The following is a 72089-nucleotide window of genomic DNA, read 5'->3' as shown; positions in this document are numbered from 1 at the left end:
ACATCAGATACTCACTTTTTAGATTAACTCATAAGGAAGGAAATGATAATTACTGACCATCTAATATATAGCAGGTACTATCTCTTGCTGCCTCATGTGATCTTCACAGTAAGCCTGTGAGGTTATCATTACTGTCTACAGGTGTGGAAATGGCATGTTAAAGAAGTGAAGTAATTTGGCTAAGGACATACAGAGAGAGCCAAGATGCAAATTTATATCTGCTTCATTGTCTCTTTCCAATATTCAATGCTGGTACTTGAGCACCTAAGGATGCCATTCATATAGTTCAAGACAGAATTAAATAATTAGGAAATGTATGCTACAAATAAAGCGCCAAGGGAAAAGTGCAGGATCAGTCAAGGGGTGGGTGAATTCTATCCTTCTCCCACCCGAGCTCTGAGCTCTGTGGCCAGGGTTTCATCAGCTTGTCCTTTATAGATCCAAGCTTCTTTAGATAGCAAAGTGGAAGACTTTGGAATTGCTTTTGCTTAAATTATGTGCTCTTTTGTAGCTTGAAGGAGACTGATGGAGACTAAAAGCCATCTTTACTCCCAATCACCCCGGAGTACTGCCATTGGTGAAAGGGGCCCTTCTCACCAGAGTTCTGTCTTTGAAGTTTTTACTTTGCTTTGATACCACTGAATATGATGAGTGTGCTCCATGACACATAATTTCATAATCTCAAAGCTTTCAAAATACACTCATTTTCAGGCCTTGCCTCCTGAAGAATTCTGAGGTCATAGTTCTAGGGAGGAGCCCTGGAATCTGCATCTGTAGCAAGCAAGTCAAGAGACTCGATATTATTTAATTAATGTTCAGTACTCTTCTAAATTCTGTAAATAAATGACTTAGGCTGTGTTCTTAAAAGAATTTCCTAGCAAATATTTTTATTCTTTTAAACAGTCATGTTCAAAAAGGAAATATTAAGGCACTCAGTGGAAATGAACCGAGTATTCTTATAATGATGTATCAAAATTCAGTTGGTGTTTGTATGGCATTTCACTGGCATTTGGTAGCTTGTAACAGCCCCAATAGAGATGTAAGCTCCATAAATCCAGTAAATCCACTTGATATTAGATTATGAAAAAGTTGTGTGGGTTAAGAACCTGAAGACCTTCCAGGGAACAGTTAATCTGGTGACTTTGGAACCAAAAATGTAATAATGGTTGTTTATGCTAGATTTCCCTTTGATCATTCAAATCCTTCATTCATTCTTTGAGCAAGCATTTTTAAATGCTTCAGACCATACCTGTAGCTTTGAATAAGAAGTTCTTGGCTTTGTTCACTTCAGTGTGTATCACACTGCCTCAAATCTTGTGGAAAAAAGAGACCTGAGAAAGCTAAAACCAGTGAGCAAAAATGTTTAAAAATTACATTAGTTACCACTATGAAAAGAATCACTATACACACGTTTGAGTCCTGTGGGTTATGAGAAGTCCAAAACACTTCTAGGGCTGTGTTCCCACCCTCAAGTTGAAGTCATATTCCAACCTCATCTTGTTGAATCAACTATTCACCTGATTAGTTGATTAATTAATTAATTAGTTAATTAATGTTCAGTACTCTTTTCTAAATTCTGTAAACAAATGGCTTAGGCTATGTCCTTAAAAGAATTTCCTAGCAAATATTTTTATTATTTTAAACAATCATGTTAGAAAAGGAAAAATTAAGGCACTCAGTGGATGAACTGAGTATTCTTATAATGATTTACCAAAATTTGGTTGGTGTTTCCTATGGCATTTCAGGTAAACAGGATTAATATCAGGACCAAAAAGGGACAAAGACCAAGGATTCTCAGGCCACCCACTTTTCTCTCTCCTTGGCTATTTACACCAACCATTCTTCTAGATAATTACTATTTCTTTCTTTAGGCACACCCACAGACATATATTTCATTTTCTTTATCTTATCTCAATGTAAGAAACTCATCTAAATGCACTTCCCTTTGAAGATAGAACACAACATTCATAATTCGTCTCTCTTATAATTGAACAATTACCTAAAAGATGATTTTACATGTTCTTTTTTATTTCTTTCCTTATAAATTCTCTTTCTACATTGCTGACATGTCACCTGCTGAAGTATCTAAGGTTAAATCTTTACTGGTTGGGCAGGTGAGAAGTTGATATATGACTAACAGGCAATTCTCCTTTAGGAAACCTAGAATTGTGTAAGGATAGCTGATTCATACTGCTGCAACTGAAATATGTAATAACAGAGCAACAACAAAGGGCGAAGATGATGACAGCCCAGCACAGTGACTGGTTCTCTAGCTCCATGGCTGATGGAGAAATTACGACCCTGGTAAAACAAGGTGCTCCCAAAATCATTCCAGTCATTCCAAGGAGTGATGTGATTTTTCTTTACAGGCCCACAGCAAAGACACTATGTTGTTTAATTAATGCCTTTCTTCAAAGTGAGCTCCATTGTTTCCATACTTATAAGGCCTTACAGGGTCATACATGTAAATTTCTGTTCAACATAGAATTTTGAAGCACCACCTACATGCCAAGAGCCGGGAATTCTCATCAGCTTGTCCTTGATAGACCCAAGCTTCTTTAGATAGCAAAGGAGAAGACCGTGACTCCATAATCTGGGAATTGTGGAATCCCAGTTGGGATGTCAGCCATAAAACTCCAACGTGGAGTTGAGTTTTACACTTAACAATATTAACTATTATTGCCAATTTCTGTTCAGACTTTAAATGCATTTTGTAATGAATCTTCTCTTTATGGCTGGGAATACAGCTGGGAGCTGGGAATACAGCTATAAAAATCATCAGCTGATACAGATATGACCCTCTTCTGGTTTATTCTTCTGTTCATTTAATCAAATTCACCTGTTTTAAAACATTTTGAGAATGAGTCAAAAAATAAGAGTTTGAGGCTAAAAGCATGGGTTCTGTCATACAAACTTGGGTATGAGCCTCAGTCTTGTTGTAGTTCCCTGTGTAGCCAGGAACTTGCAGATACCATGGAGCCTTTTCCCACTTATAAAATAGAGGTTACATTAGTACCTCCTCCCCAGGATAATTGTGAGGATTAAATGAGGTAATAACTTCTTGCTGCAGTGGCTTGAATTTATCAAGTGCTAAAAAAATGAGATCTCTTATTAGTTAATAATATTATTTTTCCCAGGCGTGTATATACAGATTTGACGTGCCAGAAGGTGAAGGCTCTCCTTGAGCCATCAACTGGGTTAAGCTTAAGAAAAGCTTTGACAAGAGTTGAAATGATTTGTGACTCAATTCATACCATGCCTGGTGTTAAGTAGTCAACCAGGGAATGTCAAAGGTAAGATTTTCCTGACAAATGGAATGAAGAAATTAAGAACTATTTCAGGGACCCAAAATTTCTTTTCTTTTGAATGGGATTATCTTAGAGAAAACAAGTCCTGAGAGAGGCTATGAAATAATGGTCTCTGGCTAAATACCATTGAAAAGAGCTATGTAATATATTTATATATTTTTATATAGGATCACAGTGTGCATTAGGTAAAAGACTAGTGAATACAAAAGAGATGGAATCAGTTTTAACTTTCTATTATTTCCCAAATTGATTTCTATGTTAAAAATATTTTAATAACATCAATTAGTATCTCCAGGAACACTCTTTGCCAGATTCTGCTAAAAGAAACTAAGAAGAACTTGCTTCACAATTGCAAAGTAGTAAAAGCATCCAAACTTGGGAACCAGGCACATTTTTTTCTGACCGCTGATCCTAACCAGTAGTATGAATTGGGGAAGTCACCTGATTTCAGCATGTATAAATATATGATAATATGCTCTCCATATATAGCCATAAAGAGAAGATTCATTACAAAATGCATTTAAAGTCAGAACAGAAATTGACAATAATAATTAATATTGTTACAGTGTAAATTCTAACTTGTACCAGAGTAAAGTCAAGGATACAGTTCTTCTGAGTAAAGCCTTTTGATATTGGATGTCTGGGAAGAGGTTGGGTGTGTTCAAGATAAAGCTATTGATTAAAGTGTAAAGTATGTGCAGGAAGGAGCAGGAATCAAGACAGGGAAGATGAAGAAATGAAGGAGGATAATCCCATGTGTGGGGCTGAGGCTACCAATAGAAATAATGAGGAAAATATGGGTAGGAGTGGCTGAGGAGTGAAACTAGACTCTTTTTTTGATGTGCTGGTTTGAACAAATAACCAACCATCTGGTTGGCAACCTCATCTATCTAGAGCTTAGGAAACAGACTAGAGCTTGAGAAATTAAATGAGGAAATGTTAGCACTTTATTGTGAAATTTTTTTAGAAAAGGGCCATGACAGATTCAACTGTATATCTTCTGTGTTCAGCCTTGTGTCTGGTGCATAGAAGGAATTTCAAAAATGTTGGAAAAATAAATAAATAAATGAGTAAACTACAAATAGTCCCATTTAAAGTATATTTCAAGTCATGTAGTCAGTTCAGGATAAAATACCAACTGAATGAAGGAAATGACAGTTGAAACCATAGAACTGGGAGGATCCACCGTTAAAGATGTGTGGAGAAAAAGAAGACAACCAAAGACAAAACAGAGAGCTAGCTACCACTTATTTGGCGGCTGGCAGAAACTAGAGAAAACAGGGAGTCCAAGATACTGAAGGAAAAAAATGAATGTTTTCCAACATGACAGGAAAGAAAGGAGAAAGTGAATAATAAATGTTATTAGATTCTGGGAGGTCCAGAGAGGTGTGACTTGTCTTCCATAAGTATCACTTCTTTTGGCCATGCTTTGGGAAGAGCAGCATGACCGTGGTCCAAAGAGGCCTGATGTCTGGGGTGTGGGTAACGCAGGCTGAGTGGAACGAAGGTCTTCCTAACACACATACATGTTTAGAACTTGACCTTAGAATAAGCTCAATAAGAGGAGGAAAATGGAGACCAGTTTTGTTGTTGTTGTTATTGTTCTTAACATAGGCTGGTTCTTTTTAAACTTTTAATTATAAAAAAAAAAATTAACATAGGCAAAGGTCAAGAGCAGAGGAAGTATGGAGACGTGTTCAGACCCTGATAAATTTCTCTAAAGAAGAAATGTCAATGGCTGACAAAGATATGAAGAAGAAAACAAACAAACAAACAAGCAAACAAACTCAGCATCCATATCACAGTGAGATTCCGTCCTAACTCAGTTAGAATGGTTATTATAAAAAAGAAAAGATAACAAGTGCTGGTGAGGATGTGGAGGAAAGGGACATTTACATACTGTTGGTGGCCTCACATTCATTCTGGAGAACAGTTGGAACTCCTTATAAAACTTGTAAAATATTTGTAAAACTTACAAATATGTTTTATCTGTACTAGGTTACATGTTCTGTCTCTTTCCACTCTGACCTGTATTCAGACTACTTTTCTTGAAGACTAGTGATGCAGAAGTTGACATCATTTGGAGAATCTGGCTAAAGAGAAGTTGGGTTACAGTGTGGTCATTGCCAGCCCTGTTTAGCAGGAATGCCTCTTCCAGAAATGCTATACTGCCGCTGGGGTTCTCTGCTATCATGACTGATGCTGTAGAGCAGAAGGTTATATCCAGCTTTGAAATATTTCTTACAGTGCCTGGCACCAAATACATGTGATACCAGTGATAGAGAAATTTTAAGCTAAGGATTTGATTCTCATTAACTACAAGTTAAAATTAAAGTTTACTTCTATTAAGAATATGCTGGAGGCTGGGGGTGTGGCTCAGTGGTAGAGCGATTGCCTTGCTTGTGTGAGGCACTGGGTTCGATCCTCAGCACCACGTTTATTGCGTCCATCTACAACTAAAAAAATAATATGCTGGTGAAGAGGGAACACCATATATTATTTTCTTTTTTGATGGAATTCATGATATAAATTTAACAGGATTCTTGTGATTTTAAGGCCTAATCATACAGTGAGTATGGCTGTGTATGGAGTTGCATGTAGTATACATCCCAACTGTCAGTAATAAAAAGCAAATCTGAATCAACAATGTTAGAGAAAAGACTGAATTATCCTTATAATGCAGATGACACAGGACTATAGAGGCATAAAGAGCTAACTCAATTTCCCTATTGTGAAAACACAAAGTGTATCAGATTTAAATGATTGAGACTCCAGAATATTCCACTTACACCATTTCAAGAGTTTAAAGATAGGCAATGAATAAAACAGAAATTCATGGTAGTGGGCTTCTTCCTACCATGAACAGATGAATACAACAAAGTGTTTTTTATAAATAAATGCTTTTGACACATGTGCTTATGACAATAATTTTACATATTTCTAGAATACCCTGTGGTTATCTGATACATGCATACAATGTGCCATGATCAAATCTTGGTAATTAGCATACCTGTTTCCTTAAACATTATCATTACTTTGTCATGTAAAACTGCCAACTCTTTTATTCTATTTCTTTATAAAGTGTATAATAAATAATCATGGACTATAGTCACTCAACTGTGTTATAGAATGATAGAACTTACCCCTCTTAGGTAACTGTATTTTGTTCCCATTATTCAACCTCCTTTTATCCTACTTCACGCTTACCCTTTCTAACTTCTAGTGATCATTATTCTACTCTCTACCTCTATGCAGTCAACTTTTTTAGTTTCTACATATAAGTGAAAACATGGAGTATTTGTCTTTCTATGCTTAGTTTATTTCATTTAACATAAGGTCCCCCAGTTCTATTGCTGTTATTGCCAGTGGCAGGATTTCCTTCCTTTTATGGCCAGGTAGTATTCCATTGGGTATATACACCAGATTTTCTTTTCTTTTTTTTTTTTTAGAGGGGGGCGGTATTTGTTCTTTTTAGTTATACATGATATTAGAATGTATTTTCACATATCATTCATACATATATTTTTGTGGTTGTACATGATGTGGAGTTACACTAGTTGTGTATTCATATATGAACATAGGAAATTTATGTTACTGTCTTTTCTATTCTCATTCTCCCTCCCTTCCAACCGTTCCCCACCTGTCCAATCCAGTGAACCTCACCCCCCACCCAGCCACCCCTGCCTATTGAGAGTCAGCATCCACTTATCATAGAGAACATTTGGCCTTTGTTTGGGGGGGATAGGCTTATTTCACTCAGCATAATAGCCTCCAGTTCCATCGATTTACTGGCAAATGCCACAATTTCATTCTTCTTTATGGCTGAGTAATATTACAAATTGTTTATATGAACCACATTTTCTTTATCCATTCATTATTTAAAAGGCACCTAGGTTGGTTCCATAGCTTAGCTACTGTGAATTGAGCTGCTCTAAATATTGATGTCTCCTCCTCAGTATTTTATGCTGACTTTCAGTCTTTTGGGTAGATACCGAGAAGTATGATAATTGGGTCAAATGGTGGTTCCATTCCAAGTTTTCTGAGAAATCTCCATACTGCTTTCCTGAGTGGCTGCACCAATTTGCAATCCCACCAAAAAATGTATGAGTGTACCTTTTCCCCCACATCCTCACCAACATTTATTGTTATTTGTATTCTTGATAATTGTTACTCTGACTGGAGTAAGATGAAATCTCAGCGTAGTTTTAATTTGCATTTCTCTAATTTTAGTTTGATACCATCCCATTTATTGATTCTTGATTTTACTTCTTGTGCTTTAGGAGTCTTGTTGAGAAGCACCTAAGCAATTCACCCTGAGAAGCCTGGCCAATTGAGGCCCAAGGAAACAGCCAAGTGGCCCCACTTACCCTCTTAGAACCCCAGGAAACAGATGGGTGGCCATGCCTACCCACTCTTAGCCCAGAAAAGCAACTTCTCAGGGTAGGCTGCCCTCTTGAGAGCCTATAAAAGCGTTATACAGCCTGAAGACACTGAGAGGTACCCTTCCTAGGTCCACCAGTATGGCCTGGCCCCCACGCAGCTCTCAGACGGCACCCTGGCTCCATTATCAAACACACTACACTGACCCTACCAGAATGGTCCTATTTCTGCAGAGCCCTTGCAAACCAATGGATGACCTCTTTATTTATTTATTTATTTATTTTTTGGTACCAGGGATTGAACCCAGAAGCACTTAACCACTGAGCCACATCCCCAACCCTTTTTAAAATTTTATTTAGAGGCAGAGTCTCACTGAGTTGCTTAGGGCCTCACTAAGTTGATGAGGCTGGCTTTAACTCACAATCCTCCTACCTCAGCCTTCTGAGCCACTGGGCTTCTTTCCTCTTTTGATTCGCATCCTCAGTAGCAATTCTGCACTCCCCAGTAGATACCTGATCCTCTAAATCATGTCTGGATCTTTCTAGAAATCTTGAGAGATAATCATGGAATGATGACAAGGGAAATGATATCAGAGAAATGGCCAAATCTCTGTCAACTACATTAAAATCCTCAGGTCACAAGGGTAACTCTAACAACTATCACTGAAAGTGTAGCTTGCTGACTAGCAGCACTAACCACCACCAGGAAACTTGTCAAAAATGCAAATTTATAGGCTCCACCCAGTCTTTCTGACTCAGAATTTCTGAGGGTGGGGCCCATCATCTGTGTTTAATGTTCTCTCTAGGTGATTCTCATACATGCTAAAGTTTGAGAGCCATTCTCTAATCTGTTTCCCCTTTGCAATCAGCTTTCATGATACCTTAGCAGTTTTGCTTTGCATTAACTGGGCTAATGGTCTCTTTAGATAAGCTGTAGGAATGGGGAGTTTGGAAGTTACGAAACCAGGCACAGGGAATGGGAAAGGTAGAAGTCAGAAAAGAAGGATGAAGTTTACACAAGTGTGATTCCACAGTCCTTCTGTGGGATAACATTTCATATTTTCTGCCTCATATGGAGTGAGGAGCTAAGCAAGTCTTTTAAACAAAATTTAAATCTAGCATTGGACTGGGAAATCAAGCAAAGGACAGAATCCCAGGTGATTATCTTTGTTTGGTCTAGTCTCCCAGCTCTTTTTCTACTCTGGCACCCAAAGATTACTACCACCAACAACACTCTATAAGTTATGGCTTACATATTCATTCCACAGAGCTACAGTTTTCTTGCTTTAGATTCCTAACCCTGAGTAAGAGAGAAGTCGTCCATTACACTGGGTATCCTTTATCTGTGTTCTGTAGAGCGCTATGGCAACTGCATAAACCTATGTTCTCAGAAATTATGCATAGTCATCTCTCAGTATCCATGAAGGATTAGTTCCAGGATGCCTTGTGGATTCCAGAATTTGTGTATGCTCAAGTTCTTTGCACAAAATTGCAATAGTTCTTGCATGTAATCTATACACATCCTCCTATATACTTAAAATAACTAATATAATGCAAATACTATGTAAATAGTTGTTATACTGTATCATCTAGGAAATAATGACAAGGAAAATAGTCTGCATAAAGTCAGTACAGATGAAATCCACCCCCGCCCCCCCACAAATTAAGGCATTTCAGATCTGTAGTTTGTTGACTCCGCAGATGCAGAACACGCAGCATGGAGGGCTGATTGTACTACTGAAATTTCTCTGTGTGTCTGCCATATCACTGCCTAGTAAAATTCCCATATTATGATGCACAGATCTCTCTCTCTCTCTCTTTTTTTTAATCTTGGAGAGACTATGAGTCATTCAGCACAGATAGCATAGGTTTCCACACTTCCTTTCAAATGGGTTATGCCCATCCTTTCATGAATGAAGACAAGTGGCTACTAATCTGTGACACGATTCAAGTAGGATTCCTGATGTTTCTTTGAGGAGGAAACACACTTTAGGAAATTTGGCAGTGTGGAGGTGCTATAATAATTTTGCTGGAGGCTTCACATCAAGTTACTAGAATTTCATTCGCTTTTTGGGTAGAGTCCAACAGAAACAAGCTAAGAACTTTTATGCCAACCAGAAAACACTGTGATTTCAGCAATGTTATAAACACTTCCAAGGAAGGATGAGATTTTAGGGTTGACCTGGAGAAGATATACAAAACTGTGTTCCCTTAAAAATCATTGCTCATGGCTTAGTGTGGTGGTGCACGCCTGTAATCCCAGTGGCTCGGGGAGGTTAGGCAGGAAGATAGCGAGTTCAAAGCCAGTCTCAGCAACAGCAAGATGCTAAGCAACTCAGTGAGACCTGTCTCTAAATAAAATACAAAATAGGGCTGGGGATGTGGCTCAGTGGTTGAGTGCCCCTGAGTTCAATCCTCATTAACAAAAAGAAAAACAAATTAAAAGTCATTGCTCACAATATAGATGTGAATGTTGTTTATTTTTTATACCATTTCTTTGTGTGCTATGAGATATGCCTATGGAACCAAATTTTTGTTCTCTTCTTCTCAGCATTGAACTTTTATTTCTCATGTAAGACTAATGTCAACAAACTTCCTATTATGCTATTAGATCATAAGTTGTACAATATAAAAGCTAATAATTAGGTCAATGAGTCAGACATAGAAATGAGAAATCGGGTGGAGCAGAGCAAAATTTTCATTTCATAAGAATGGAAAAAACAAGAGAAGCTATTTTATTTAAAAGGAGGTAGACAGATGCTTTTATTTAGGTTCTAAAGTAAATTGTTATTCTATAGTAGCCATATCATTTTAATGTGAATATTTTTCCCAAAGATACTTATTTGTAAACATCAGTGACTAATTCTTACATCATAGTTTTCCTGTTTTCATCTTTGTTTCTTTGTTAAGCTACTATCTATATACCACAGGCAAAACCAACTAGAATTGAAAAACCTGGTCGTTGACTCGTGAGAGGTAGCCACACCTCACCTCGGGAGCCCAGAAATGCCAGTTTTGCTACTCTCAATCCAAACTATCCACACCTTAGACAAAGATCACCCGAATTTTCTCTTCCTCTCCCTGAGCACTTATTATTTTCCTCTCTCACAAAAGACATGAATTATTTTCCTCTTTCTTCTAGAAGAACCTGTCCTGATTCTACCCTAAGTGTGATGTTCTAGAGATCCCAATTCAAGTGAGGAGTAACCTGGTCTCAGCCCAAGCCCCTAAAGCCTATGTCCAACCCCATTTCTGCCATCCCTTGTCTGAGCTTAGGTGAGAGGGGCAGGCTCCCTGTCCTCACTCTCACCAGGATGAGAGGACTGGCCCAGATTGTGGATCTTTAGGGATTGTGGATCTATGACGCTGATTCTTTAGGATTCCCTTTTTTTCTGTCTCCAGGTGAGTTCCTCAATGTGTGCCTTACAGTTTACAAATTCTTTCATACCTTCATGATCAAAAAGAGCCTTTTCACACTCCTGTTCTTGTTCATTCTTTGTATTAGCTCTGAGGAATAGTAAGGTAGATTTTATTATCTTCATTTTAGGGGTGAAGAAACATAAGCTAATAGAATTTATGATTATGATTTATGCTCATTGGCTCACAGATTCCAAAGCGTGAAGCAGGAACCGACAGCCATGCTTTTACTAAGTGTCTCCTCCTCCCTGCTGCTACCAGGTCTTCTAGGACATAACAGATACTCTTCATTTCCAGTGTTTGAAAACACAAACTCTAATCCATTCATTTTTATTTCTAACACTCCTTCCTCATTCTGAAGCATCAGAGCCTTGAATTCTAATTCAAGGGACAGATTCAGAAAATGACAACTGTATATATGTTTAATAGGATTGTTTTAATCACTGGAAATAAAAGGGCCAAGAATAGGGTGAGGGGAGTAAGATCTTTGCCTCAGGCATAAAATCTAAGCAGACACCAAATAAATAAATAGTAATCAAGATGAATTTGCAATGCAATATTTTAAAATGAAAATTTACATAAAAAATACATGTTAGAAAAAATGAAAATTTTAAATAAAAATAGGATCAATAGATGGGAAAGGGATAAAAATTATTTGAAGAATTACATGGATGACATTTTCAACCTGCTAAACATGGCTACTGTGCCGAATCTCTACTCTCTGCTTCCTCACTTCTGATTATGTAGGGGAAATAAATAAACCATTCATTTAAACAACCATTAATTTTTTTTCTGTTACTTGCCACCAAATATTCTTTTACCTAAAACAATAATTTTGAATCTCACCGGCTGAACATGGCCCCTAGACTGCATCATATACCAAGGAAGTATACAATAAATATTTACTGATCTAAAATAAATTTTCCATGAACTGAAGACGCTTAGAAAATAAAATACCTAGAAGTTGTGCAGAAAATTCAAAACTACTTGGATAGAGAGTACAGAGAGTCAGTACTGAGAGGGCCATAACAAGTATTGGTCAACAGACATGATGATAGTGGTTCGTGCTTTCCAACTATTCATTATGTTTTGGAATGTCGACTTTATTCCTAAGATCTGAAGCTTTTTCAAACGTAGCACATAAATTTGTTTTAGTTCATGGATAGAGTCCAAGCTATCAATTTACTTGTAGGATGAATTATATATTAATGACATTAGCTGCTACTGTGCCATTTACAGCAGCCATTTAAAAACTGTTTTTGCCAAACTCCAAGCCCTCAAACATCAGTCTGAAGACAAATTCGACACTGTATCAGCCTTCAAAGAACTTACCATGTGATGGGAGATCCCAGCAGGGAGTCTATCTCCCCTTGGCCTGTTTCCTCCCAACCTTGCCATCCCTAGTCCTACTTGGTAGACTTCAGGCAGTCAGAGCTGCCAGCAATGGAGATATATATATACTACTCCATCAGTAGTAAATTTCCCTAATACTACTCCCATCATGGTAGGGGCGCCAGCAATGGAACTAACACTGCAATTTAGAACACTGACAGCTTTTTCTTGAAAAAAATCTGTTGATTCTACTTGATGGTTAGGTTGCAAATATAACTTTTTATTTCTGTTTCAGGTGAACAGGCCCAGTGGGAAGACCAGAGTTTTAATCTCAATGTCTGACATTGTTTCCTCTGAACGCCAAACAGATGATCAACAAATTTGTGGAACACAATCCAACAATAACTGGGAGACTACCTACATAGATATTAGTTGCATTGTGTAATATCACAATATGGCTGAGGAACATTCCCATAGTACCAATTTAAACTAGTAGCAATGAATCCAAACTTGCTTAGCAGGGCAAAGTCTGTCATCATTCTTTGTGGAGAGCAAACATGTATCTAGTTATTGGTTATTACATAAATTAATAATTACAACATATCTTGACTTGACTTGGTCTCAATTAGCTCTTATTTTTAATATATTTAAAATTTTCCCTAATGTTCACAGGCATTTGTTACATTCCTCTAGTGACATGTTGGGCATTTGACCATTATATCACAACTACTTTAGTGTGCACTAAAAATTTACTGCATTCTCCAGCACTGTGTCAGCAATTTTACATCTGCAAAATTAACTAAAAACTTGTAACTAATAGTAAAATTCATTGTACTTATTTTAAATGGTTTTATTAAATTGTGCTATATTCTTATATGAAGTCATAACCTCATTTCAGGTAGGTATGAAACAAGCTGACAAATTACATACTTCTTTGAGCTTATTATTCTGTCTCTTTACAGATGCAATTGGTTTCTAACAGTTAAAGGACACAATACAGATTAAGAACAAGGAAACCTGGGATCTAGAGCAGACTCACTGGCTATAAAAATTTGGCAAAATTATTCCTAGCTTGGGCCCCAATCATTTTTTATATAAATACTCAAAATAAGGTGATTTTTAGCTAAATATCTTCCCAGATTTTTTTCACAAACACACATTAATTCTTCAGTCTGTTCATAGAGAAGTAGTATGTTCCATTAACATTACATTAAGTTTCTAATACATGTCATATCTGAGATTGCGTTAAAGATTATAAATATTAAATGTAAATCTAGGCTTGTTTTGGCAGAAAAATATGTATATCTATTACTGTGAATATATAATGTATTATTTTAATATAATATGAATTAATATATAATTTGTTATAAGTACATAGTCATACAAGACAGATGCAAGGTTTTATGAAGTGTTTTTTAATTGTCTCTCACCTTTTGTCTAGATCTTGATTTTAGTACCTTTTGTAATATAATTATTAGTTTCTTTGCCAATCTTCCCTACAATGCCTTCTTCAAAGGTTTGGGATTGTATATCATTGTCTTCCTGAAGCTAGCACCATAATTGGTACAAGCAAAGAATGCGTTAAATATTTGCCAAATGAATATGTTCAACAGTAATCTGAGGATATTAAGTATAATTACCAGAAAAATGATTGGCAAAGCTTTTTTTTTACATTATTTTGATTCTGGCATAAGTGCACTGCTTCCTGATGAAGAGATGTCTTGTTTCCAAAATTACACTACTGCCCTTAAATGTTTATATAAATTGCAGTTACAATTAGAAAACCTCTGATGTAAAATCTAAATATGAAAGGATGCATATTGCATAAAGTGTTGTAATTTTAATCACCAGTAAAACTGTTTAAAAATGAATCTTTGAAAAGTGGTTCATTTCAGGTGGTAGTGCAATTCTGTAGCCAAGTCTAGGTATTCTAAAAAGCATAATTATGTACATAATGAACTTTTTCAGACCATGATTAAAGCAATATATTAATTTGTATTAAACATTTTTTAGATCTATGATAAAAAGTTTTAAATAATCTGCACATCTGCCTGATTTTTTTAACTTCTCTTCATGCCACCATGTGTGTTTCCTCTTACTAGAGAACAGTTAATATTCCACACCCACAATAAGGATTCTCATTAGATCAGCATGACCCACTTTCTATAATTCCATGAATAGGAAATTCAGACCTTTGTTCCAGTTGTGCATGATATGTTCATTAATTGTCCCTAAGGCTCCTGCCTAAAACAGGGTCCCAGTCCAGTGAATAATGAACTGAATGGAACTGGCTCTGTCATACTGTGAATGCAAAAGCAGTTAAGTAGTTTCCCATGACTATTGACTAAATGAAAATGGAACAAGTTACCAGTCAAAATAATTACTACACAGTGTTACAATTATGTGACAATAATACTGAGTATTATTATATGGTTAATAATATTATTAAAACCCTGTGATAATGTTTACTATTTATTGAATAGGCCGTGGGCTAACTGCTTTTCAAGCACTATCTCTTGGAATCTTCATGATGTCCTCAGAACTGAGGCCCAGGTAAGTGACATTGCCCCAGTTTGCATAGCCCATAGGTGTCAGAGCCAGGATTTACACCTCAGTCAGCTGATCAGCTGATCCCAGCACCACACTCCTTAATCACTTAGCACAGATAACAGGGAGGTGTTCATTAAATACTGACACCTGCTATGAGGACCCTACAGCTGTACTGTTAGTAACTCAGCAGTCAATCTGTGAAAATGTTCAAGTAGTTTCTGTTTACTGTTGACTTATGCCTCTTCTTCCAACCAAGAGAACACTTGATCACAGACAGCAGGTGCTAGTCACTGAGTGGGTGGAACGGGAAAGGGTGGCATATTCCAACATGACCACCATTGTCTGGGAATGTTCCACACTGGATCACTATTTCTCCTTAACAAACCAAACATCTTCACATGATCAGTCCTCTTGCAAATACCAATCACGGAGGTGAGAAAAAACAAAATGCAAACTTCACTTATACAAGAGCAAATCCAAGTGCTTGGGCGAGTATAGCCTTTAGTACCCAGGCCATACAGAGCCCACACATGTAGCTGATGGCTACGAGTGTGGGCTCTGTATGGCCTGGGTACTAAAGGCTATACTCATTATTGACATCATTTCCATTAAATTTTGAATATAATTTTATTCAAGTTGATTGGCAGTGGTTGCTTTGTACACTTCAATCTTTGCACGTTAACCTGTATCTTCATGAGAAAGAAATTTTACAATCTTTGCCAAAAAGACACTCCAGCATGTAAGACCCTTTGCTTTCTTTAATCAGATGTGAATCCTCATGTTGTCTTCTACAGGATTCTTATTTTTACCTAAATAATTGAGAAGGTTGTCAGCTCTGTTATTCAAAAACATGTTATAACACTGGTCATTGAGTTTAAGGAAGTGCATGTTTTCATTTTTACTCTGTGTGTACACTTCATCTCTGTTATCTCCAATGTTGCTTGACTTTTGCAACTTTTTATTAGTCAGAATAAGCCAACTCTTATTAATAATCAATCTCAACTTTTAGCAAATATCACAATAAAAGCTTATTTCTTGCTCTAATCAGTTTAGTTCAGAAAAGCAGGCAGCTTTGTTCCAAAAGATGATGACAGAGTCCATCCCTGTAAACATGCCAAACTCTTTTTTTTTTTGGAGGAGGAGGGCTTCTGGAGTTTGAACCCAGTAGCTACATCCCCAATCTTTTCATTTTTTGAGACATGGTCTCACCAAGTTACCATGATGGCCTCAAAATAGTGATCCTTCTGCCTCAGCCTCCCAAATAACTGGGATTATAGGTATGTGCCACTGTGCTTGGCTAACTTGCCAATATCTGTAACATTTTTATCTAGAAGGGAAATAAAGTAGAGATTCATATAGAAGATTTTCATGAATCAAGTTGTTTCATGAACCAAGGTCTGTTGCTTCAATTACACTAAAGAGCAGCCCTCAGTCTCTGTAAGGGAGCTGGGAAACATGTGGCCAACAAAAAGAAGGGGAAATGGATATTGTTTAACATTAGCAAGCTTTGCCATGTTGGCCTCGAGTAGATGAGGATTTTCTTAGTGCAGGGCTCTGCTATTTCATAATTAAATATTTTAAAGTAAAAACTAAAGAAGGTGCTAGTTAAAATATTTTGCCATTTATAATGAACTATTCCACGTCTAGTAAAAGCTAGTTAGATGAATACTCATAAAACGATAACTTTGACCTCTCAGCACTCAATTATCTTGGAGAAGTGAGCAAACTGATGTGAATTTCAAACACACACACACACACACACACACAATGAAACACATGAGATAAGCTACCTCAATTTCTCATTAAAAAAAAAATACCTCCTTCTTTTGCCCCTGCCCAGTCTACAACATACTCATAACATAAAAGATACTGATTAATTCAACAATGTATAAATGAAAAAAGTAAGAAACATAAGGAAAAGAATAAGATCATGGCATTTGCAGGGAAATGGATGGCACTAGAGAAGATTATGTTAAGTGAAGTTAGCCAATCCCCCCAAAAAACAAATGCCAAATGTCTTCTCTAATATAAGGGGGTGACTCAAAATGGGGTTGGGAGGGACAGCAAGGGAGGAAGATTACCTCTAGATAGGAAATAGGGGTGGGAGGGAAAGGGAGGAAGAAGGGGAATACAATGAATGGTGAAAGGAGACCCTCATCATTATACAAAATACATGTATGAAGATGTGAATTTGGTGTCAACATACCTTATATACAATCAGAGATATGATAAATTGTGGTATAAAGATGTATTAAGAATTGTAATGCAAAAAATAAATTAAAAAAAAAGAAACATAAGTGACTAATTCTAAATGTCTCTGATTATTTAAAAAGCTATTGTCTTAAAAACAGTACAACATTGCTATGACTTAATATATTTATAAGATGACAATTAACCTTTTACAAACAAGAACGCTATAATTTTAGAATATATTTTGTCAATCAAAAACCACCAGGGGGCTGGAGTCGTGGCTTAGTGGTAGAGCACTCGCCTAGCATGTGCGAGGTCCTGGGTTCGATCCTCAGCACCACGTAAAAACAAATAAATAAAATAAAGGTTGGTGTCCAACTACAACTAAAAAATAAATATTAAAAAAAAAAACACCAGGGGCTGGGGCTGGGGCTGGGGCTCAGCAGTAGTGCACTTGCCTGGCATGTGTGAGGCACTGGGTTCATTTTTCAGCACCACATATAAATAAATAAAATAAAGATCTATCTACAACCCCCCAAAATAAATGAATAAATAAACCCAAATAATGCAATTAATAAATGGGCAAAGGAACTCAACAAGTACTTTACAGAAGAAGAAATATAAATGATCAAAAAATATATGAAAAAAAATGTTCAATATCTCTAGCAATTAGAGGAAAGCAAATTAAAACAACACCGAGATTCCAACTCACTCCAGTCAAAATGGCAAATATCAAGAAAGCAAGCACCAATAAATGCTGGCAAAAATGTGGGGGTAAAGTACATACATTGCTGATGGGACTGCAAATTGGTACAACCACTCTGAAAAGCACTATGGAGATTCCCCAGAAAACTTGGAATGGAACCACCATTTGACCCAGTTATCTCACTCTTTGGTTTATATCCAAAGGACTTAAAATCAGCATACTACAGTGACATAGCCACATCAATGTTTATAGCAACTCAATTCACAATAGCCAAGCTATGGAACCAATCTAGGTACCTTTCAACAGATGAATGGAAAAGAAAATGTGGTATATATCCACAATGAAATATAATTCAGTCATAAAAAAGAATGATTTTATGACTTTTACCAGTAAATTGATGGATCTGGAAACTATCATGCTAAGTGAAATAAGCCAATCCCAAAAAACCAGAGATCTAATATTCTCTCTGATACCCAGATGCTAACGTACAACAAGAGAGGGAGGAGGGAAAGAACATAAGTTCAGTGGATTAGAGAAGGGGAATGAAGGAAAGAGAGGAGGATGGGAATAGGAAAAACAATGGAATGAACTGGACATAACTTTCCTATGTTTATATATGAATACACCACCTGTGTAACTCCACATCATATATAACCACAAGAATGGAATTCTAATTGGAATAAGTTATAGTCAATGTATGTATAACATGTCAAAATACACTCTGTTGTCATTTATATCTAAAAAGAACAAATTTTTTAAAAGATATATTTGATTCAGTTTGTGTATTCTAAAGAAAGATTAAATAATTAATAATATGACTTATCAAGAGAATGAGAAAACAAGTCAAACTGGGAGGAAACATTTGTAAAAGATATGCCTGATTAAGCCCTATTATCCAAAATTCATAAAGAACTCTTAAAATTCAACAATAAGAAAAATGAACAACACAACTGAAAAATGGGCAAAATACCCAAGTGCATACATCACTAGAGAAGAGATGCAGATGGCGCATAAGCAAAAGAAAAGATGCTTCACAACATATGTCATCAGGAAAATGCAAATTAAAACAAAAATGAAATAACACTATATGCCTATTAAACTGACAAATAAAACACTTACAACATTAAATGATGCTAAGAATTCAGAGCGACAGGGACTCTCCTTCATTACTGGTAGAAATGCAAAATGGTATATTCACCATGGAAGTTGGTTTGGCGGTTTCTTACAAATCTAAATAATACTCTTACCAACAGTGGTGCTTCCTGATACTTACACAAAGGAGTCGAAAATTTATGTCCATGCAAAAACCTCAACACAGATGTTTACAGCATCTTAATTCATAATGATCAATACTTGGAATCAAGGAAAAAGTCTTTTGAGTAGGTGAATGACTTGGTACATCTAAACAATGGAATATTATTCAGTGATAAAGAGGAATGAGTTATCAAGCCATGAAAATATATGGAAGAATCATAATTGCATATTACTAGGTGAAAGAATCTAATCTGAAGAGGCTACACACTGTATGATTCCAACTATATGATACTCCGGAAAAGGTGTAACTATGAAAGTAGCAAAAAGATCAGTGGTGGCCAGAGTTTGAGGGGTGAGAGAGATGAAGAGGCAGACCACAAAGGATATTTAGAGCAGTGAAAACCATTCTGTAGGATACAATAATGGCAGATACATGTCATTATAAATTTATCAAAATCTATGGCATATATACCATGCCAAGAGTGAATGATAATGCAAACCCTGAGTTTTGAGTGATTATTGATTTATTAAAATCAGTGGAAGTGGAGTGAGAATATGAAAACCTCTATATTTTCTGTTCATTTTGATGTGAAACTAAATTGCTCTAAAAATAGTCTATTTTTAAAAAATATGATTTATAGTGAAATTTTAAAATGTTACTTCAAAGACAGTACATCAGCAACAGCAACAATAACACAATGATTTTTAACTTTGCTTAAATGATTGATAAATATTTTTTGAGGCAGGGTTTCACTGTGTTGCCCAAGTTGGCCTGAACTCCTGGGCTCAAGTGATCCTCCTGCCTCAGCCTCCTGAGTAGCTGGGACTATAGGTCTGTGCCGCCATGTCCAGCAAATACATATTTTTAAGCATTTGTATTCAAATTGTAGGAGATTTGGAGATGGTATTAGTAAATGTTACTTAAGCCAGGGATCCATGGCAGGCCCCTCTGGATTCAAAGTCATTAATTTCTATTATTGTCACAATGCCTGACAAAGAGCCCTTAATCTGATTCTCTCTCCTGCTACTCTAACCAAACCTATTCTACCTCTGTCTTTTATCAAGTACAAACTAACTCCTAATATATATATATATATATATATATATATATATACATACATATATATATATATATATATATATATTTTTTTTTTTTTAATTTTTTATTGTTGGCTGTTCAAAACATTACATAGTTCTTGATATATCATATTTCACACTTTGATTCAAGTGGGTTATGAGCTCCCATTTTTACCCCATGTACAGATTGCAGAATCACATCAGTTACACATCCATTGATTTACATATTGCCATACTAGTGTCTGTTGTGTTCTGCTGCCTTTCCTATCCTCTACTATCCCCCCTCCCCTCCCCTCCCCTCCCCTCTTCTCTCTCTGCCCCCTCTACTGACATTCATTTGTCCCCCTTGTATTATTTTTCCCTTTCCCCTCACTTCCTCTTGTATGTACTTTTGTATAACTCTGAGGGTCTCCTTCCATTTCCATGCAATTTCCCTTCTCTTTCCCTTTCCCTCCCACCTCTCATCCCTGTTTAATGTTAATCTTCTTCTCATGCTCTTCAACCCTACTCTGTTCTTAGTTACTTTCCTTATATCAAAGAAGACATTTGGCATTTGTTTTTTAGGGATTGGCTAGCTTCACTTAGCATAATCTGCTCTAATGCCATCCATTTCCCTGTAAATTCTATGATTTTGTCATTTTTTAATGCAGAGTAATACTCCATTGTGTATAAATGCCACATTTTTTTTATCCATTCATCTATTGAAGGGCATCTAGGTTGGTTCCACAGTCTTGCTATTGTGAATTGTGCTGCTATGAACATCGATGTAGCAGTGTCCCTGTAGCATGCTCTTTTTAGGTCTTTAGGGAATAGACCGAGAAGGGCAATAGCTGGGTCAAATGGTGGCTCCATTCCCAGCTTTCCAAGAAATCTCCATACTGCTTTCCAAATTGGCTGCACCAATTTGCAGTCCCATCAGCAATGTACAAGTGTACCCTTTTCCCCACATCCTCGCCAGCACTTGTTGTTGTTTGACTTCCTAATGGCTGCCAATCTAACTGGAGTGAGATGGTATCTTAGGGTGGTTTTGATTTGCATTTCTCTGACTGCTAGAGATGGTGAGCATTTTTTCATGTACTTGTTGATTGATTGTATGTCCTCCTCTGAGAAGTGTCTGTTCAGGTCCTTGGCCCATTTGTTGATTGGGTTGTTTGTTCTCTTATTGTCTAATTTTTTGAGTTCTTTGTATACTCTGGATACTAGGGCTCTATCTGAAGTGTGAGGAGTAAAGATTTGTTCCCAGGATGTAGGCTCTCTATTTACCTCTCTTATTGTTTCTTTTGCTGAGAAAAAACTTTTTAGTTTGAGTAAGTCCCATTTGTTGATTCTAGTTATTAACTTTTCTGCTATGGGTGTCCTATTGAGGAATTTGGAGCCCGACCCCACAGTATGTAGATCGTAGCCAACTTTTTCTTCTATCAGACGGCGTGTCTCTGATTTGATATCAAGCTCCTTGATCCATTTTGAATTCACTTTTGTGCATGGCGAGAGAAAGGGATTCAGTTTCATTTTGTTGCATATGGATTTCCAGTTTTCCCAGCACCATTTGTTGAAGATGCTATCCTTCCTCCATTGCATGCTTTTAGCCCCTTTATCAAATATAAGGTAGTTGTAGTTTTGTGGATTGGTTTCTGTGTCCTCTATTCTGTACCATTGGTCCACCCGCCTGTTTTGGTACCAGTACCATGCTGTTTTTGTTACTATTGCTCTGTAGTATAGTTTGAAGTCTGGTATCGTTATACCGCCTGATTCACACTTCCTGCTTAGCATTGTTTTTGCTATTCTGGGTCGTTTATTTTTCCATAGGAATTTCATGATTGCTTTCTCTATTTCTATAAGAAATGCCGTTGGGATTTTGATTGGCATTGCATTAAACCTATAGAGAACTTTTGGTAATATCGCCATTTTGATGATGTTAGTTCTGCCTATCCATGAACAGGGTATATTTTTCCATCTTCTAAGATCTTCTTCTATTTCTCTCTTTAGGGTTCTGTAGTTTTCATTGTATAAGTCTTTCACCTCTTTTGTTAGGTTGATTCCCAATTATTTTATTTTTTTTGAAGATATTGTGAATGGAGTGGTTGTCCTCATTTCGATTTCAGAGGATTTGTCGCTGATATACAGGAATGCCTTTGATTTATGCGTGTTGATTTTATATCCTGCCACTTTGCTGAATTCATTTATTAGCTCTAATAGTTTCTTTGTAGACCCTTTTGGGTCTGCTAGGTATAGAATCATGTCATCTGCAAATAGTGATAATTTAAGTTCTTCTTTTCCTATTTTTATGCCTTTAATTTCTTTCGTCTGTCTGATTGCTCTGGCCAGTGTTTCGAGAACTATGTTGAACAGAAGTGGTGAGAGAGGGCATCCCTGTCTTGTTGCAGATTTTAGAGGGAATGCCTTCAATTTTTCTCCATTCAGAATGATGCTAGCCTGAGGCTTAGCATAGATTGATTTTACAATATTGAGGTATGTTCCTGTTATCCCTAGTTTTTGAACATAAAGGGATGCTGTACTTTGTCGAATGCTTTTTCCGCATCTATCGAGATGATCATATGGTTCTTATTTTTAAGTCTATTGATGTGGTGAATAACATTTATTGATTTCTGTATATTGAACCAGCCTTGCATCCCAGGGATGAATCCTACTTGATCATGGTGCACAATTTTTTTGATATGTTTTTGTATCCGATTCGCCAGAATTTTATTGAGGATTTTTGCATCTAGGTTCATTAGAGATATTGGTCTGTAGTTTTCTTTCTTTGAAGTGTCTTTGTCTGGTTTAGGTATCAGGGTGATGTTGGCCTCATAGAATGATTTTGAAAGTTCTCCCTCTTTTTCTATTTCCTGAAGTAGCTTGAAAAGTATTGGTATTAGTTCCTCTTTAAAGGTTTTGTAAAACTCTGCTGTATACCCATCCGGTCCTGGGCTTTTCTTAGTTGGTAGTCTTTTGATGATTTCTTCTATTTCCTCAATTGATATTGGTCTGTTTAGGTTTTCTATATCCTCCTGACTCAATCTGGGCAGATCATATGACTTAAGAAATTTATCGATGCCTTCACTATCTTCTAATTTATTGGAGTATAAGGATTCAAAATAATTTTTGATTATCTTCTGTATATCTGAAGTGTCTGTTGTGATATTGCCTTTTTCATCCCGTATGCTAGTAATTTGAGTTCTCTCTCTTCTTCTCTTCGCTAGCATGGCTAAGGGTCTGTCGATTTTGTTTATTTTTTCAAAGAACCAACTTTTAGTTTTGTCAATTTTTTCAATTGTTTCGATTTCATTAATTTCAGCTCTGATTTTAATTATTTCTTGCCTTCTACTTCTTTTGCTGTTGTTTTGCTCTTCTTTTTCAAGGATTTTGAGATGAAGTATGAGATCATTTATTTGTTGGTTTTTTCTTTTTTTAAGGAATGAACTCCAAGCAATGAATTTTCCTCTTAGAACTGCTTTCAGTGTGTCCCATAGATTCCAATATGTTGTGTCTGTGTTTTCATTAATCTCTAAGAATTTTTTAATTTCCTCCTTGATGTCTTCTATAACCCAGTGATCATTCAGTAACCTATTGTTCATTCTCCAAGTGATATATTCTTTTTCCTTCCTTCTTTTATCGTTGATTTTCAGTTCCATTCCATTATGATCAGATAGGATGCATGGTATTATCTCTACTCCTTTATATTGTCTAAGAGTTTCCCTGTGACATAATATATGATCTATTTTTGAGAAGGATCCATGTGCTGCTGAGAAAAAAGTGTAACTGCTTGATGTTGGGTGGTATATTCTATATATGTCAATTAAGTCTAGGTTATTAATTGTGTTATTGAGTTCTATAGTTTCCTTATTCAACTTTTGTTTGGAAGATCTGTCCAGTGGCGAGAGATGTGTGTTGAAGTCTCCCATGATTATTGTATGGTGGTCTATTAGACTCTTGAACTTGAGAAGAGTTTGTTTGATGAACATAGCTGCACCATTGTTTGGGGCATATATATTTATGATTGTTATGTCTTGTTGGTGTATGGTTCCCTTAAGCAGTATGTAGTGTCCCTCTTTATCCCTTTTGATTAACTTTGGCTTGAAATCTATTTTATTTGATATGAGTATGGACACTCCTGCTTGTTTCCGAAGTCCATATGAGTGATATGATTTTTCCCAACCTTTCACCTTCAGCCTATGGATGTCTTTTCCTATCAAATGCGTCTCCTGTAGGCAGCATATTGTTGGGTCTTGTTTTGTGATCCATTCTACTAGCCTGTGTCTCTTGATTGGTGAGTTTAAGCCATTAACATTTAGGATTATTATTGAGATATGGGTTGTTCTTCCAGCCATATTTGTTTATTTCTGTTACTAAACATGGTTTGTTTTCCTCTTTGATTATTTTCCCCCCTTTTACTGTCCTACCTCCCACTGTTGGTTTTCATTGTTATTTTCCATTTCCTCTTCCTGTAATGCTTTGCCGAGGATGTTTTGAAGAGATGGTTTTCTAGCTGCAAATTCTTTTAACTTTTGTTTATCGTGGAAGGTTTTAATTTCATCTTCCATCCTGAAGCTTAATTTCACTGGAAACACAATTCTTGGTTGGAACCCATTTTCTTTCAGTGTTTGAAATATGTTATTCCAGGATCTTCTAGCTTTCAGAGTCTGTGTTGAAAGATCAGCTGTTATCCTGATTGGCTTACCCCTAAATGTGATCTGCTTCCTTTCTCTTGTAGCTTTTAAAATTCTCTCCTTATTCTGTATGTTGGGCATCTTCATTATAATGTGTCTAGGTGTGGGTCTCTTATGATTTTGCACATTCGGCGTCCTGTAGGCTTCTAGGATTTGGGATTCTGTCTCATTCTTCAAGTCTGGGAAGTTTTCTCGTATTATTTCATTGAATAGATTGCTCATTCCTTTGGTTTGAAACTCTGTCCTGTATCCCAATGACTCTTAAATTTGGTCTCTTGATGTTATCCCATATTTCTTGGATGTTCTGCTCATGGTTTCTTAACAGTCTTGCTGAGCTGTCTATGTTCTTTTCAAGTTGAAATACTTTATCTTCATTGTCTGATGTTCTATCTTCTAAATGTTCTACTCTGCTGGTAGTATTCTCAATTGAGTTTTTAAGTTGGTTTATTGCTTCCTGCATTTCTAGGATTTCTGTTTGTTTTTTATAACCTCTATCTCCCTGTATAGTTGATCTTTTGCTTCTTGGATTTGTTTATGTAATTCATTGTTGAAGTGATCTTTCATTGTCTGATTTTGCTGTCTGATGTCTTCCTTGAGACTCCAGATCATCTGAAGCATGTATATCCTGAATTCTTTATCTGACATTCCATCTGCTGCAGCTATTACCTCTTCTAACGTTGAGTTGACCTGCATTGCTTGTGGTCCTTTCTTTCCTTGTCTCTTCATACTGTTCGTGTTCCTTTCTACTTGGTGAAACTGTTGTGCTATTGAATTTTCCCCCTATATATTTATATTGGTCTTGTATAGTTGCAAAGTCTCCCTTGCAGGCGCGGGCGGCGGCTCTGCCCCTCCTCCAATTGGGGCAATGTGCCTACCACGCCGGGAGGCCGCTGGGCCTGCTCTGCTGGTCGGTAGCAGGTCCGCCTACCTTGCAGGCGCAGGCGGCGGCTCTGTCCCTCTGCGGGCCGCTAGGCTTGTTCTGTTGGTGGTCGCAGTTGTGCCTACTTTGCAGGCGCAGGCAGCGGCACTGCCCCTCTGCAGGCCTCTGGGGCTGTTCTGCCAGTGGGTAGCAGGTCCGCCTACCTTGCAGGCGTGGGGGGGGGCAGCTCTACCCTTCCTCTGGCCACTGGGCCTGTTCTGTCTGGCGGTTGCAGGTCTGGCCTGTTCTGATGGTGGTCACAGTTCCGTCTACCTTGCAGGCGCGGGGGGAGGGGGCGGCTCTGCCTCTCAGCAGGCCGCTGCTCCTCTTCTGCCCGTGGGTCGCAGTCCCGCCTACCTTGCAGGAGTGATTGGAATCTCTGCCCCTCCACGGGCCACTGGGCCTTTTCAAACTAACTCCTAATATAAAGATAATAACTCCTAATATAAAGCTAATCATAAGAGTTAATAGAGTTTTAAAACTTTTAAAAATTTGTTTTGCTATTAAACTTTGGAGTACTTTAGAAGTTGATTAAGAAATCGTGTTATTTTCCCCAGCTGTTTTCTTTGCCTGAATTCAAATTATCATCTATTAATCCACAATCAACAATATCAGGACAGCAAAGTTACAATTAATGTCCTAATTATTTCCTAATTGAAAAGTTCCACTTTGCAGAAAAGACTTTATTATTTGCATCTCATTGTGAATGTTTTCCAAAGGGGCTCCAAATTCATAACATCACTGTAACGAATTGGTGATGTTATAATATGCTAGCTATGCTACATGAATAACAATACATGGAATCTTTTACAAAGTACATAATATGAACAATGTATTATGTTTCCTTAAAAATGCTCAGTACAATCAATTCACAAGAAAGGTTGTACAATAAGATAGCAAAGCTCTTAGAATTATCCTTTAAGCTATGAATAGAAAACAAGAAAAATTATGATACGGACTTAAGTAATGAATAATTTGTTTCTTGCTGGGTGAGAGGATGTAACCCCCAGGTTGTGGGTCTCTTATAATCATAAGTAATCAAAAATAGCCTAGAGCAGTAATTTTCTTTCTTTTTATGATTGTGGAAAGAATATTCACTCAGCAAACTAGCTAACACTCTCTATTGCTGCCACATTTTTACCAGATCTGAGGATAAATAGACTTTTAAGAAGCTGCCAAGAAAAATTCAAGCAATTCACATTTGCTAAACAATTCTTTGAGTTAGACTGTACAAAACTGTAAGCAATGAAGGTAAGTGTAAGAATGACAGCTGTACTAAAGGTCTAGTGAATAACACACTTTTCATACTCAAGATGGAAAATATCTAGAAATGAAGAGATTTCATAGGTTTTATATTATATACAGGACATTAGAAAATAAAAAAATTAGAGAAAACAAGCAATCCAAAACTCTAAAACAACAAAAATTAAGCAAGGATAAAAATGTGTAATCATGGTAGCATACTTTGCTCTAAAGATTACAGAATTTGCACAGTCTAAATAATAAAAATGCCTTTTACTAATTTTTAAACTTTTAGAACGATCTTGATACAAAACATGGAAGTTATATTAATAGTGTTGATTATAATAGCAAAATAGAATGTAAATATCATATTGATGATGTAAAATTAAAAAAGGAGCTGGAGTTGTAGCTCAGTGGAAGAGCACTTGCATGTGTGAGGCATGGGGTTCAATTCTCAGCACCACATATAAACAAATAAAACAAGGCCCATCAACAACTAAAAAAAAATATTTTTAAAAAATAAAATCATAGCATAGAAATTGGAAGGGGGGAGAAAAAGTAAAGAAAACATACAAGCATTTATATTTACATCTTACAGAGTATGAGACCAAAAGATATGTCTATAGCTCGTGGGGGTGGGAAACACAGGTTTAAATATGTCATTTATACCTAAGGAAGGTAGGTGAGCATAACTGATCTTAATCCTTATCCATATTGATGACAGGATCTCTTATATTGACTCAAGTTGGCTAATCATGGAATAACATGGAACACACATTTATCATTTAGAAATATAAATAATAGACTACCAAGGAATTAAGTATATTTGGAATATAAATTAGAGACAATCATAAGAAGTACAAGTGGAAACAGAAATGGTTGCTTCTGAGAAATAACCGAGGATGGAGAGGAATGGAGTGACAGACTGTTGGTGTCTATCACAAGATTCTGTAACCCTTTTTTTGTGTGTATGTGTGTACATTTGTATCCTGGAAGTCTTTAAGGTACTGAATCCTATAAGTCTATTCCTGGTGACAAAGAAGTCAAGTCTTCTAAAAATTTTCTAAGTCATCTGCTATAATACCACCTGGATGACTCCTAAGAAACTGTACAACATGAATTTTGTGTATAGAGAATATTCTAAACAACTGTCTATACTAGAGATTACCCTACAAACCAGAGAGTAAGAGTAATCTTTTTAAAAAATGAGAAATGGGGGGAATGTTCTTAAGAGTCAAATCAGGTGTAGAAGAAGTGTGAGGCATGGGGTTCAGAACCACATGCCCTCGGCCTCTTATTTCAGTACCATGATGGATAGCTACGCCACCAATGACAACGTCTCATCTGAAGGTAATTTTAGCTACTTCTCTGTGTTTGCTGCCTCGCATCTGCTTAGACTGAGAATTGGAACATTCATTTCAAAAGCCAGCGCCCTAGGGTAGGTGATGAAATACAGAAGCCTGTAATCTATGCCCAGCCTCTCATACTCCAGATACAAGATTCTAAAAGGATTCCTTTTGTTTTTGTTTTTGGTACTGGGGATTGAACTCAGGGCCTTGTGCATGCGAGTAAGCACTCTACCAGCTGAGCTATAACCCAGCCCCTCTAAAAGGATTTCTTTATGGCCCCTCCAAGAATCCCTAGTAGATTTGTATTTGAGTAGTTCCTGCTGGTAACCAACCTAAAAGATTCCCCTTCATTAGCTTTCCCTCTTTCCCTATTTATTTTCTTCATAAATTTACTACAGATTGCTAGAATCAACAAACTATCTGCATCCAAAACCTTGTCTTAGGCTCTTAAAGAAATGCCCAAATAACGCATTAGAGGTCTAGGAATCAGGGCTAATGCTAAGACACGCGGGTGCCTGAGTAAGACCCATTATTTGACACTCCTTCAACTACTGAGAAACATTTCTCGTCAGCATTTTAGAAAAATTCTGGGGCACTGAGAGGGGAAAATTTATAACAAAAGTAAGAATGTCCATTTTAGAATCCTAGAGCCATGCAATATTTCATTGTGATTACATTCTTAGAATGGCATGTTTTATATTATAATGTACTTAATTTAAGTGCCTATGAGGTTTTTATTATTCTTATGTAATATTCAGAATTCAGTGCAGGAAAGAAGGAAACTAATGTTTTCAATCAGAGAGGGTTTAATAGAGGAAATTGTGTGCTTACATAATAGTGTTAAGTTGGAAGAAGAGAAGTCAAGGGACTGCCACTACATGTTGGAATCCATGGTACCACTATTTTGACTGAAGCCAGAGTCAAGAAACTATTGTTACCATCACTACCACCACCAATGATATACTAGCTGTTCCATGTTAATGAGGATGATGATAAATGATAGGCATGGGATCCAGGTACTATCAATGTTAAGTCTGAGCTGTTTTGGCTCTTTTCCCTCTGAAAAACTCACTCAAGTGCATTTCACTGGTAGAAGACCCAGAAGTACTGAAGATCCAGGACTCTATCCTCAAGAAAGCCAGAAATTGTGGTTTTTAGCACACTAACTCTTGCAATAGATCATATGAAGGAAGAAGGTATAAGCAATGGAAATGGATGCCAGGTGCAATAGATAATATTGAACACAGTCTGATGAGCAGCTACCCAGCATCCATAATCTGCTGCCCATGTTTAAGTGCCAAAAAAAAAAAAAAAACCCAAAAATCCCAGCCAGGCATGTTGTGGCACATGACAGTAATCCCAGTAACTCAGGAGGCTGAGGCAGGAGGATCATGAGTTCAAAGCCAGACTCAGATGATTAGCAAAGCAGTTAGCAACTTAGGGAGACCCTGTCTCTAAATAAAAAGAAAAGGTTGGGGATGTGGTTCAATAGTTCAATCCCAGTACCTCCATCCAACCTCACATAATACAATAGGTTCTCACATAAATAAAAACAAGCTTTCTCTCTCCTTTAAAAAAAAAAAAGTATACTCAGAGGTTCAAAGTCTGTTTATTGTATCATCTAGTGATACTCATTTCACTTCTAATTGAGTTAAATCCTACATTAATATTTTATACTAAAGACTACATTACAGATTTTACTATCATTAATATGCCTTTTATCAAATGAGAAAAGAGAGAAGGAGGTAACAACTTGTGGCTGACATATATAAATATGAATATAAAACAGGGGAAATATGCAAAACTATCCCAGACCCTATCACAGTAGTTATCCTAACCTGAGTAATACACATGAAGACAACTAAATGCAATAGGTCTGAGCCTATTGCATTATTTCTTCTATTATAAAATAATTTTTGGTATATGAAACAATGTTCTGTGAAATACTATCACTAACCAAACCATTCAGTGAGTTCACAAATGGATGATGTTGCCAAAAAATCCATTCCAGAATGAGCATTCTAGTAAGAATGAATCTGATGCACTCTCCTATGCTGGAAGCCACCAAGTGGCTGTTATTTCAAGTGTGGGTCTTATATCACAAGGTCAGCACTTGACTCTGCAGCGGGCAGGAGAGGTGCTAGTCAGATCAGCCTTGCTAAGAAATCCATTCTGTTTGAGACCATATATAGCTTCCCTCCTTGTATATATTGTTTTTCTGTGGCTGCTGTAAAAAATCACTACAAACCTGGTGACTTAAAACAAGAAAAATTTGTTCTCTCACAGTCCTGGAGTCCATAAGTCTGAAATAAGAAGTATTGGTCTGGATGCTTTCTGGATGCTCTAGCAGAGAACTCCTTCGTCCCTCCTCTCCCAGCTTCTGATGGCTGCCAACATTCCTGAGCTGCACCACTGCATTGCTGCCTGTCTTTTCACCACCTCCTCCTCCTCTCAGCATGTGTAGCATCTTGCTTTTATAAAAACACTTGGAATGGTATGCAGGGCTAGTCCAGATAATTCAGAGTTGTCACATTTCAGGACCCTTCACTTAATACATCTGTAAGACCCTCCTTTCAAATAGGGTGATGTTCACAGGTTTTAGAAATAAGGCCCTGATCTCTTTGGAGCCACCATCCAGTCCACTGCACTGTACCTTGCCTTTTTTTTTTTTTTTAATGAACCATTAATCAATCATGGTACATTCAGGGAAAGAGACTAATTTCCATAGAATGGATCATCCTGGTCTTTTCAGCAGGGGTGTCTTTGGTGGGAATTTACATAAACACAACAATTGTCACTCAGAACTTTTCAGAATTCTTTGTCGCCACTCTTTAATATTATCCCAAGTCTTTGATCATTTGGCCAAATCATTTCCAAATCCATAACTTTGTCAGTTTTCCTTCTAGGAAAAGTCAGCCATCAGATGTACTGCCTAAAGTCCTCTCATAGGGACTATTTTCTTTCCACACATCTTTTGGGGCCACTCTTAAGTGAAGCTGTAATGCTGCCCCAGTAACTTCCAGCTGGTGTCTGCATATTATATGGATAAAGTTATAAACCAAGTTAAATTGTTTCCTTTTTCAATTTCTCATGAGAGGCCCAGCATACATTAGAAGTTGTCCAAGACTTTAAAGACGCTTTGATGGAGGGACTGAAAATAAAGTGCAGACAGTGATCAATACAAACAAGGGGTGGTGAAGAAACTGGCAAGAGTATGCTGCTGTCATCATCCTTAGGGTCAAGGAACCAGGAAAGAAAACTCTTTGTGAGCTCAATGACAATTAGAACCATGAAGTGGCTTCCCAGCTGAGGCTGTGGTTGTTGAGGGAGCGAGCTAGATTTGGCAACGCAACACCAAGGTTGGGAAAGAGCATGGAAACATCCTAACCATTCTGGAAGCTTTTGATCTCTTGTTGGTATCTCTTAATGGTTAGACCAACTACAAGCCAGTTAAAGGGAGCTGGTTTAGTGCACTTTCTGTTGCTACAACTAAATAGTACTAGCTGGTATTTTATAAAGAAAAGATTCTGGAAGTCCAAGAGCATGGGATCAGCATCTACTTGGCATCTGGTGAGGTCAAGATATGGCAGAGTGCATTACAGAGTGAGACAGAGTAATAAGCCAGGTGGAGAGCTCCTTTGTATAATGAAGCCACTCTTGAGATAATTCACTAATTCACAGATAGATGAATTCGTTCATTAGGGATGCCCCCCATACAATTCACCTCTTAAGGTCCCACCTGCAAACACAATTAACACATGACTTTGGGGATTAAGTTTCCAACACATGAATTTTGGGAACACATTCAAACTATAGAAGGAGCCAGGACAATTTTGTCCATATGGTTCAGCATTTCAGGTCAAAAAACAAGGCAAAATAGGTCAGAGGTGTGCAAACAGTCACCAACATACAACATTCATGAAGTTAAATATGTGAGCTGAGAGTAAAGTGGCAATGCACCAAGAGCAGATGTGACGGTCATCCGAGAGCTGCTCTTGCCATTTACCTGTGACTTCATAACTCCACCTGATGAGGGATCACTGTTGTTTATGCCCTAGTTTGTCACACAGGGTCAGATAACACCCAGTCCATGATGGGCAGCTCAGTTTACAAGATCATTTTTTATTCTGAGGTCAGATATACAATCTCTAGCATGGCCCACAGACAATCTGGCCCACAGGATCTATTTCTTAATGGCTATTTGGGGACAATGTCATGACTTTTCTCTAAAACCCTAAAGGATTTCACTGTACTTCTAAATAAAACGTTGTCAGATGCTGCCTACAGAATTGCTTTGTGCCAAACACTTCAAGAACCATTCCACCTGATGGATTTTATATCTCAAATAGCAGAGTAGCTTGCATTGTGATTCACAGTAGTCACAAATAATTCTCTTACTCTGGACCTAATTCTAAACCAGTAGTCTGATGGGTTACTTGATAAATGAGTCAAAGCAACACCCTCAAATGTGCATGTTGTTTTGAAAGTCAACAAGATGGTAGCAATCACTGAGTCTGTTTAATAATGCTAGGTGGTAAACTCTTAACAATTTTCTTTTACTAAGGAGGAAATATGTCAACCTGCTATAGACCACTGGACTGCCATAAATTTTATTGATGTCATGGCCCTTGAATTACACCATTTATTTTCCTTAACACCTCTTGCACATAAGTTCCTTTACCAAGGAATTCATTATACTTGCTACCTTCTACTCCCATCAAATCACTTTGATGTTATCCGTATAGATGTCCAAAGTAATGTCTTAGGGCACTAAGACAAATGAGAATCCCACGAACTAGATTCTTACAGAAAACTGTGTGATTGACATGGTTCTAAGGTTAGATGGCAAAAGTAATAAGGATTACACTGAGCATTGAAAACAACTGACTTATCTCTACTTAAAAGGAGGAAAAAAAAAACATTTAATGATTTTAGCTAAATATTCAGTTCCAAAATTTTGTTAATTTGCTTCAATTAGCTGACTACATGTGGAACAGCTATTGAACTTGGAGTTACATGGTTAAGTTAATAATGATAATAAATGTCATACTCCAAGTCTCTCCAATTTCTGTTCAGGCTAAATGGGAGAGTTACATGGAAGTATAACAAAATATCATCCCTGAATCTTTTAGACCGTGAAAGGTGGCATTCACTCAGAAATGTGGCATTACCTTTGGTCATTGGTTTAATGAGGAAGAGACATTTTAGGAGCTTTAACTTTGTCCTTGATATCATAATAGCCCTCATTTCATGAGACAGGGGGGCAATGTCAGCCAGAGGATGTCTGGATTTACCTATAATTACAGGAACTGGGAAGTGTATATTTGGGGATTCACTGTGTCATTGTAAACCCCCATTTTGACTGATGACCAAAGTAGTAATTTTGGTGCCTGATAATCATCAGCAGCTGAATCAGTGTCTTAGTAATGACCCCCACACTGTTTCTCTTCTCTTTTGGTGAAAGATAGGAAGATTTATATTTATATTTCTTGTAACATCGTTGCAGGGAACTTCCTTAAATGAAATTTCCTTAAGGGAACCTGATGTTTCCTTTACCTAAGCAGCTCTGGGTCTATACACTGGATCTCATATGGGAATTTGTTAGGAGCTGTGTCTTTCCATTGTGACAAATCAAGTCAAGCCTGTGTTCACCAGATTCAGAGTTATTTACTTATTACGTAGGACTTTCCTAGGTTGCCCATCTATTTCAGACTTAGGTATAATCATAATATGATGCCATCTACCATAGATATCCACAGGCTAAACCATTCTAATAATCACTGTGGCTCTGCTAAGCATGACTAAAATCATGGCCACATTGTCTCTGACATTTAATTACTGCAGTTTAGCTTCTCTAATCTGTGATGCTACCATTCCTGCTGAAGTTAGGTACTATTTCAGAGACAACCTCCTTCCTTTCTCTATTAGGAAACAGTCATTACAAAATTTCTCAAAGATGTTGGTCCTTACCAATATATTTCTCAGACACAGTAAGGGAATAGTCAAGTGGATAATACACAATAAGTCTCCAGTATTACTAGCTCCATAAACCTTTGATTCCTTCCACTTCTGAATCTTTTTTTTTTTTCCAATTCTGAATTTCTAACATACATCTCATTTTCATGTAGGCTATCCTTGAGAGTCCAGGTTTTAATTAAATAACTGACAAACCATTAAAACCATTCTTCACTGTTGAGCTCTGGCCCAAAATTAAGAATTTTTAGTAAGTGCGCCTATGTCAATAATTTTGGTGCACTCCAAAGATATGTTTCTTCCTGCTTTTTTTCTTTCTTTTTTTTTTTTAGTACTCTGAGAATCTATTCCTATGCATTTCTGCAGATGAGAATTAGCCAAATCCTATCATTCTAAAATCTCCTTCCAGGATAGAGTTATGTATTTGTCCATCTCTGGGGCAGGTTATGAGATATTTCTCCTTATAGAAACTGACTGCAATGGCATGTACCTGTAGTCCCAGCTACTCTGGTGGCTAAGACAGGACAGTCATTTGAACCCAGGAGTTTGGGTCCAGTCTGGGCATCGTAGTGAAAACTGGTCCCCAAATAAATAATTAAAAACAGAAATAATTCTCCATATGGATCCTACGACATTCAAAGAGGAGAAAGCAGGTTTAGGGAAGACCAGAAATTCCTTGGAAGGGAACTGCCTTGGTTGAGGTCATTACAGGATCTTAAGCAACACAGGACTAATATCACCTGAAATCGGGGATGTCCAAAGGGATCCATATTCTCAGAGTCATCGGAATCTACCTGAATATCCCTATTCCAACTCTTTGGATCCCAATCCTTCCATAGTCAATGCCACCACATTCTCAGCAAACAACTGGACTAAGGCTGAAAGTTTCAGTTTTGAAACCCACAGGTCAAGCTTTAGATCTTGTTTTAAGACATTTTAGGTCTGCAGCTATGAGATACATGGGGTTTCATAGGGTAGTCACAGAAGCTCCCTTCTCTTAGGGAAGGCCTCTTACAGTCAGTCATAGAAGGACACAAACACCTCCTTGCTCTGAGTCAAGAATTTAAAACACGAGCTAATTTTCTTTCTGTAGGCTCTGCAGTGCAATCAGAAGTAGCCTTGCCACTCCAGTCTTTACATTCCTCATTTGCATCATAATAGTGTCACTGGTCTGCCAAAGGCTTGCCTTTCACAGCCATCCCATTCCAGGTGACTATAGGTGACAATTTAGCTATTTGCTTCATAGAAAACAGAATTCCATTTTCCACTGAACATGAAGTTGTCATTGTCCATAAACTCAATTAAGTCAGACAGCCAATCCCATATTATTTTAGGAATCTGTTTCATCAAACTTCAGTGCTAAATGCTGCATTAAGCAAGGTTTAAGGAATGGAATAGTTTGCCACTCAAGGTATTTCAAGCAGTAAAACTTCTAATTCTCAGGATTAGATGCTTATAAAATTATTGGTCATTTGAAAAAATAAAAGTCAAAAAGTACACTTAGACTTCAAATGCTATTCCCACATATGGCACAACTGGTATCACAATTATCACTGAATGCATTCACAAAATTGGTGAAATGACAGTAGTACATGCAGTCCAGCTGTTGCCAACATTTTTACCTGTAAGAACATATTTATTGATTGTACTACTACAGAAGATGACAACCTCCTATTCTGCCTTGTTCAAATTTTATTTATGATTACCTCATGTTGACAAAAACTAGATTTGCAAGAGAATCACAAGCATGCAAGGAAATCTGAGAAATGTAATTTTTAGTTCTCCAGACTCTAATACTGAAAGAAAAATGAGAGAGAACATACTAGAAGAATGGTAAGTTAATTCACACCTATAAACTTCTAGCACATTAGCCTGAAGACGGTGCTGGATTTTTAAAGTAGTAAACATTCAGGGTAGACCTCTAGAATGTGTACTTCAAATCTCAAGTATAATCATGTATTAAAAATGTGTTCCCCAAATTCATCTGACTGCTCTTTTGCCCATAGGTTCATACACTACTTTGCTTTGTGGAAGACATATTAGATACCACTTTTACTAGGGCTGACCATAATAATTCTAACAAAAGGAAAACTCTTAAATGTTATTGACTAAACATAGCTTTGAAGAGCAGTCATTTGTTCTTTTGTAACCATGTAATATCTTTATTAAACTTTTCTGACAAGAATTGAAATTTGAATACATTTGAAATTCAACTATATGTAAAGAGCTGGCACTCTATCATATTCTTATAAAAATGCAAATGTTGCATAGGATTCCCAGGTTAAGGAGATTAGAACATAAGCTGTGCTCAAAAGTGAGGCAAGACTGTTGGTAACAAAATATTACCTAGACTCATAATCTACCCACACGCTCATTGCTACACAGCTTGGTAGTCATTATTCTTGAAAGACTGGTTCTTAAGTTATCCTCACAGGGAGGAGAAACTCAGTTTAAATATAATGGGTGATAAGGAATTTCAACTGGATACTTTTCTTTTCCCAAAATTAAAAAAAAAAAAATGTTTTTTGTAAACTTAGAAAAGAAGCATCCCCCTGACTTGGCTAACATTGCCGACAACAACAAAATGGATTCAAGGATACCCGAGACTGACAAAGTATCTGAAATATGCTTATGGACTAATGATACACTTATTATTTATGAGTCATAGCATTGTATTTAAATTGAAAAATAATAATGTTGAGATCCTACCTTTTCAGAAATGGCTTTATTATTTAAACCTTCCAGGATTTTTTAAATTTAGGATGCCTTTTAATTTGGATACATTCTCTGTGTAGATGTTTAGATATAATGGTACCTTCTGATAGTTGTACTGCATAGTGTGCATTTAATCTCAATGGAGATACTAGTTTAAGACACACTCCAAGGGAAAACCTTGCACCTGAGAATGGGGAAAAAAAAAATCAATAACTCCAAAGTGAGTTTCTATTTAAGATCAAATAGGACTCCAAGGAATAAAGGTAAGAAGGAAAATTTATTCATGTGTGGATGTGTTACCATGCCTTTACGTGGTAAAATGAAAAAGACAATAAACAAACCCCCTAAGGTCTACTATTTAAACAGAAAAAAACTTTCTCAAAGGACACAATAAAATCTGTATCTGGAAGTTGGAAAGAACACCAAGGGTAACTCAATCACCTCTTGCCCACCTAAAAATTCTGTCACTTCAGCATTTGAAGTCAGCTATGGGCCACCTTCTTCAGTCACAAGGTTCTTCTGGTGATATACTCTAGAATCTGAATGATCATCAAATGGAAGTGGTTCTATATATTAATTAATTTTAATTTTTTTAATCTCCTTCAGGATTCAAAACATGCTATCAAATACAAAGTTTTAAAAACATGTGCCTTTCTTTTCACAGTTGTGCCTTCCCTCTGCCAACTGATATTCAGAAAGCCAACTTCTAACACTTATATGATTCGTAATGTTTTGAAACAAGAAATCTGTTTCTTCTGCTTTTCTTTTCCACAATGATTCTTGCCATTCAGAAGTTATCTGCCTAGAATACCAAAGAGAAAGCATGGATTCTACAATGTAGTGCTTAAACAATTGCTTTCCAAGTTCGATTGCCAAAATTACTTACATGATGAGTAGCAGGTGACGGATGTCCTTCAGATGGTCTATGGTTATTGCTCAGGTATAGACAGCTCAGCCTCGTGGTGCCTCTCAACTCTGCAACTCCATTTACCACCCTGTGGGATGCTTTAATCTAGCTCACCCAGGTCTAAGCTGAGCATGCCAGCTTATATCTGGTTATCTGTTGTCATCTTTTCCTCAATATGGATAGTGTTGTGAATACAGCTGGCTGGGATTATGGCTATAACAAGGAAAGAGTTGAGACAGTGTGAACAACTGTCTGGTGTTGCATCCTAATGAGGGTGAGATTCAAAAATTCTGCCCCAGTAGTCACTACACAGTGCCTAAATTGTTGTATTAACAGATAACACACTGAAAAAACACTTCTACCTCAGGATCTGTTTCTCATACACAGGGCAACTGAGTTGAATATATGAAACAAACCTGTACATTAAGATATTCCTAATAAACTAAACACTACTTGACATCATATTCTAACATGAACATCATAATGCACACTAAAATATATGAATGCCTAGAGTGTAGAATGAAGAAAAAAGAATAAACTAATAATGTTAAAATCGAAACCAGTCATCAGTCAGTATCCATCAGCAAAACAGAGTCAAGATAACACAGAGAAGAGAAAGAAGAGCTGTAGTCACTGATATTATTAGGAAACTTGCTGTTCCAGATCACAGCTATTTCTAGCCTAAATGTACATATGCAAATATTTAATAAATTCCTGATTTCTGTTTAATAAAGTGTTTAGTTAGTAACCGAGTTTTATTGCAAAGGAAATGCAATCTTTATCACTGAATCTTAGATACAAGTCCTAGATACAAGTCTTAGAGATATTATGAAAGGTATTGAAAAAGGCTGTACTTATCGCATTTTAATATCAACTTTGATAAAGAAATTTAAGAGTAAGGACTGAATGATGTAGCAGAAGAACACAAGAGCTCTCTATGTAAAAATAATTTAGAAGAAAATACTATGTTTATGTCTGAATTCAAGGCTACTAATATTAAGTAAAAATATGCTGCCATTTTTACTAGAAACTACAATCAAGTTCTAGTTTTATTTCCTATGTAAGACATTAATAGCAGAAAAGAATTAAGAATATTAATCAATATTAGTAATATAAATAAACATCTAACAGATAATTTAATTATAATAAACTAACAAAAAATCACTTTTCCCATAGCAGTAGTATATTTATTGTGCTGAAATCAGGAGGCAGGGAATGGATAGCTCTGGGGAACCAGTACAGAATGTTCACAAAGATTTACAAATCTCTAGTCATTACACACTGAGGAGCAAAAACAAAGGTGTTGATTCCTCGTAGACCAAACTATGTGTGCTGCATATTTTCTGTAATTCTCATAACTGCATGCCTTTGGGGGAAGGTATATAATTTTAATGCACAATAAATATTTTATAGTTTACAAAATATTCTGAAATCGTTTGTACAAACAGCATACATCCTACACATGCAGTTTTGACATGTTGAAATACTTAGAAATATTCATGCTATATTTGTCACATTTTCTCTTTTCTATAACGATCCCTCTGTGACATCCTCTAACAATTTAACCTATGTAATGAAACATGGTACAAGTTTTCTTTCCCACTTTATTTCTAGTTTTTTTTTTTCATTTCTACTGTATGAAATACTTCATTTGTAAATAGCAAATTTAACTCGATAGCTCTGACAACTCTCACTGTTATTCATTTTGTGTTTTAACAATTAATACTTTATAACATCACGCACTGAATTTAACGATCTTTAGCACCAAGGAGTCAAGGATATTGCACCAAAATGGGTTTACACTTCATATTTTTGTTAATAAATAAGATTTTGCAACTTAGTCACAAGGGAGATATCACTCCAAAATTAAACACATTGAGAGAGAAGGAGAGTTTCACAGAAATGTCGGTGTATGCTATTTGTTAAAAAACAAACAATACTAGTGGATTCAAAAGTTAAAATTAAAATTTACATTAGAGGACTCCTTGATTTGTTAATTAAAATTTATTTAAGTGTTCTTTCCAACAGAAGAGGTAGGTATATTTCCACATATGAAAAATCAGTAACAGCTACAAATCAAAACAAGGAAAGCCTGATAAAAATCAATATACTCTCAGCTAACAGCACACAAATGAACTATCTTGTGATGTTACTAAGGACACGAGTTGCTTCATGTTTCAATCATACAATAATATTAGTTTTCATAATATGCTTCTGCTAGTAATAGAAGTACTCAAAGGCTGCCTTTTCATTACAAAAATTGTTTCCCACAGTGATTTGTGCTGAGAGTCATGGAGACTTTTGGGTCACAAGACAGGATTTTACTGTAATTCTTTCTTATTTTCACCAACACCATCATCATCAAGCCTCTAAGATTCTACAGAGATCAGCAGATTTTTTTTTTTAATTTAATTACAACCAAAAAGGTATATTCTGACTAGAGGTGGAGAGATTTGACCATTCTGGTCAACCAATGAATTCAAATGCACAAATTTAAATGTATCCAGATTTCCAGCTTTGGACAAGAAAATGTAAGGTAACTGATTTTAATCAATAGGTAACTGGTAATTGAGACAAATAAAAATTTTATAAAAACTCTGTGATTGTCTAAAATTCAGACTGAAGGACGAATGAATGTCGGATACAAGAAAATTTCCCTCATTAGACAAGTGGATATGAACAGAGGGAGAGTGTCCAAAGTCACATTAGGACTGCTTTGGTCTGGACAACATCAAGGCTAATAAAAAAGAAGGTTTAAAATAAAAACTTCATAAATAAAACATCCGGGTATTGTATTTAACACTTTACTCAGTCTAAAGATTACTAGTACATAAAGTACATTTGCCTTTTCTCCCCACCCCCAACTCTCCTTTGCTGCTGTTTTCCCTGAAATTTTATATGACATTAGATTTTCCTCACTGTCAACAACAGTTAAGGCCCAGTTCAATTTACTCTCCTTTTGCTTTTCCATTTTTCTGATTTTTTCCATTTTCTATCACTAGCTGCTTTTCTGATTTGTTCACACCATTTGCTGAAATACCATTCATGGTTGTTTTTCCAGCTTTTTGTTTCTTAGGTTCATTGTATGTCCGAACGTAGAAGTTGAGAAAGAGAAATATGAAGCTGATTGCATAGGCAATTAGAGCCCAGTGCATCCATTTGGGGAAGGGGCAGTCAGTGTAAAGAGACAGAGCTGTGTGCCCAATGGTCACATGGAACTGAACCTGAAAAGCAAAAACAGTGAGTGATGTATTTAATCTGAATGGTAAACAACTTTTAACAACAATATCAGAATTTTCTATGTAGCTACACACTGCTCAAAATGTTTAATATTTCTGTAGTTTCATCTCATTCAGATTATAGCTCAAATACCATCTCTTCAGCCTGGGGTCTCTAAATCCTGTTACCCACAGTGTGTGTGTGTGTGTGTGTGTGTGTGTGTGTGTGTGTGTGTGTGTTTAGAGAAGAATGGTAACCATCTGAAGCTGTCTTCTGTATCTGCTGATTTCTTTACTGTCTACCTTTCCATCAGAATATAATTCCAGAAGGTGGGACTCTGTCTTGCTCAAGATGATTCCTGAGTTCTTGCCAAAGACTTCAGTGTTTGGACTATTTGAATATTGGTTGAATAATGTTATCTTATAAGAGGAAATCAATGGCCTAAAAGAGTAAAGCTGTAGTATCGGAGGCTCTTTGTTCCCCCCACACACACATTTCAGACTGACTTTTGTCTGCCAAAGCATCAGCAAGCAGGAATGTCTACTTGAAAAGGAACTTATCAAATGGCTCATCATTTAACTCTTACAGAGTAGAAAGAAAAAATTTCTATCTGTATGAACACTATTCTTTAAAATCGAATGTTCTGATAAAATTTAGTATTACCTGAAGTAAACACGAAAAGAATTAACTTCATTTTAATAGTTCTTCAAAAGAGAAAAGTCAAAACTTAGATCCTTAAAATAAAATAATTTTAAATTCTGGTATATTAATAGGTGAGTGGTTTGTGATGTAAGAGTTAGAAATTCTATGGTATTAACTTTTTATAAGATTAACTTAATTAACTGTTATGAGAACTTCTGGCTTGGAAATACAAATTGAACATTCTAGTTGGAATGGGCTAGTATGGCTTCTTTTTTAAGAAACAGCATGACCAGTACTGTTATGTTAAATATCATTAAAATAATTTATTCCACATAAGCCAGAAATTTGTATCAATTAAACAACCTTTTCTAGTTTCCCATGGCAAAAATCCAAATTTTACAAACTTTTGGTTTCATAATGATTCTTAGAACCTGCACTACAGAAAAAGGGTGTGTAAAAGGGTGTGAATTGAGTCTGGCATTACTCAAGGAGAGCAGGACCAGGCTCCAGACAAATAGATAAAATACTTCATATGATTTTGGTCATCTCTTCATTTTCTCAAGACAATTTATAAATTGCTGAGAAAAATGAACTATACAAACTGTATAAACAGGTTACACAAAAACTGGAGGAAGCTTCCTGTAGCATTTTGGTTACACATGAATTCTTTACACCCAGCATTCCCCAAAGGTTGTGCTTCCTGTTTGGTTAGGTAGCTGTTTAGCAACTTAAAGCAGAGATGGTAATGTTTCCAAAATGTGATTCCACTGATAAAATTGTGTACACTCTATGATTAAAGCAAATTATAATAAATTCTAAAGCTTGGAGATTAACTACCACTTTGGTTTGGGTTCTTAGTTTGATTATAGGCCAGTGCATAACTCTGGATGATGCTCTATGCGTGTACTCAGATACTATAGGAAGTCCTATTGGGAAAGTGCTGAAAACTCTTCTGAAGACTAGCATTTGAAATGCCTGTCTCTGTTCTCTAAAGACAGGATTTTAAGAGAATTAAGAGGTGTTCCCTGGTTCTTATCCCATTCCTTGGCTCTGTGTCTTCTTTACAATTTTACGTTCAAAGTATGTGGGATCTGTTAACAAGAACTAAAAAGTGGTATAAAAATAAGAAAATTGGGGGCTGGGGTTGTAGCTCAGTGGAAGAGCTCTTGCCTAGCACGTGTGAGGTACTGGGTTCAATCCCCAACACCACGTAGAACTAAAACAAAATAAAGGTATTGTGTCATCTACAACTCTCTCTCTCTCTCTCTCTCTCTCTCTCTTTCTATATATATATATATATATATATATGAAAATTTAAACAGGACAAGATGAAGAGAGATAATAAATTTTTAAATTAAAAAGTCACTCAAGGGCTGGGATTGTGGTTTAGTGGTACAATGCACGTGCAAGGCACTGAATTCGATCTTCAGTACCACATAAAAATAAATAAATAAAATAAAGGTATTGTGTCCAACCAGAACTAAAAAAAAAAAATCAAAAAATAAAAAGTCACTTAAGAGCAAGGTGTGGTGGTGCATGTCTATAATCCCAGCGGCTTGGGAGGCTGAGGCAGGAAGTTTGCAAGTTTAAAGCCAACCTCAAGAAACTTAGATCCTGTCTCTACATAAAATATAAAAAAGGATGGGGATGTGGCTCAGTGGTTAGGTGCCTGGGTTCAATCTTCCAAACCAAAAAATAAAAATAAAAATTACTCAAGAAAAAAAAATACTATAACTTTTCTAGTCATACATGAATTTATGTACATTGGGGTATACTAATATCTTTAACCATCCATTTCACAGGTATTTTTAAAGAATGTTTCTCTTAGAGGATAAGTGCTAGATGGAGCCTTTAAGGACTCTATAAAATAGACAAGTAGTAGCCATGGCCAATAAACCTATGAATAGGTAGGTTAGAACCAAGCAGTCTCAATACTACAGCTAGAGGATGAAGTTAATTTTACAATAGAAAATTGCCTAAGATGACTTAGCATTTTACAATGAATAATATTCAAACACAGTTAAGTATTTCATCAGAAGAAACTGTCAAAGTATGTAACTCACCAGCTGCAACATGGTTAGGTATCGTTTCCACCAAAGATACTTCTGAATCCACGGGCCAAAGGCGGTTAACCCATAGTATGAGTACATAATCACATGGATGAAGGAATTCATCTGGGCTCCGAAAAATGCTATAGGAAAATAAAAGGTAATTCCAAGATACAGAAAATGTTACTAGACAATAAACCATTGAGATAAAAAATAAATGACTCCACGTTATTTTCTAACATTTAATTTTGGGGGACAGCCAAGGATTAAAAGACAAAGTAATACTAACAAAAAGTCCTTATCTCAAATTAAGGTAGACATTTTTAAAGTTTAGATTTGAGTTTTTATCATATAAAGGAAAATATGTGCTGCTCGCAAAGGACTTTTAAAGAGCTACTCCAGTGAAAACTTACCTCTTTGAAAGTCCTGACATAACACTATTGCCTTTAGTCCTTTTAATTCTAATATTCTCAGGTTAAATAAAAGGTTATGGTACATATACAAGTTTATGTGGACTTATAACTGTTCCATTTTGTTGTCTTTAGATGTGCCAATTTACATCTCAACAACAAAATAGTATGTCTTAGGTTTCTATATAATTTTAAACATGACAGCACTACACACATTGAATAAACTGTTTAGTTATATTTAACTCTACAAAGACATTCCAGTTGGTCTAAATCAATGGCATTCTTTCTTTTCAAAATATTAACTAAATCAGTGATTTATGGGCTCAGTGCAGTTACTAATTTTCTTTTTAAATAACAAAGCTGGACTTAAACTATATTATTTATTAAATAATAAAAATAATATCATTTTATTAAATGGGCCCCCAACAATAAATTATAAGTGTGAACTTCTAAGTTGCCAATCTCCATGTGGTCATGGAAAGAAAGCTGCAAGGTGAACTATACTACAGTGACTTGTGCCATGGTCCTCATCAGAGAAATGCTCTCTTTACAGTTTAAAGATGTGAATTATCCTTACATTCCAGGCATTTTCAAAGACTGGAAACAGATCTCCACCAAACTAAATTCATATCCTCATTAGCATTAAGGAGTCTATATTAAAATTTCACTTAAATAATAACCAGCAAGGTCATTTAAGGCCTACATTAGAGCAAGAATGAGTGATGGGCTTGGATTGCAGATGAAATCATCAGACTAAGAATTCTGTTTTCGAGTCTTTAGGATCAGAAGTACTAGAACTGTTCCATATCAAAATATTATTTTCTGAATTCAGGCTTGTTTTAGGCTCATCCCTGGGATAAATCTTTAGGTGTCAAATAGTCACAGATAAGAAACTATAGCTTTACTTTCTTCCATTTAAAAAAAAAAAATGAACACAGAGATGACTAACCATTCAAGGTAGTGAAATGATATGCCAGATAAAATCACCAGTTCTTGGTACTTTCCACCCAACACATTTATACATCACTTAACACATGCAGATCTATTCCTGAAAATGCTCACCTTGTCCCCCTGCGACCCATTTAATTCCAATCCACCACAAGGTAAACATGGTACAGTGGTGATACACATGAAGGAAAGAAACCTGATTGTTTTTCTTCCTTAGGATAAAAAACACTGTGTCCAAATACTCAACTCCTTTAGATACAAAGTACCACCACAAAGCAGCAGCTATCTGTAAAAAGAAAGGAAAAGCAGGTTGTAAATAACAAATGATACTATTGTGTGGGTTTCAATTCAATGCAAATAAACTTCAAATACATTACACCAAATGTACAAGGCATGAAATAATTTATACAACTAGGTATCATCACACAGTGTTAAACTGCTGAATATAGAGCTGTAAACATATTCACACTGCTATGCTTTTCAACTTGGTAGAGAAACTGAGATGTTTACTTTGTAAAGACTTAGGTTTTTTACATAGCCTCTGCTACACTCCCAATAAACCTACAGTAAGTTTATGCACCAACTGGTCTCTGTCAGTGTCTGGCTCTCTCATTTTAATACGTACAACAAAGAAAGTATCCAATCATGGTGGCTTCTTATAAGGTAGTAAAATCTTAAAAATGATAAACTGAAGTGAAAAACCAAAAACAAATATTTCCTAGGTTATAAATATAATCCTGCTTACATGAATAAGTCTTGTGTTTTCCTAGGGTCTAATTAAGACACCAGATGGTGTGGAAAGATTACATTATGGGCTGAGATTAAGGATCCAGTAAGAGGTGACCTCTGTATACAAGTTTTAAAACATTTTAGAAAAATTCTATAATGATAACCACAATGACCTTTTTTGTAGAACATAACTAAAATTGATAAACTTTTGTGTTAGAAGCTTGACAGATTGATTCATAAGTAGGCTTAGAAATTTTAGAATTGTATCTAGTGGATGTCATGGTGTTTGTTGTTTGTTTTGTTTTTTTGCTTTTGTATGTGTATATGTGTGGGTTCTGTTTTTGTTTTTTCCTTTTTCTGGTGCTAGGGATCAAACCTAGGGCCTGGCACATACAAGCACGCTGCTTTACCACTGAATTATAACCACGGCCCCAAAATAACAACTTTAAAATGTAGGGAAAGAGAAAAGAGAAAGGTCCATTAAAAATATCTTGTGATTATAGATTGAGAATTTATTGAATTGGCTTGAACATATTGTGGAAAATGATAAAATTGGTTAAAATAGGCTTGACATGCTCTGCTCATAGCAATGCTACATTTACTATTCATGATCATGGTAGTACTTTAACTATAATCATTATGACATAGTGAACTTCAGGAGGAAATAATGTCTTATTTTTCCTCGATATGGGTCTCTAAATTTGCCACAAAATAATAAATAATTATTTTCCTTAGTTTATAAACTGCATTAGGTATCACCATAGAGTACACCAAAGTGAAAAGTAATACTTCTTGGCTACATAACAAGGTATATAAAAATGAGTAAAATATTCATTATACTGCACCCAAACACTAGAGGAGAGCCGTAGGGGAAAGATTCACAATGCAGTCTGTGCAAATCTCAGGTTCTTTCTCCCATATTACAATTCTCACAATGGCCATTTTTTTTTTTTTTTTTAAGAACTAAAGTTAATGCATGTCAGGAGGGCAGGTTCACAATTAAGAGTGGTAATTTTGAAACTCTATCCTAAAAATATCTATAAGTCGTGACACATAAAGGGTTTTGCCAAGTGTACTTCCAGGTAAAAGCCAGACATTGCCACCTCAATGGTAGCTGTCTACTGAGGACAGCATCTGGTAATGTGGTTACCAGAAGGAATTTTTTTTCCTGGCCAGCAAATTCTCAGCTACATCACAAGTCTTCTTTTCCTCTTAACCACTTATTTACATGCTGTCAGCTTCCCTACCCTCACTAGACTGCCAGCTCCACTAAGGGAGAGACCTCACCTGTCTCCACATGTGGTCCCAGTGCCCCCCGCAGTATCTGCATACAGGGGATGCTTAGCATGTATTTTCTGAATGAGTAAAAACACATGACAATCAAAGGGATGATTTTTTATCAATCCATAAGCCTTTTACTAAGGAAATGAATATATGGACTAAAATGGTAATATATGAACATAAATTGCACATTAAAGCAATTTGGTCTTGAGTCTTGGTGAATATTAAGGTTTATGTTGTCCAAACTCCCATGTCAGAAAGCTGCTTTTCTTAAAGAAAGCTACTATAGGTTATATACCATTTCTATATATATTACATATAAGGTAAAATAGAAAACAGATTCTGTATACATTTTATGTTATATGTAATTTTTCATATAACCCACAGTATATAAAATAGTTCATTAAATACTTAATAATTTGTTGTTTCTCCCACTTAAGTTAAATGGTAATTTGATTAATGTAGATGATTGAAAAATAAAATATAACATATTACTAGTGGTTTATTTTTCTACAGATGCAATAAAAACTGAATTCATATCTGTATAAATTGTGTTGTACTTGTTTTCCTAAATATTATATAGTTCATAAAACATTTTCTTTTCCTCAGACTTTTTAACAAATGAATCAGACTCTCTTTATGAGTTTCTATTCTTGATCAAAAATAACTAAAATCTAAAATAATATCTTTACATAAAATGATAACTTTTTTCTTTTTTTTAATACTACAGTCTAGTAATCCAATTCTTATTCACTCTCACACAACCAAATTAAAAAAAAAAACATACTAGAGGTATGAAAACCAATTTTCAATTATGTGCTTATAAGTAAAAGCATAGTATTATTGACTTAGCACCCAGTCTAATTTCACTACCAAGCCATAGTACATTTCTCACTGATGGGGGCCTATGAAACTAAGCCACTTATATTAATTTTAAGTATTTTAATGTACTTACCCTGACTTCATTAACATTATTAGAATAATCCACAGTCTGGCAAATATAGCTATATCCTGCATTATATGATCCCATGAATAACTGGAAAAAATGAAATAATATTTGAAGGAAATTTTTAGTAGATTCAGCAACAAAAATAAAAAAATTGAGGAATAGACGAACTCTAGGTAGGGCAAAATGGTTGGAGGGGAAGGGAGAGGGCATGGGGTTATTAATGATGGTGGAATGTGATGATCATTATAGTACAGGTATGAAGTACATTATAGTACAGGTATGAAGACACGAATTGGTGTGAATATACTGTGTATATAACCAGAGATATGAACAAGTGTGCTCTATATGTGTAATAATAAGAATTGTAATACATTCTGCTGTCATATATAAATAAAAAATAAATTTAAAAAAATACTAAAAAATGTAACTACAAATAAAAAAATTTAAAATCTGATATGTAACATATCAAATTAATTTAAAAGCAACATTTTCTTTAAAAATTTAAATTATTTTAAATACTGCAGTCTAAATTAAAAAAACAAATGTAACCTCTGGACTGAAACATCAACTCTATTTACTTTGTAATATTAAGAAGTTTTAAAACCAACACTTGGGTCCAAGAGTGGTCCTGTCTTAATGGGTTTCTATCCTGGATCTGTTTGTTTGCAACTAACAAATTAGGTAAAAGTATCCAAGTAAAGCAAATGAAAGTGTTTATAAAGCTGAGACTCTGTAGGCTAAATTGACAATGAAGAAAGATTCTTTTTTGTAGAAGAATTACTGTTTGTTGTTGTAGCAAATTACTAGTCAGTTCTCTGGGATAACAGAGTTTCATGAGTCTCTTAGGAAACAAATTCCTTACACTCTTGCGACTTAAAAAAAAAAAAATAGATGTGTCAATCAGCTTTCAGGATTTCCTTTCAAAAGTTCATGGAGAATTTGCTGATGCCCAGAAATGTACAAAATGATTAGTAGGAACAGTTGTATTCCAGGTAACTCATTTCAGTTCTAGCCCAAAATACATTATATGATAGGACTGAACTTCAAGTTGGTACTTATATCTATTTTGATCAGTTAAAAAACCTGAAACTAATGAATAATAATTTAATCAAATATTTACTGAGTACCTAACATGTATCAAACACTATGAAAAGGTTATCTCACTTAACTCTGATACTAACCCCAAAAGGGAGGTATTTCGTTCATGTTAGAAACAGAGGAGCCAAAAGAAGGGGGTTAAACAACTTCCAGTGTCAGAACTGTTAATAACAAACAGAAAGCTTAGAATTAACTCTCTGGTTCAAAGTTCCATTTTAAACCACTGTCCTGTACTTCATGTTTAATATTTTATTGTCCAACATTTTTCTAAGTGTAAAAAAATTTACTTGTAGAGTAGCGACCTTGAGGTACAAGATTGCAATATGGCTTTATGCAGTCTCATTTCTTAATTCTCTGTAATTCTGAAGAATTATTATAGAATGATCTTAATAAACCTACCTCTCTGAAGATGAAAAGGTTAAGCAAAACCATCCCAAAATTATAGAGAATGAGCACTAAGCGCATCTGAAATGGCTCCCGGTCCTTCATCCACTTTGGACCCAACCACACGAACAGGAGATAAAGAGTGCTTATGCTTAGTGTAGGCCATGGGGACTGCATCAGAGGCCAATCTTCCACGCGTTTATCTACAGAGAGAACACATAACAAAATCCTCTAAACCATGTGTGCTTTACAAAATAAAACTTTCAGGAATTAAAATGTTTCACCTTAATTTCCTAGTTGGACCAAAAAACATGTCCCTGTCTTTTGAGTCCCAGTGAAAATACATGGTATAAAAACCCAAGAAACAAGACTGATTTCTGCAGTAGCTTTTGAAAATCATTGATTGCTTTATGTTATACATTAAGTTTTATAGAGAACTTGAATAACAAAGTTCATTAAAATACAGGAGAAGAGCCTGAGCTGAAAAGATGATGAAAGACAAAGTTCACGAGGGAGTCTACTACCCAGGGAGTCTTGGCTGTATCACTCACATCAAACCCATTCCAGAGTTCAAAATGAACTGAAGTCTCTGAAAGACAGGAGAGAGAACACACCTCACAAGGAGGAAATGACTTAAAAGGTGGTGTGGCTGGCTTCTGTCAAAAGGCCACTATGACCTTTCAGTGATTATTCACTTTTAAAATACTATTTTATCCTTCTATGCTAATTATCCTTCTATGGCCATATGTTCCCATGCCTAAGGTCCCCCATAAAACACAGACTATCTATCTGCATAGGTCTCTGTTGAATTAGACAAACTCATAATGTCTAAATGCCCTGGTTTTGGTCCCTGGAGCAGGAACTGCTGTGGTGTCCTTTTCACAAACACTAAGGCAAATACTGCTTTCAAACAGACTGATGCGAACAGCAAAAGTACTACTAATGGTATAATGTGTGTAACAAAGGAAGGGAGATAAATTAATCTGTAAGGAGATATTAATTTCTAACATCATGGATTATTTCTCATCTTTACTAAACAGAGGAGTCCTATTGTCAAAGAAAGTTCTGAGCAGCAAGTAGGAAAAAATTTAGAGAAACAGGTTTAAAATTTTTCCAGAAATTAAGGGTAGATAAAAATATTCTACCTTTTTGATATTGGTGCCACACACTGTATCATCCTCTCATTCATCAGAGAAATGAAGAGAGAACTTCCAAAGAGAAGGATAGAACATGAGTGAGAAGCTGAAGATCTTACAATAAGAAATGCTAAGGGAGGCCAACAGAAAAGTAGAAAGGTGGGACAGGGCAGGCGGGAATAGACAGGAAAAGGCACTACCAGTGGGCAGACTGGCTGGGTTCTAACGCTGGCCCTGCTACTGAGTGTAGGACCTTAGAGATGCAATCGCTCTTCCTCTCCTTCATCTACAAACACTGAAGGGGAGCAAGGGGTTAGACTGGTGCTTCTCTAGCTTAAATGAGACAAAGAATCATCTACAAAGAATAACTGAAATGCAGGTTCTGATACAGTAGGTCTGGGAGGCAGCACATTTGTAGCAGAGTATACTTGCTGGGAAGCTCCAACTGAGGCTATGCCACTATCCATGGACCACAAGTTAAGCAGTAACAAACTAGGTGTTCCCTTCAGTTCCAGTTAACTTTTAAAAAGAGTAAGTAGGAGGAAGAATGACTTTAAGGTGAGGAAAATTATAGAAAGGAAATTTTCGTTAGTCAGGGACCCATTCTACACTGAAAGAGAACCCACACATGCTTCTGTTCCATTATGGCACTCATCACTCACCACTCACCCTCCTTCAAGCTGTAACCTCTCTGAAGGCAGGGGGTGGGGCCTTTATTCTTTATTGCAAGGCCTATCAAGTAGCCTAAACATTTACTGGATTTAAAAAAATAAAGAATGGATAATTTTTTCACAGTAGTCCTTTAGGTTCCATCCCTCCTGTCAAATCCAGCAGTATACACTGAATTCTTACAGTTTCTTCAGTGTCCAGCAACCCTTTCCTGCAACTCCTCTCTGATCCTCTTCTGTGGCAGCACAACTTGAACCTCAAACACTGCATTCCAGTATTTGGTGAGTATGTCACGCTATACGGCTCAGTGCCCTTTACACCATTGCTCACTCCAGAGAGGAAAAGCAATGCCTTGACTGCTTTCCTCATAAATGCAAGCCATTTATTCATTTAGCAACTGCTTAACAAATCCGTTTTCAGCCTATAAAATGCTACATATAACACCATACCCTTCTCCAAGTAGCCCTTCCAGTTCACAAGGGTCAGAGCACTCTCAAAAATTCCACCTCCTTCAATTACTATGGACGTGGGAGTAATTCTCAGCACCAAATCACAGATGTAATAATGCCCATCCAAATATTTGCATGAATTTTCCTCAAGTCTTTACATATTATTATACAAGTCATACGTGTTTTTCTGTACTTACTTGAATATTTCCTTTAGAGTTTCTGATGAGATTCACATGTCCTACATGACTGCTATGTTTTTATCTATTAAAAAGGCAATGCCTGGGCTGGGGTTGTGGCTCAATGGTAGAGTGCATGCCTAGAATGTGTGGGACATCAGGTTTGATTCCCAGCACCACATGTAAATAAATAAATAAGTATATAAATAAAATAAAGATCCATCAATAATAAAAATATTTTTTTTTAAAAGCAAAAAACAAAACAACAGTGACAGGTCCCCTAAGCCTTGAAACAAACAAAAATTATAATCTACTTTCAGAGGACAGAACTGGTACCAGTGAGAATCACACAGTAATAAATTTCACCTAAATTTCTAATCACTGGATCTTTCCTTTCACATGTAGAAGGAATTGTCTCCTTTGGTAATAGGTTCCCCCCCCAATTGTAAATTAAATTTAAGTAAACAAAAGCCAAATATTACAACCTGTCAATTTCCATAATAAAAGACTTTATTATAATAATGAGAATTACTAAGAAATATTGTCTTTTACTCTTCCAGATCCTTAAGGGTTAACTCTCTCTCAGGAAATAGTTTCCACTGAGAATAATTTGACTGTTTCATAAAGCTTATGACAAGTTAAACTGATCTGTTTACAAACATTCATTTGGTCAGCAATCATAATTTTATCTCTATTAAAGGTCACATAATAGTTACACAACTGTATTTGTCAGAACTGGCAAAGTGTCTCCTAAAATGAGTTAATTTATTCTATGAATATTATAATTTTTATAAAAGATGTGGACAAAATGGTCCATCTGAAATGGGACTTTCCTTCAATACCCTCCACCAACACATTTCTATTTCTAATCTGATTTGTATCTTAAGATCACACAGCAGTGAAGTCAGACAGCTCTATTCCTTCAGAGCTAAGTGGTTTGGGGCAAGTTACTTTGTTCTTGGCCTTTCAAAGTTCATTATCCATGATAGGAAGAGACAGATGTGATAAGAATGTTTTAAGTACATGGTAGCGCAGGAAAGAAGACAAGACAGGCTTCAAGAGCAGACATTTGAACTTTTTCTCAAGAGACATTTGCCACCAGATAGGAAGAAAAGTCTTTTTTTCAGTGGGCAAAATTAGAAAAAATTATACAAGGTTCCATCAGTAGAATGACAAGGGACACTCAAATGAGAATATCTGAATACCACAGAGAACAGAATGTATAAAAGCAGCCCAGAAACAAAAAATAAAACATTTATTTTGGAACAGAAGGTATCCACAGGGAAGTAGCATAAGGGATCCTTTTGAAGGTCTCACAACCTACAGGTTGTAAGAATTCCAGGAGGCTGGATTTCATCACATGGATCATGGAGAGATATGTGCTTTGTTCTGGCTTTTAAAAGATCATGTAGAGGCAGTGAGAGACTGGAGGGGAAGGGGATGTGTCAAGAGGCAGGGAGACCAATCAGATGTATGGTTCCCAAATGCTTGTCTTTGCTAGACTGCACACATAAAATGTGCATGCTTGTTAAAATATAGGTTCCCAGGCCCCACCCCAGATTAAATGAATCAATATCTCTGCAGGTGGGGCCCAACACCATGATCTACTATGGTGATTGCAATAGGCAGGGAAGATACAGAGACCACTATTATGCAGGAGATGACACAGGGACTGCAGTGGTGATGGATAGGGCAGGCAGGTATGGATATTACAAGGGTCAAATCTAGAGACTCACTATTACAGGTGTGACAGGTGAAAGTAAAAGTTTAGGATTACTCTCAGATTTCCGACCTAGAACAGATGGGGAAGTCATGATCCAGGACAAGACTACAACAGAAGAGAAGCAGATCTTGGAGGAAATGACCGGGTGAATGTTACACACGTCTTGTTTAAGGCACTCCTGGGACACCTAGGTGGAGGTGGTATCATCAGGCTCTGTTGCTGCAAAGGAACTGCCAGGGCAGCAGACACACAAAGGAGTTATTGGTCATGAAACTGCACCAGAGTTTGAGGTCACAGGTAAAGAGCACACAGAGGGAAAGAATAAAAATGGAAAGGATTAAACCTGGGGACCCTTGATGGGGAGAGTGGGTGAAAACGGCCGCAAATCAGCCAGAGAGGCAGGAAGAGGGGAAAGGATGTTTCAGAGACCAGGACAGCAAGAAGCTTCCAAAAGGACAGGGCAGGCAATGGGATCTACAGGGAGGGAATCAACTGTTCTCCACTTTTTCCATTTTAACGAGGGTTGATATGTGAAGATTAAATGAACTAAAGTATGTAGAGTTCCCAGCCCATCATGGACACCACTCACTCCCCCTCCCTCCTCCTGCACCTTACCTTTTCCCTCCCTCACACTGGGTGCTCAAGTCAGGAATAATGTGAACCCCGCCCCTTCAAGGGCACACCCCCTGTATCTCCTCGTCACTTCTTCCTGATCTATAGACTTCTCTAGGTCTTTGAACTTGAACTCTCAAATTGGACTACCAGCATTAGAATCTTTACCTATCAGCTGAATAAACCCCAGGAGCGAGTCAATGTGAAGAGCTAAACCAAATTAAACAACTAAATCAGTATTTGAACTTTGAAGAGTTTACACTTAGAAGACAGAACACTTCATAATTTATACACTAAAATGACAAAAATTTTATGACTTGGTCTTTATTTGGGAAATCAAACACAAAAATTCCCACAAATTGAATTTTTAATTATGTACAATGGCTGTTTTTGATACTTCTCTTTAAAAGATAATATAAAATGTTATATTTTAATAAAGAATCAAATACTTGTAATCAAATGGTTTTTAAGTAGTCCTAGTAACTTCTACTTATATACAAGCAACTGTAATTCATACAATAAATTACCTTTGTATATTAAAGCAACTTCCTTAAAAGCGACAAATAGGCCTACTTTTTTGGGAAAAACTGGTATCTTTTCAAGCTTTTGGTAATTTAGGATTTTCACTGTCAAAGTGCGCTTTCCTCTCAAAGTAGTCTAATCTAATAAAATTGACTATCATGGCCCAAAAGAAAAATTCACTAATTTAATTTTAATAAATTTTTAAAAATTAGAATATACAAGAAGAGTTATAATATAGAATTAAAATACTAGAAAAATTAAAAAGAAGGAACACATGTTGCAGTAGGAAATAATCTTACATGATAGCTCAGGAAGTCACTAGGAGCAAAAGCAGGTTGGTACAAGGGCAAGGGACAAGAATTGAATTAAGAACTAGATTCTAGCTCTGCCGTCTAGTCCTGTGGCTATGAACCTGAACTCTCTGGGCCACCATTTTCTCTTATGTAAATGGGGGTGACCACAGGTTTATCCAAATCACTGCCCTTCTGATTCAGGTAAAATGATCCACAGTTACTGTTCAATATAACATGGTTCTAGCCATTATACAAAGTCCCTGCTAAGTACAATTAAATATTCAATAAAAATACATCACATCATTTGTTTTTTAAATTAACAACTTCAGCACATTTAAATTTTTTCTTTTTTCCTAACAGCACATAAAACTAGATGGCAAAAGAAACTAAGAACACTCCATTCTCTTGCTATTGAAAGTGTAGTTCTTGTACCAGTAGTTAATTTATCACTTGGAAGCTTCAAAGAAATACAGAATTCCAGGCCTCATCCCAGAACTACTCAGCCAGAATCCTTATTTTAATCAGACTGCAAGATAATTTACATATCAAAATCTAAGAAGAACTGCTCTAGCCGATTCAAGAATATGAGCCTACATTATATATCATGTAATCAGATTCTACCTGAATAAATCAGCCACCTTTTTTTCCTAACAGCATTTATATCTGTTTAATCTACCAGTAACAAAAGAAAAAAACAAGTCTAATACTCACTAGGTACTAAACAGCTTCAGAAGTATATTCGGGCATCAAGAAGTATGTACTATATAGTACTCTCCAAAACTCTCCATTCTTCTTTAATAAGTTAAAGCCAATAGTTATGAATCAATTCCTTTTTTAAAAAAATTATTTTTTATTCTAATTTGTTATATATGACAGCAGAGTGCATTATAATTCATATTACACATATAGAATACAACTTTTCATATCTCTGGTTGTACACAAAGCAGAGTCACACCATTCGTGTCTTCATACATATACTTAGGGTAATGATGTCAACTTCATTCCACCATATTTTTTACCCCCATGCCCCCTCCCTTTCTCTCTAAATGAACTCCTTTTAAAGGGGTATTATTAAACGTTAATTTGATTTTACTGATTACACAAAAATAAAGTTTACCCATTAGTAGTAAAATGTCACATTGTATATCAAAGGTACCTCATAGGAAAGCTGTCTTTTTCTTAAGGAGCCAGTCAATCCCTTCCTCTATGCATTACAAATGTTATGATGGTCAAGGCCACAGCCTTCATTCCCTGTTGTATCTTTATAACAATGCCTGGTATATAAGAGTACTCCTCCTTTTTGTCAATAAATAAATAAATAAGAAGAATTTAATGAAAAATACAGACAACTGTTGTAAACAAGAGTCTGAGAAAGATCTTATTTCTATGACAGGGAGTAAACTATACACCACCTAAGACTTCTTCTGGGTTTTAATCTAAAATGTGATGCTAGACATATTCCTCAAGCCAAGGAAGAACATGTATACCAGTGAGTTGAAAAAGACAGAACTAATGAAGAAGCATTTTCAAATACTGGGCAAAATAGGACCAGTAACAAGCTGAGATATACTTTAGAAATAAAGCACTGATTCTGAGTATGGTAGGTCAAGGACAGTCTGACAGCCTTTCTACTTAGTAGGGGAAATTTCTGTTCTAACCTCCACATCTCTGGAAAGAGGATGGAAAAGCACGTGGGTGGATTAGTTAAGGAAAGAGTAGCTTTTGTGGAATGCAGAAGTGGATGAGGCAGAAGGTAGGCTAAAAACTGACAAAAGAGGTCAGAGTGGGATGGTCAGAAGGGAGGGAGGGAAACTTTGATAAGCAAGGGAGAGTCAAGTAGATGCCTGAGGTAGGAGGGAACTCACAGCCTGAGAAGAGTTCAATGTTACAATTCGCTCAACAGAGCAAGACTGCAAAGATGTTAGCTGTGTAATAGTCACCCAAGAATAAAAGAATGGAGAAAAGGGTTAAAAGCATAGGAAATAAGAATTCTGGTTGCAGGAAGGACTGGGGATATAGCTCAGTTGGAAGAGTGCTTGCCTCACACGCACAAAGCCCTGCACTCAATCCCCAGCACCACAAAAAAAAAAAAAAAAAAGAATTCTGGTTGCAAGCTTGCTTGAACAGAGATCATAAAAAGGCAAAAACAGAGAAAAAAATATAAAATTTCCAATAGAAAGTAAAATGGAATTGAAAGATAGTAACAAAGAGGAGAATGAATCTGCGCATGATTCAACCTGAAGGTTGCTTACTATGAGTTTTAACTTGGGAAAGTTAAGTTATTAAGATGGATAAGATCCATTTTTCAGTCTACTCACCTGGAAAATGGGGCTAATAACAGTACCAACCTCAGAGGATATGATGATTAAACATGATAATAAATATAAAGCATGGCATAATGTGCCTAGCACCTAGTAAGCACCAAAACACTGAATATTCATGCTGAGTAAATAGGTGGGCTGTGCTGCATTACAAACAGGTTAATTGTTTTAGGAAGGAGAAAGATCGTGGTTCTATCCTAGCTCTGTGACTTTCTAGAGGTCTATTTCTTCATCTATGGATGGTTAAATAATACCTAACTTGAAGGGATGCTAGGAAGACTAAATATAAGATGTACAAAATGTATTACTACAGTGTCACATAGTCTATAATAGGCCTATCAAAGAAGTTTCACAGATGGCAGTGAGCTTCACCTAGTGTTAAAGCCAACTCACAGTGGAAAGGGAAACATGAGAACAGGAGAAATACATATCTAGAAAGAAATTTGAAGAATCATGTCTCATATTCTAAAAGCCAAGATCAGAATAGCAGGTAAGCAGTTTCCCTTCCCTGTTTCCACATTTTTGAGGCTTCTCCTGGTAATAATATGGAAGTTCCAAGTCCAAACATGAACTCAGTGCTGTCACCTATCTCAAAGCTTTAAGAAAATTGAAATGCTGTTTCCCTTTATTTAAATAAAAGACTTACGATACCAATTGTGTATGTGTGTGTGAAGTGGACAGGAAGAGAGAGTGGGAGCTTTAGTTAAAATCTCTTGTCTTTAGCAGTTCCATAAGTTAAATATTTATTGGGTAAAATATTGTCAGTCCTGAATTTATTGTCCTTTCACTAATTAATCATACTTTCTAGGTCTTGTTTCATGCTATGGGAAAATACTTTCAAAATTCACTTTGAATATTCTCCCTCCACCCCAGTACTCGGGGTTGAACCAAGGGGTGCTCTACCACTGTGCGATACCCCTAGCCCTTTTTATTTTTATGTTTTTATTTTGAGACAGGGTTTTGCTAAGTTGCTGAGGCTTGCCTTGAATTTGCAATTCTTCGGTATCAGCCTCCCAAGTAGCTGGGATTATAAGCGTACACCAGACTTGAATACAATTTTTTATGATCCTACTACTTTATCACATGGAAGTGAATTTCATCTTCTCAAGCTAAATATCACTTCTTATATTTTATAATGTATATTCATATACATAGTATAAATTAATATAAACATCAGTTTTTACCTTTATCTGACACCCAGCCATCCTGCACTTCTGAGCATTTTAGATGTCCTTTTATCTGTTGGTATAACTTTGTTCATATTTAGTATTCTAAAAGGACTATGTAAATAAGGTAGCAACATAAGAAAAAATAGCTAGGCCTCTGACCTGTAGCTGCACAGGTCAGAGGCCTAGCTGCTTCCTGTTTGGCTAGTATGAAGGAAAGACAAGAGTACTGGGCTAGAAACCACGCGATCATTTTCAAATATTTAACGTCTATCAATCTCAGGGACACCTAAACATAGGAAACTAACAATATTTCAGACCTGTCTTCCAGGGCTGTTGTAAAACTGTTATGCAAAATACAATGCCAAAGCTGTCTTCCTTGTTGTTTGCTATTTTCTAGACATGTGGGTTTTTTGGTTTTTTTTAAGTCAACACCTTGGATTCTCTTTAAAGAGCCATTTTAAGATGAAAAAAAAAAAAAAAAAAAAGGAAAAAAATCAACTATCTTGCCCCTGACCATGAAGAAAGATCATTTATAGAAGTTCTATTATATTAATTGTACAATATGTGGAATTCTTTTTTAATTGTGGTAAATAGCAAAATTTACCATCTTAATCATTTCCTAAGTATACATTCTAGTAGTATTAAATATATTTAAATGTTGTGCAATCTCAAGAGTTTTTTTGTCTTACAAAATTGAAACTTCATATCCATTAAACAATTCCCCAGTTCAGTTCTCTGTCTCTTCAGCCCTGGCAACCACTATTTTATTCTCTGGTTTCTATGAATTTAACTATCTAAGAAAGCCCATATCAGTAAAATAACACATTATTTATCTTCTTGTGACCAATTGATTTCACTCAGCGTAATGTCCACAAAATTTATGTACATTGTGGCATATGTCAAAATTTCTTTCCTTTTTTTATATTTCAATAAAGTTTAATTGTTTTTTTCAATTTGCAGATGATGAAAGTAAGTGAGCATCTATCTATATGGATGGTTGGGACAAAATGATTTATCAGATTGAAAAAATCAGTTTCTAGCAATTCTGTATCAGGTAACATTTTTATCCCTTTTTATTTGTTCTAATTAGTTATACATGACAGTAAAATGCATTTTGTTACATCATACATAAATGGAATATAGTTTGTATATATATACCACATTGTTTTACTCTTCATTCATCAAAGGACATTTCAATTTTTTTCTACCTCTTGAATACTGTGAAATGCTGCTACAAACATGAGTATAAAAATATGAATTTCTTCAATATACATCTCTGCCCAAATTTTAATTTGATAAATAAAAATGAAAAGAGAAAAACTTATTCCTTCAAATGCTCCATTTCAAAATCACAAAGGCTTTTATGTGATTACATCCAACAGTGAGTCACAGATTCCTTCAGGAGATTAATATATTTGTATTGCAATTGCAAGACTTACATTCTAATAAATCTGTAATCATAAAGTGCCATACTAAGATGTTTTAAGAATGAAAATATTCCATGAAAAAAAATGACAGTGGATTTAAGAAATTGATATATTGATTAATTAAGGAACATACTTATATAAAAATAATTTATTCTGTTTTCTCCTTACTGTAAAAAACATATATTTTTAGCAATTTTACAAAAATTTTAAGCCACATTTTCAAACTTAAGTTAGAAATAATAAAATATAAAGTGCCTATAGTTGAAAACTTTTGGTAATGATGCATAATAAAATTTAACATTTTGGGGGGCTGGAGTTGTGGCTCAGCAGTAGAGCACTCCCTAATACATGCAAGGCCCTGGGTTTGATCCTCAGTACCACATAAAAATAAAATAAAGGTATTATGTCCAACTACAACTAAAACATTTTTAAAAATTTACATTTTTATAAAAAAAAAAAGTTAAGATTTAGTTTACATTGACAACGTTTGTTTTAGGAAGTATGAAAATTCGATAGAGTGGCTTTAAGGATTATCAGTTCAAATCTCTTATGGTACAGGTAGGAGACCCAAAGAAACATTAGTAACTTGCCCAAGACCACATAATAAGCCAACCTCAGAAGTTGTCTGTCAAATAATAAATGTTGCATGTTAATTGAGACAACTTTATACTTTCCTGTTATTGTTCCTGGTTTTGACAGAACAGTTAACTCTTGGTAATTCAAGCAATATTGAGATGACAGGTATTGTGATGTAGCAACAAGTGCTGTTTCAAAGCAGGTGCAACAATAAGAGAAAGCAAAAAGAACTAAATAAAAATCTGTTATTCTTACTATTTTGGGAGTCTGATAACAGACTGTTGTTGAAAATTATTTCAATTACTTTACAGAATGAAGCTTTTGAATTTCTGATCAAAGCATTCACCTGAAATCGCTTTGCCTATTTAAAGAACAAAGAAATGACATATATATCCAGAACTTTAGAGCCAGGCAGGACCTTAGAGATTATCTATTCAACCCTGTTAATTTACAGATGAAAAAGTTGAAGATTGGAGAAGCAAAGGGACACTTGTCCAAACTTTTACAGCTAATTAGCAGCAGCCCCACCACTAAAGCTTGGGCCATCTAAACCTCAGTCCAGAGTGCTTTCCATTGACTACACCATGCTGCCCTCCTCACTTCCACACAAATCACAATGCTTCTGCATAGAAAATGAAGAGAAAGGAATAATTATATCTGATTTTATATGCTTTGTGGTACTAAATGACTTAATGGTTCAACCATTCATTAGATTTAGTCAACATCAATTGAATTTATGACTGACAGCTGATAGAGATCATTAAAAAAAACTTGTTCTTACAGGGGTCTAAAGTTTTATTAGCATTTAGCAACCACAAAATATCACCATGCAAAATTATGCTAGATTAAGAGGTATATGTTGGGAAGAAAAATATATAGAAGTGAAGGAGTAAATCATAATGAAGGTGTGTAAAGAGTTCAGAACTAGAGCCACAGGAGGAATGGCACAAGCAAATGAACAAGTAACTGCTAAAATCAATGTGTTCAACAAATAAACAATAATGAACGGGCAAATTAACTAAACACACATGTCTAAACAAGAACTACAAATGGCCAACAGACACATAAAAAAATGCTCAACACCCTTAGCAATCAGGAAAAAGCAAATCAAAAGTACACTGAGATTTCATCTCCAGTCAGAATGGCCACCATCAAGAATACAAATAATAAATGCTAGCAAGGATGTGGGGGAAAAGATAAACTTAGTACATTGTTCTTGGGGCTTCAAATTAGCACAACCACTATGAAAAGCACTACAGAGATTTCTTAAAAGACTAAGAATGAATTCATCCTAGGATCCAGCTTTCCCATTCCTTGATAGTTATCAGAACTAAAATCAGCATACTACAGTGATACATGCATACCAATGTTTATAGCAGGATAACCCACAATAGCCAAGTTATGGAACCAGCCTAAGTGTCCATCAACAGATGAACTGATAAAGAAAATGTGGTATAATACTCAATGACATTTTATTCATCTACAAAGAAGAATGAATCATGTCATTCAGTGGAAAATGAATGGAACTGTAGAACATCATGGTAAGTGAAATAAGCCAAACTCAGAAAGTCAAGGTCAAATGTTTTCTCTCAATTGCAGAAGCAACAAAGAAATAGAGGATTGAAAAGGAGATGCGGGTGGGGGGCTCTCATGAAAACAGAAGGGAAATCATCAGAGTTTAAAAAGGGGGATTGAAAGATGAAAGGAAAGGAGGGCACGGGTAGTACATGTCCATATATGAACATATCACAATGAATCCCAGTTTTTTTATTTTTTACATAATGCATTTATTAATATAGAGATATATATGTATATATACTTAAGCGCAGTAATTGAAATAATAAGAGTAGTAGGCAAATCAGAAGACTAGAGCAAATAGATGGGGGAGAGAGGTAGGAAGGGAAAAGAAAGGTACTGGGGAATAAGATTGACCAGATTTTGTTATTTAAGAACAAATATGGCTCAATGACTCGCACTCTTATGTCTAATTATAATGTGCTAACAACAATAAATAAAGACAATGTACTCATTCAAGGGAACCAACTATTTCAGGCGATCATGATCAGAGAAATGGTTTTATGAGGCAGGGATGAAGGGTATCTGGAGAGAGGTAAATGGGGGCAAAAATCAGTAAAGGCGAGGGCCATGGTGTAATGAGACACATAAAGGTAGACATGGACACATTTTGCTGAAGGGCCAGTGAATTACCCAAGCTGGTAAGAGCAGCAGAACTATGGGCAGGGGAATGCCAAATGACCCAGTTAAGAAAGTTCATTTGAAAACTGGTTCTGAAAGCCAGGTATTTCTTCCCTTCCATCTTCTAAAAGCCCAAACCCACATGGTTGTTAAATAATATACTCTAATACATTCTTATTCTGAGGGAAAATAAAACTATAGCACCTTGATTTGTTACAGGCATAATGTCCTCATAATGAGATGGAAGAAAGAGGCATGCAGGATGAGAAAAAACATACTACACAACTCTTCTCTGTGTGCTGACATATACCTGATTCAGAATAAAAGTGGCTCAATCAATGAGGGATAACACTTATGTTAACAGTGTTAAATCATTCACAGATGACATTATCATGTGACCTGAGGGAAAATAAAACAAACTGACCAAGCATTTTGTGGCTCATCAGATCACAAAAAGCACTGTCTGAAGTATGCAACACTTCTGAAAATTCTGCCTTCTGAACCCAAAGATTTTAACAGCATAAACTGTCCTGGCACCAGTTAGAATCTTCATTGTTTACCCTCCTAGAATTCCACTGGCAATAGTATATTTTGCTATCTATGCTACTGTTGAAGAGTAGATAAGCACATTAGTCGTTCAAGTCCAGGAGTCTGCAATCTCAATTCAGACTGTGGTGAAGGAAGAAAACCAAAGCCACCACCAAAAAACTAAATTGGTATTGTGGCTGGTTATGAGATAAGACCTCACTGAAATCACTGACCAAGGGAGATACCATCTTAGAAGTGGGTAATGTTCCACAAATTTGTTTTTAATAAGCTGTTTAGAACTTACCTCTCTTTATCAAAGAAGCATTAAAAATGGTAACTGGGTTCCCAGGCATAGTCAAACACAGCTTATTAAAATAATACTGTGACAAATAAAGCTAATATAATAAACATGCTACACAATATTTAAAACACGTGCTTCTCAAGGCCTAGTGATCTGGAGGATAAATCTGTTTTTATTCCATCTTATTAGAGTTGAACGTCCCCTCCTACATCAAACCTGGAAGATTCAGTGAGCCTTACACACAATCCCAGGTTCTCCAGTTTTAGTCACTGTTCCCCTTGTCTTTGATACCCTCTGCCCTAGTTTACACATGCAAACTTCTGATTGTTCCTTTCAATCGAACAGGGGTAAGGAATCTGTGGGATAACTGATAAACTGATAAACATTCTAAAAACAGGGCTGTCTATTGTTTCCACAACTCAAGACTGAGGTGGTGGTGAATAAGCAGAGATGAGAGGAGTAGAGTAGGACAATTTTGACCTTCTTCAGGCCCAGCTAGGCCTTACTCTGTCAGATCACATGGCTGTCAGACAATGATATCTAGGAAAGGTGAACCAGATAGTGACCCAGAATGACTGTATGCTGCGACATACAATGACAAGTGTTCCCCACCTCTCTCCAGAATCTAGAACTGTGCCTGCACATAGCAAGCACCTATGGAAAGAATGAATGATAATATAAACCTGGGTTCCAAGTTTTGTCATCATCTTATGAGAGTCCTCTCTCCTTCTGTACCACTCACCCTTCTCCCTTCTAATCCTTCCAAAGTGAATTCAAGAACCAGCCACTCTGGCCTTTTATAGTCCAACTTCAACCACCAAGTAGATAAACATTTTCTGTAGGGTGTTGTAAGTCACTACTCCTGAACAGAGGAGTAGTGACAACAACCCCCAACACACACGTGCACCTGTACCCTATGCACAAATGATTCCTCTCTATAACCATGTGGTCAGAAAGAAATGTAGTGGCTTAGGAGACATGTGGTTTTACTGAAAGCATCTACTAACTTTTGTGTGTGTGTGTGTGGTGCTGGGGATCAAGCATAGGGCCTTATGCATACAAGACAAGCACTCTACCAACTGAGCTATATCCCAAGCACCCTACTAACTTTTTAAGATATTCATATGCTAAATGTTGGGTACACATAAAACTATTAATAAGCATTTATTAAAAGAATGTAGTAACAACTTATTTAATGAACAGTAATGAATAATATGAAAATTTTGAGTATTTGTATAATGGGAAATATTTAAATTCCTCACTTATTAATATTTATGTATAACTTTCCTTAGTTAGATATACCCTTTGAGCCTAGGATACCAGTCCTATCATTTTAATGAACTCATAAAAGTAAAGGAATAGAAGAAAAAAACAAAAAAATGTCATGAGAATACATTCTCCAATACCATCAATTGATACAAAGTCCCATACCAGTCTACACTTTTTTTCTAATGTAAACCAACATTAACTTCCTTATCCTAGTATCTAAACATATAATATAGGAAATTAAAAATTATTTTTATTGTTTTCTAAAATAGTTCTTTCAAAGTTTCAACTCCAATGTATAAAATGTTAATGCTATACTAAAAGTAACATTTTCAGTGTTAACATGTTAACAACCACATGTATTGCTAAATATATGCCTTTGAAACGCCCAGTTTCTATATGTTGCTTTTGATATGCTTTATTAAATAGCAATATTTGATATAAAAGCTGAAAATGAGATTTTTCCAGAAACTGCCCTAGGGCAAAAATCTCTTGGACCATCAAATGTACTCCATAAATCTGTAACTATTCCTGTTATGATAATGCAAAGTAGATAAGTTTATTTGAGCTTTGGTAGAAACCTCAATGGAGAGACATTTAATGAGGTAATAAAAGGGAAAGAAGCACATAACCACGGTCAGGAAGGAGGCGCTCCAGGGCAGGGGCCTGCTCATTTCTTGCTCCTCCTGAATAACGTGCATCCTTTCATCACACTCATCACTATTTCTCAAGACCATCTTTCTCGCCCATTTTTATTTCCCTCTTTCCAAACATCTGACTCACCAACTTTTCTTCAACCTCATCTAAGAAGCCTCCTTTTCTATTTCGAAGCCCCCTTACCCATATTTTCATGAAATTGTGCCAAAAAGAAATGCCCTTCGTATCAAAACACTGATGGGGTCCCACAAAAGGCACACCAAGAGCAGAGAAAGGAGGGGAGTGGGAGATCAGGGGCTCCAAGGGCTTGACATATGTTCTGCCTAAACCTGAAAAAATGCTCCTTGATACACAGCAGCAAGGTAGAACAGACTGTAGCCACTAAGCCTCTCTGTTGGTTAAAAAATACCTATGCCTACACAAGGTAGCTCATTACAGAAGGCCAGGAAGCAGTCTCAGGTTTCGTAAGTAGATAGTCAAGAGCACTGACAAATATCTTCCCTTTGACCTCCCACTGTGTTCCAGTGGCTACCACTTCTCACTTTTGGTGCACCATATTATATTATTCTACATGCCCTCCAAAGCCCAGTGGCAAGCTTTCAGCAGGTGAGTACACTAAACTTCCTGTTCCACTCATGGTCTCTTTCTTTCCATGAGTACAGAAAGGAATTAACCATCACAGAAAGCTGTATCCTATCTTTGTTCCCAATTTTTATTTCTGAGACTCAGGAGATGAGAAAGCTCCAGGATAGGAAGGGAATGAGAACTCTTAAGTGTGGTCTGGCTGTAAGGACATCGGAGAAACTCGACAATGTCTAACTCCAAATATGCAAAGCACAATTACCTGCCAAGAGCTTGTCTGATATTCAACTGTGTAATGGGAAGCCTTGATGCCATGTTAAAAGAAGCTAAATCACATAGATGAAGAAAAGGGTCTGCCTCCCCAGTTTTTGCAGGTACAACATAAGGTCAATGTGATAATACATTGAAGAAAGACTTCAAGAAGAAACGCTCCATTAAAACCTGCCTTTTAACCATTTATAGTTGCAATAGCTTACCAAATGGCTCACTTTTCCAGTGAGATCTGAAAAAAACACTTTTCTAAAGAAGTCAATGCTCTAATACCAAAAGCAACAAAGCAAATGAAGAAACAGTGAAATGGAAAAATGCCTAATATTACAGTTGCTTCTGCTAGGAAAGCAGAAATTAACCAAATGACACTTCTGTCAAATAAGCTAACCAGCTAAAGGAAGTTTGCTAAGAAAACCGTGTGTATGTAGGTGTCTGGGACAACCTCTAGGTGCTGCTGTGGAGACCCCTTTCCTAAAGACTCATTTCCTTCCCGGTGTTTCGGCCTCCCCCTCCCCCTGACAACACTGCAGTGCGCAAAGCCATTCTAGACAATCATTTCAGATAGATTTGCTATTGAAAAAGCCTCAGAAACACTCTTCAAAGAGTCCAATAATGCTATTTTACTTTTAAGTCTAAATTATACTATAAATGGATGAGCTGGATAGAAGAGAATATCTGCAAGGGGTTGTCAAAGCAACCAGGAGGGCTGAAGTACAGAAGAGCTACAGTTGGAGCCCTCCTTCCTCTCCAGCCCTCTCTCCACACGAATATTACTAAAGGTTAAAACAATGCTGTGTATAGGGCAGAACTGTGAGATGAGCTTGAGAGATTTGGGAGTGTAGGGTGGGGCGGTTCCTGCGAGGAGCTCTTGGACGCACAGGCTCCATCTAATGTCAGCTCCCGCATCCGAGGAGCTGATGAGAGATGGTGGAAGCTCTGAAGAAAATCCAACGAGCGTCTGGGAGGGTTAGGGGGGTGGGGGAGGCCTTAACGTTCGGATCAGATTAACCAATGCACAACCGTAGTGCCCGCGCCCCTGCACCTGCGCTGATCTGGGGCACCCCTAACAGCCACAGGGTAGTGGGGGTTGCAGGAACAGGGACCCGGCTCTGAGATCTGGGCTGGCGGCTCAGAGGGAGGAGCCAAGACAGGCAGCGGCCCGCAAGACCAAGGGAAGATGGAGAAGTCAGTGCTTTTACCTGCGATGGACCAGGTCCAGCGGTAGAACTCCACGGTGTCGTTGAGCGCCGTGGACACCACGTTCAGGACACTACCTGGCTCCGAGTCCAGAAGCCCCATCGAGGCGATAAGAGGGAGCTGGAGACGGCAGGAGAAGAGCGGAGACCCCGCTAAAGGATTGACCTCGGAGGCTAAGGCCGAGGGGGCGAGCGGCGCTGGGGACCCTTCTAACGGCGGGGCCCAGCTGCGTCTCTCCTCCTCCTCCCGGCGCCGCTGCGGTAGGGACCGGCGACAGCGGAGTCAATGAGCTGGGCACAGCAGAAGGTGTCGTCAAGGTTCCCAAGAGGAGGAGGAGGAGGAGGAGGTCCCGCCGCGAGCGCTGGTGCTGCACCACTCTGCTGCCTCGCGTCGCCGCAGCTCCAATCTCCTCCGCTGGCGTCACGTGGCCGCGCGCGGGGGCGGGGGGCTGGAGCGCCCCTCCTCCCGCCCGCGCTCTGGGAGTCAATTGCGCAGGGGTGCTGCGGTCGGCGGGTGGCGAGTGTCACGCTCGCGCAGGCGCGCGCAGTCCTTCTGCCTCGCCCCCCTCCTTTTCCCTTGCCCTCCAGAGCGAGACACCTGGGTCCTGCTTTCTGTTGCACCCCTCCACCCCCCAGTGTCTCCATCCTCCTCCCCCGCCTACCTCGAGGGCATCAGGCTCCTGCGGAGGAGTATGTCGCCTTTCCACGGGTGACCTCGTATCCTCCCCGATGCGTCCTGGCAAAGAGGACGGAAAAAAATGGGTGTTTTGTGAGCAAGATGAGGTAGGCGAGGTACCTGTCGCTCACCTCGATTTCACTTGTGTTATTGTTTCCTTCTCCTTCCCCAGCACATGTTCGTCACCCTGACAAGGGAAATGCATGAATTTTCCCTCTAAATACGTGAAGGGATATTTGTTTTTCATGCTACAGCGATGGACTATAGGCTTTATGGTCTACTTATTTGCAAATGAACAAACAATTGAATGAATGCTTGCGTGTGCTCCGTAGACTTTTTTATTGTACCTGAAATGATCAAAGTAATACGTTCGTGCTAAATTAGGCCACTAGCAGTTCACAGAAGAGGGAGAAGTGAGAAGAGACTAAGGTTAGATAAGTTTTCTGGGATCTGGTGGAACTGAAGTGAATCTTAAGGAAAATGTTTAGGAGACGGGGAGGAAAACAAATTATTATTTTTTTAAACTTGTTAAGAAAGTAGGAGTCAATAAAAAAGGCTACCTCTGAAACAGCAAAAATACACTACATTACAATTTGTAATTTGATAGTAACTGACATAAAAACATCTTTGAGAATCATGCAACAACCAACACATCTGCTTGATATTTAAATGTGTCACCTACATTTTGTTTAACCTTTTCTCTGCTTGTTGATTTAGGATGTGTCAGTTTAAAGGACACTGAGTCAACTGTGATTTCTTCAGCCTTCTGACATTGTTAAAATAATGTGAATAGTAGCTTTTATCACATTTATTTTATTTATTTCCCAGTTGACCCGGTTATATATTTTTCATCTTTATTTCATATTAGAAGCATCCTAAAGGATAACAGTTCTTTTTGGTTACCTGATGAGCCCCTAATCCTGTGCTTTAAGTATCAAAATATCGATAACGACATATTATAACTTACACTTCTTTCAGAGCATAATGGGGATTAAGTGGCAGGAACTTTAGGGAGATAAGGTAATTAAAAGTAATTGATTTATTGTATAACTCAAGCAACCATAGTCTTCTTTAAATGTTTTATTCTTGAAATTCACCAAATCATCCAAGATGTAATTTATTAATTGGTCAAATATATATAGTTTTGTGGATTGACCTTAACCTTAAGTTATGTGACTGATTCTAGTAGCTATAGAAAAATTCTAGTCAAGTTTCTCCATTTAGAGAGTAAAGATTGACTCATTTAATTTGATGATTTAACAAAGTACAGGATAGTTTGAACTTTCTATATTGTAGAATACTGCATGTTTTTTAGGGAGAACAGATTCCTACCCTCATGGCCATTCACACAAACAAAACCTCTTCATCTTATTTAATGCGATGTAAAATTGTTACACCAGTTTTACTTGGCCTCTCTTCTACAGTAGGGACCAGTCTAAATTCCTTATTCACTAGGGGGCGCCAGTCACATACAACAAAATCATAGACAAGAGATGGTAAATATAGAGAATGGCAGTTCTACCTGTGTCTCCTTGTGCACACTCTACCTGAAAGCATAGTACTGTTATTTACATTTATGAGCTGTCCAAACATACACCAAGAACCAGGGCCACAAAATTTACCCACTCTGGGGGTTTTATTCAGAAATAAAGAAGAACGAAATTATGTCCTTTGCAGGAAAATAGATAGAACTGGAAACCATAATTTTGAGCAAATTAAATTAGGTTCAGAGAGAAAAATATTTTATATTTATCCTCTTAGGTGTAAGCTAGAGGGGGAAAATGGGGGGAGGAGATGCCATGAAATTAGAAGGGTGGCCAGTATCATAGAGGAAGGAGAAAAGGGGGAAGGAGAATGGAAAGGGGGAGGTTGCGTTTGGGAATAAAATTGATTAAATTGTGTTGTTTATATATGTGCAAATATGCCACAATGAAACCACATATTATGTATAATTGAAGTGCACCAAAAATTAAAAAAAAAATTAAAAAGGAAAAAGAGCCCAGCAACTCTAGAGTTCTATTACCTGGCATGAAGTCTACAATCTGGTATTCAATTCACAAGTGGTTTACAAAAGCTAATGACAGTCCAGAACCAACACCTGCTGGGTTTTAATGTGCCCCCCAAAGTTCATGTGTTGGAAACTTAATCCCCAGTGCAACAGGTTGGAAGTTGGGGTCTAATGGGAGTTTTTTTAGGTCACAAGGGCTCCACCCTCATGAATAGATTAATGCCAATTATAAAAGAACATGAAGCTGTGAGTTTGACTTCTCATGGGTGTACACTCTTTTACCTATCCACTTTTTACCAGAGGATGATGCAGCAAGAAAGTCCTCACTAGATGTAGCTCCTTGATTCTGGAATTCCTAACCTTCAGAGCTGTAAGAAATAAATCTGTTCTTTATAAATCATCCAATCTTGGGCATTCCTAAGATGCCTAAGCACAAAACAGACTAAGGGAAGAAAATGGGTATTGAGAAGTGGGGCTGTTGCTATAACAAATATTTGAAAATGTGGAAGTAGCTTTAGAACTGGGTAATAAGTAGAGACTTAATGCGTCTCAGAACATAGACTAGAAAAAGCCTAGATTGCCCTGAATTAATTGGTAAAGGCAGGAGTGATGAAGGCTCAGAAGAAAATTGAGTTGGAGGGTGGGAGGATCCAAATCTTCTTAAGGATTGCTTAAGTCGTCACAACCAGAATGTTATTAGAAATATGGACAGTGAAGTCCATTCTGATTGTGCCTCTGATAGAAATGAGGAACAGAGTATTGGCAACTGGGGTAAAGACCACTCTTTGTTACAAGGTGGCAAAGAACTTGACTGAATTGTGTCCATGTCCAAGGGCTTCATGAAAGGCAGAATTAAAGAGCAAGGAACTAGGATATCTGATAGAAGAAATTTCTAAGCCAAATAGTGAAAGGGCCAAATACTTTTAAATGCATACAGTAAGATGCAAGGGGAGATATTTGAAAACTTTGCTCTGACTTAAATACTTGTGTCCATACCCATGGCTTTTTCTTCCATTTTGGAACCTGTGGTTGCTTGCTAGAAGTAGGACTTCTAAAAGGCAAATGTTTCTGGAAGGCTGTAGTACAAGGTCATTTTTACTGGTGATAAACAAGGTCTCTGGAACCAAAAGAAGCACACAACTCTTCTTAAAATTGAAGGTGTTTATTCCCAAGATGAAACTGCATTCTTATTTGAGTAGGAGATGTGGTTATGTATACAATGAATGAAACAGTGGCACAGTGCCTCCTGGAAGCAAACCATACAAAACTAGAGTAATCTGGAGAAAGGTTAGCTTGTATCCATGAAAATAGTGGCATGATTTGTGCCAAATCACAAAGCAACCTTTGTGCTAAGATCACTGGACACAAAATCTGTGTGATAACTGCACTCTCCAGGATTTAAATTAATGAAAGATAAATAAAAATGAATTTATCTTCTTGGATTTCTTTTAACTGCACATGGATATTTATAGCATCTTAATTCATAGTCACCCAAAACTGGAAGCAACCAAGATGTCCTGCAGCAGGTGAATGGATGACTATATTGTTGCATATTGTATAATGGAAAATTATTCTGAAATTTAAAAATTGAACTATCAAGCCATGAAAAGACTTGGATGACATTTAAAAGCATAAATTCAGAA

General features: G+C 36.7%; 1 protein-coding gene and 1 pseudogene across 1 annotated transcript; one reads left to right on the top strand and one right to left on the bottom strand.

Moving 5' to 3' along the window:
* Positions 1-39160: 39160 nt before the first annotated feature.
* On the bottom strand, positions 39161-68127 carry Elovl4 (ELOVL fatty acid elongase 4). Its single transcript, XM_027928250.2, has 6 exons — positions 67766-68127; positions 49709-49896; positions 48218-48298; positions 45367-45538; positions 43910-44037; positions 39161-41209 (listed from the first exon to the last, which is right to left on the bottom strand). Exons 1-6 carry the CDS (start codon positions 67863-67865, stop codon positions 40934-40936), a joined length of 945 nt encoding a protein of 314 aa, XP_027784051.1. The 5' UTR covers positions 67866-68127; the 3' UTR covers positions 39161-40933.
* Positions 68128-68491: 364 nt separating this feature from the next.
* LOC114086875 (large ribosomal subunit protein eL33 pseudogene) lies at positions 68492-71848 on the top strand (annotated as a pseudogene).
* Positions 71849-72089: the final 241 nt, after the last annotated feature.

Source organism: Marmota flaviventris, chromosome 6 (genome assembly GCF_047511675.1).
Source record: "Marmota flaviventris isolate mMarFla1 chromosome 6, mMarFla1.hap1, whole genome shotgun sequence".
Lineage (NCBI taxonomy): Eukaryota > Metazoa > Chordata > Mammalia > Rodentia > Sciuridae > Marmota > Marmota flaviventris.
This window is presented reverse-complemented; position numbering and strand designations above follow the sequence as displayed.

Bases quoted from the DNA above. Each gene is read 5' to 3' on its own strand.
- Elovl4 (XM_027928250.2), bottom strand. From the start codon at position 67,865: ATGGGGCTTCTGGACTCGGAGCCAGGTAGTGTCCTGAACGTGGTGTCC. The intron at 48,299-49,708 runs GTAGGTTTATTA...CATTTTTTCCAG, and splicing joins ACCTTTTCATCTTCAGAGAG to TTATTCATGGGATCATATAA. The intron at 41,210-43,909 runs GTGAGTTACATA...TTTGCTTTTCAG, and splicing joins ACCTAACCATGTTGCAGCTG to GTTCAGTTCCATGTGACCAT.